This window comes from Salvelinus namaycush, chromosome 5, assembly GCF_016432855.1.
Source record: "Salvelinus namaycush isolate Seneca chromosome 5, SaNama_1.0, whole genome shotgun sequence".
Taxonomy (NCBI): Eukaryota; Metazoa; Chordata; class Actinopteri; order Salmoniformes; family Salmonidae; genus Salvelinus; species Salvelinus namaycush.
The window spans coordinates 44,934,632-45,006,720 of NC_052311.1; the positions used below are offsets into that span (position 1 = coordinate 44,934,632).

At 43.1% G+C, this 72,089-nt stretch overlaps 1 protein-coding gene across 1 annotated transcript; it reads left to right on the plus strand.

Annotated features, from left to right (window-relative positions):
- The first annotated feature begins 28,254 nt into the window (after positions 1 to 28,254).
- On the plus strand, positions 28,255 to 46,417 carry LOC120047558 (R-spondin-1-like). Its single transcript, XM_038993087.1, has 6 exons — positions 28,255 to 28,354; positions 30,236 to 30,427; positions 36,540 to 36,683; positions 41,383 to 41,589; positions 41,897 to 41,901; positions 46,175 to 46,417. The coding sequence occupies exons 1-6, from the start codon at positions 28,255 to 28,257 to the stop codon at positions 46,415 to 46,417; spliced, it is 891 nt and encodes a 296-aa protein (XP_038849015.1).
- The last annotated feature ends 25,672 nt before the right edge of the window (positions 46,418 to 72,089 follow it).

Here is a 72,089-nt window from a genome sequence, read left to right on the forward strand (position 1 = left end):
TCTGCCATAGTCACTGATCAATGTTGAAGTTTGTTTAATAAAATCTATCTAGTCATGCATAAACAAATCCATAACCGAAACCCAACTCTGCCCTCCCAAGCAAAAAGGCAGTAACTGCTCATTTGGTCGAAAATTAGTTAATGTCATTTTTGTTACATTAAATGCATGCTTAATCATGTGGACAAGTATCATGCCTCTATTGTATTGTATTTGAGAAAATGGGGGTCGTATTAGCAGTAACTGCAAAAAGTTACTGTGAAACCAAGGTAAATGGCAGTAACTGAACTTACTGCCTTTTAGCTTGGTTTCAACCTGCCCTTGGCTGCAGTTACTGCGTTTTACATTTGTGTCATATCATTTTATTCTGATAGTGATGCAATCGAACCTGTATGACACTGACTGACAGCTACACACACATACATTGCTAATCTAGGGATACAACACCATGGCACAGGGGAAATTACGGTTGAACTTGCTCTGAAACGCCGACATCCAGACACTGGTAAGAACTAGCTAGCTAAGTAGATCTGACATCAAAATGAATTAGCTAGCTAGCAAGCTAAGCCAGCTAACTAGCTAGCGAGCATAGACTAACAATGCTACCTGCTCTCATAAGAGATCTGCAATTGACACTAACATCAATCTATTAGCCATATAATGATATATAATCATATAATTAATCTGATGGTTTCTTTGAATCAGTACACCATACACACGATTTCTAGCCAGTGACAGCCACCTAGCTAAAACTGACGCGCCCCTACCAAAACGTCCAAACCTACCTAGCTAGCATTAGCATGAAGCAATGGATTTGTGCTACATGTTCCCATAAGAGACGATCAGCAGTTTATACTAGCTTCAATCTATTATACCTAGAATTAATATAATCCTTGTAGTTGTATTCTGACATTCAATGGGTTATTTGAATCCGTAACGTTACACCACACACACGATCTCTAGCCAGCTGACGGTCAAGTTGGACGTGCACCCCATACTGAATTGTCAAAAGCCACGCACACTCGTTTTCAGGATGAGCGCACCCACAGCATTGCTAGCTCATTAATAATATATCTACTCACATGTTCAGGGTTTCTGTTTTTCTTTTATATTCCAGTACTGGGTTACTGTCCTGGTCAGGAAGGTTAAAATCCCAAATTGTATCCATCACCTTTGTTGGTGGCATATGTAATTAGTAAAACAGGCTTTGACATGCCAAACGTGTGCTCAATGTGTCTGCTTCAGTGCCATCATTACACGAATGCGGAAAAAGCTGTTTTGCATGACTTCCACCAATCCCTGTGGCCTAGATGATTAGTATCTATGCGGATCAAAGTTGCCATGTGAGGGTGTATTAGGACAGTACAACCACGTCAATACTAGGTTTTATTCCTGTCAATGTCCATCCATGCAATTTTTTTTGTATTTGTAAATAAAAATGAAAATGTAAGAGCCTTTTTGGGAGCAGGTATGAAATTAATAGATGAACTGAGTTATGACAGTGAAAATTATTAAGATAATGTTTGCACAAGATAAAATCAACATTGATTATATCCTATATTATAGAATAACTGAAAAGGATTATGATCATATGTTTGCACACCAGAAAATGTCAGTATTAATTATTATCATCCATGACAGAATAAAATCATTAGGATGCATGTCCCTGATTATTTGCTCTATATATTTCAGTTGAGTTTGAGGGCCACATTCCAACAAAGATTCCTGATCTACCCCCTTTAACTGAAGTCACAGTGTCAACACTATTTGAAGAAATAGAGAACCAGTGGGTGGTCTCTGACTCCTTAGACATCAGTCTATCAGAAGAGAAATCAATTGCCAATGATGATGATGATGAAGATTATCATCCACCTTCAGAGTTGGATGTTCCAGCACAAGTGGCAGCTGAGCCCCTGGACACAACTCCAGAACACGTATCAAACAAGAAATCCAAGATTCCACCAATGGGTAAGCCATGTGGTCCCAAATGCAAGAGGCAATGTACTCAGAATATTTCAGAGGTTAGGCGAAAGGAAATATGGGAAAAGTATTGGGAGATGAAGTATAAGGAGAAGAGGACATGGATCTTCCACATGGTGGTACAGCAATCTAAGAAAAATGTCACTGTTGGTGCTGACAGTCGACGCAGCAGGTCATTCTGTACCATCTTCCAAACCAGAGCGGTTCTGCACAACAGGTGTGCAAAGTGTTTTTTCTGACAACATTGGGCTACCAGCCCAAAAATGACAGGTTGATTGTCACAATGATGGGCAAGTCAATCACCACCAAACTGATTCCACCAAAGGATCAGAGGGGAAAGAAAGCTTCAGCGAGCAAATTGAACATGAATCCAATCCTGCAACACTTTGAGTCCTTCCATCCCCAAATCAGCCACTACAGACGAGAGCATGCCCCACATCGCTTCTACCTCCCTAGTGACGTCAATATTTGGTTCATGCATAATGACTACAAGGAGAAGAACAAAGATGCCAGCTGCGTTTATGAAACCTATCGCAAGGCGGTAAAGGGAAGGAACATCAGCTTTGTGAAGCTTGGAGAGGAGGAGTGCGAGCTCTGTTTGGTGCAGGGTCATCATCTGTAGATGGAGCACAGGGAGAATGAGGCCATGGAAACCCAAGCCTGCCAAGACAACAGCCATGCAGCACCTGAATTCACCATCACCAACCCCGACTGCATGCAATGCAGAAAATATGAGGAACATAAGAAGTCTGCAGGGCAGAGCAGAAGCCATTACCAGGCTGATGCACAGAAAGATTGGCCTGAGGACTGGTCTGTGAGGAGCGTTGATATGCAAAAAGTCATCATGCTCCCTCGCATGCCAGGTGTGGAAACAGCATTGTTCACAAGAAGAATCGTTGCCTATCACAAGACATTCGCCACCATTGTAAAGAAGTCTCAAAAGAAGAAGAAAACAATCTCAGTGGTATGGCATGAAGGAACAGCTGGTTGGAAGGCAAGGAGATTACTTAATTTTACGTAACAGCACTGGAGAGTGAGAGAGATGTCAAGCATGCAGTGTATTGGGTGGGTAACTGCACTTCTCAAAACAAAAACTGGTGCCTCCTAACATCACTCGTGAGTGTTGTCAATGCTGACTCAACTTTGATGGGGGACATCACCCTCAAGTTCTTCGAGCCAGGACACACCTTCATGAGTGCAGACAGTTTCCACCATGGCGTGGAACAGGAAATGAAAGCTCGACCTGGAGGTGTGGTGTACGACTTCGGGGACTTCCTCCATGTGGTCGCTACTTCCAATGCAGGCAAGGTGGAGATGGTCGAAATGAAAAAGGAAAACATCCTGGCATGGAAAGCTGGCAATTCCATCGTCAAGCTGAAGAAGGCAGCAGCACCAAAGCTGGCAGAGATGGCTGAGATCCAGTTGAGGCGTGGATCCAAGAGCCTCTTCTACAAAGTCTCCCATGAAGAAAAGGACTTCACAGAGCTTGACTTCATCATGAAGAAAGTCACTCTAGAGACACCCTTGACACTACGTACACAGGATAGAGGGATAGAAGAGTCCAAGAAGATGGACATAATCACCAAGCTGTGTCCTCTGATGCCTGCAAATCGAAGGCAGTTCTGGAATGACTTGGCTGTGAATAGCATTGCTGAGGATGTCACGCCCTGACCGTAGAGAGCTTTTTATGTCTCTATTTTGGTTTGGTCAGGGTGTGATTTGGGTGGGCATTCTATGTTCCTTTTTCTATGATTTGTATTTCTGTGTGTTTGGCCGGGTGTGCTTCTCAATCAGAGGCAGCTGGCTATCGTTGTCTCTGATTGAGAACCATACTTAGGTTGTCTTTTCCCACCTGTATTTGTGGGTAGTTGTCTATGTGGTGTTGCCTGTCAGCACTCCTTTTTGTATAGCGTCACGGTTTGTTTGTTATTTTGTTTAGTGTTCGTTCTTTCAAATAAAGTAGTATGTACGCATCCCACGCTGCATCTTGGTCTCCTCTCTTTGACGGCCGTGACAGAGGATGAGGAGTGATATGGAAGAACACTGAAGAAGTTTTACTTAAAAATGAAATGTAACTATTCAGCATTTTATCAATTGTAGCTAAATGTCATTTGGGTCCTCTTGTGTCACGCACGCCCTGACCTTAGAGCCGTTTTATTTCTCTATTTGGTGAGGTCAGGGTGTGATGTGGGGTGGGCATTCTATGTTTTGTATTTCTTTGTGTTTGGCCGAGTGTGGTTCCCAATCAGAGGCAGCTGTCCATCGTTGTCTCTGATTGGGAATCATACTTAGGTAGCCTGTTTTCCCACCTATGTTGTGGGATCTTGTTTTGGTACAGCTCTTGTAGCCTACGGAACGGTACGTTCGTTTTGGTTTCACTTTGTTATTTTGTTGCTGGTTCTCATTGAAATAAATATGATGACCACAAATTACGCTGCGCCTTGGTCCACTTCTTCAGACGAACGTTACATCTTGTGAATATGAACATGTAAATATGTTTAAAATGTATTCTTAAAGCTGTTATTTATTCACTCAAGTCTCATTTGAAAAAATACAAATAAAATTTTATTAGCAATCTCATGGTCATTTTTTTTTATCATTTGTATTACCCTACATCATACTTCATTCATGTTCCATCATTATATATTACAAGAAAGGTAATTTCATGTATTTCAAACAATTTCAGTGCTGCTTTTCACATTTATTCTTATAACAAGACATGGGCTACTTGTCAAACACAGTACGTAATGTGACTAAGGCAGAACCTACATCTCTATGTAAATGCAACTGGTATCTTAGTGGAAGACACACAAAGGATGCAGTTTCAACTCTGTTACACTGTCAGTAATTACACTGCTCTTGTATTAATAGCATAAATAAGAAGTATAGTAAACTAACAAAAATGGCAGATACTGCTCTTTGCTTTGGTATTACCCTGCAATTTATAACATATCATGCCAAGGAAGAAGGCAGTAACTGCCGTTTAAGGGTCAAAGGTCATGTCAGACGTCATTGTCAACATGAATAAAACATTTACTCATAGTAAGGCAACAGATCATTACATCTCCAATGATAACCCTAGAATTAATTTGGCTGGACAATTAAACAACTTTGAAGCCATTATTCTCAGTTCCACTCTATGAGCAGTTACTGCCTTTTTGCTTGGGAGGGCAGAACTGATTACATGCTCATTACTTTTTGTTTTTTATTATCCAATCCACACAATAGCCAGCATCTGCCCTTCACAATCACACCTATCTTTGAAATAGCGAGCGGTGTAAACAGGCTGTACTGTGAGAACGAGATCCTTCCCTCCTACAAAGCCCATGGCAATGCCATTGCATGGTGTAGAGGTTAAGCCATCCATTAGTGTCTAATCCAGCCAGATCAGCACTGCATCTGTGTAATTCAAAGTGAGCATGGCAACTGAGCTACAGTTTGTGTGCACTCTGGATATGATGACATGGGGTCATGAAGCTTTCTCCACAGATGACTGGGCAGATAGCTAGCTAGCTTCACAGTAAGTCTCAGATGTAGTTTTGTGTCACGCCCTGACCTTAGAGATCCTTTTTATGTCTCTATTTTGGTTTGGTCAGGGCGTGAGTTGGGGTGGGCATTCTATGTTTTGTGTTTCTATGATTTTCTATTTCTATGTTTTGGCCGGGTATGGTTCTCAATCAGGGACAGCTGTCTATCGTTGTCTCTGATTGGGAACCATACTTAGGTATCCTTTTTCCCCACCTGTTTTTGTGGGAAGTTGACTTTGTTTAGGGCACATAGCCTTTGAGCTTCACGGTTTGTTTTTGTAGTGTTTATTGTTTTGTTCGGTGTCATTTTTGATTTAATAAAGAAAATGTACGCTACGCTGCACCTTGGTCCTCATCTTTCAACAGCCGTGACATTTTGTCTGTAAATAGGAGACATAAGCAAACAATTTAAGACTCTAAGGGACCTAAATTCATGCAGGTTATACATGTAACACTTTGCCAGCCAAATGCAGAAAAACATCACAAGTGGGTAAACCTGTCAAACTCATGTGCCACGTTGGAGGGTACAGTGTAGGCTAAGGCACTATGGCAAAATGGTAGTAGCTCTGAAGGAGTTAAATAATGTATCCAGTCAAGCATACACTCATCATGTGGATGAATGAGCTAGTTGGATATTGAACAGGGTTGGCAAGAAGTGTGAGCTAGGATTAGACTTTTGAAGAGATGTGCATGTTTGCATTACTTATGCTTTATTGGTCCCCATTCTCAATAAATTGCCTCGTGCATTGTCTACGATTTTTATCCAAGCTGTCTTTGTCGCAGTTTGAAATATTTCCCAGCCAATACAAACCCTCTAAGCTCCAGCAGCAGTAGGTGTGATGTCCCCTACAGTGGGGAGTTGAAAGCCCAGTTTGTGTCTGATTGAATGAGAGCTGTGTGTTCGTTGCATGCAGCAGTGGAAAAGCACATAACTCATTTCAGAGGGCCTTAAGCAAATTTAAAGTGGCTGCAAGTGTAGTAAGTGTGCCTAACTGAGATAAAAAAGACTCCACTGAACTGATTAGTTCAATCAGACAAGAATGAGACATTCTGGAAGATAGCATTTAAGTAAAGACTTTATCCAAAAACACGTTTTTCCTCCACCCAAATAAAAACCTCACAATTTCTTCACAATTACATTGACTTCCATCTAGATTGTTAACTGCTGAATACAATTGCAGCCAACAACGTGGGATGTTCTGACTTATTGAGCAACATCTCATATGAACAGAGTATGTAAAACAACCCTCTCTGTTTTCAGTTTTTTGGGCAAAAATATCAACTGCAGCCAGCAGAACATTTATCCATCTACAGTATCAATAACTATTCCCAGCCAGTCCCATCTGTTATTTTTGAAGTGCTCATGATCAAGCAAGGCTTGTCCATGCCCAAAAGGTTAAAGTACTTATGTTAGTACAGTAGTCTGAGAACAGCTATTCTTATATTCTGCATTAGGAACTAGGCATGTTTTTGCTATTACGTGGTGAACAACAAGCACAGGACTGTGCTTTATTTCATTTCATTTTATTTTTATTTCTTTCCTCTTTTTGGCAACTTAAGTTGATATTATTTTCCTTTGTGTGTGATGGATTTGAAGCACATTGATATATTTTATTTTGACATTCACGTCCTGCTGTTCCGAACAGTCTGATTTTGGAGTCATAAACCTATCATTAGGCATCATTAATCCCCAGGCCCCTCGTTAAACTGACTCTGCTGCACTCTACCCTGGAGGTATTACGATGACCTTAACTACCGTTGGCTGATAGACTATGACAGAAATTATGACCTTAATAAAGTCTATTTTGTAATATTTGCATGCATAAAAATATCATATCTGACACCAAAAAGACTGTCTGACTCGGTTTTATGGCTCCCTCAGGATGTCTCTTGGCAGGCGGAGCGATATGTGGCACTGCAACTTCGAGAGGGATTGCAGTGGATGTGCGTATGACTAAACGACCATTGCGGTCGTTAACAGCGACTTAGAAAGTACTTAGGGATCTCCGGTCAAACTGGCCCCATCACACATGGATTATGCTGCTTGTTATTTGCCTTCTTTTTCTGTTATACTGTGAAAATAAGTGTTAACTGTAGAAAGTGGTAACATTCCTTCTGATGCTCCAACTGAGATGTTAAATATATGGCTTATAGAAACTGTGTGGTCACCAAATTCAAGAAAGTGTTCAAGAAAAACACTGTGGTCACATCAAGAATCTATAGACATCCGGGTTGGTGGGTTCAAATGATGGCATTAACTTATTCTAATCTTTGACATGTTACAATTTGACATAGAAGGTGCCAAATTATAGTAAAATGAAAAGTTGGCTTTGAATATGTCGAATAAACAATAAGAAGCTGATCAAGATGGTTGTTTGTTACTAGTTGTAACGTCCTGACCAGAGTTCTTATGTGTTTTGCTTGTTTAGTGTTGGTCAGGACGTGAGCTGGGTGGGAATTCTATGTTGTGTGTCTAGTTTGTCTGTTTCTGTGTCCAGCCTAATATGGTTCTCAATCAGAGGCAGCTGTCAATCGTTGTCCCTGATTGAGAATCATATATAGGAGGCTTGTTTTGTGTTGGGATTTGGTGGGTGATTGTTTCCTGTCTCTGTGTTTGTGTTCTGCACCAGATAGGTCTGTCTCGGTTTTCACATTTGTTATTTTGTATAGTGTTCACGTATTCGTCTCTTTGTTTATTAAATATGTTGAACACTAGCCGCGCTGCATTTTGGTCCTCTCCTTCACCAATGGAAGAAAACCGTTACACTAGTGCTCTGCTATACAGTGTCAATATGTATGCTTTTGTACATAATAGATTCACCTATTACAAAAACAGGAAAACTAAAATCAAACGACTTGTAAATAAGGTCCAAAAAGCGTTAGGGATGCCATTTAGGACCAAATGTATGAAAATTGAAGAATCTTACACATTTTCTCCCAAGGCTCCTAATAAGAATGTGCCCCCAACGTGTGCTTTGGAATGTATACAGAGTTCTCGTTTTCCAAATTTAGACATTTAATAGAACTGTAAAGAAAACTGTAAAGAAGTTCTGATTGAGAACCATACTTAGGTTGTCTTTTCCCACCTGTATTTGTGGGTAGTTGTCTATGTGGTGTTGCCTGTCAGCACTCCTTTTTGTATAGCGTCACGGTTTGTTTGTTATTTTGTTTAGTGTTCGTTCTTTCAAATAAAGTAGTATGTACGCATCCCACGCTTACCCCCCTTTTTCTCCCCAATTTCGTGGTATCCAATTGTTAGTAGTTACTATCTTGTCTCATCGCTACAACTCCCGTATGGGCTCGGGAGAGACGAATGTCGAAAGCCATGCGTCCTCCGAAAGACAACCCAACCGCACTGCTTCTTAACACAGCGCGCATCCAACCCGGAAGCCAATGTGTCGGAGGAAACACCGTGCACCTGGCGACCTTGGTTAGCGCGCCCGGCCCGCCACAGGAGTCGCTGATGCGCGATTAGACAAGGACATCCCTACCGGCCAAACCCTCCCTAACCCGGACGACGCTAGGCCAATTGTGCGTCGCCCCACGGACCTCCCGGTCGCGGCCGGCTGCGACAGAGCCTGGGCGCGAACCCAGTCTCTGGTGGCACAGCTAGCTAGCGCTAGTGCCCTAGACCACTGCGCCACCCGGGAGGCCTCCTTATTACCGTATTAACCCCTCGTTTCATGTGTCTCTCCTCAGGCCGGTGGTAGCTGGTCCCCTGCAGGAAGGTGAGGTGCCGGAGGTCCCTCCGCCCCCTCTGGACAGAGGGGCTCCCGGCGTACACGGTACGTTCCATCCTGGACTCTAGACGCCGGGTGAGGGGCCTGCAGTACCTCGTGGATTGGGAGGGGTACGGTCCGGAGGAGAGGTGCCGGGGAGAAGTACCGGTGGAGGACTTCTTGGATCCATCACTGCTGAGTGATTTCCACCGGCTCCTCTCCCTGTTTTCCTTTTCTGTTAGTTTTGTCTTGATTGTTTTCACCTGTTACTTATTTGTTGTTAATTATTGGCCTATTTAAATGTCCAGGGCCCGCCTGCTTTTGTGCGGGCTTATTCTCACTGTCAGTGGTGAGATTGTTGTGCTTACGTATTTTGCTGTCTGTTATTTTCCCTGGTTTTGGGGACATACCTGTTTTGGGGTATTTTTGCCTGTTTGTTGGCTAGACCCAGCTTAATAAACATATGCATTGGAAGCATTGCTCTCTGCGCCTGACTCCACACCCACCACTCCTAGCTATCCGTGACAATTAGGTTGTGTTTTGGTGATTATACTAATGTACTCATTATATTTCACAGTAAACTTGTATTTTGGATCAATGGTTGTGTGGTGAAAGATGTCTACAAACAAAATTAATGCACAATGAAAGGTTTTGAATGTAAGACTGGCTGTGTTACCAGTTTGGAGTTTTGTACTAAGAGTAAAACAATTCACCACATATTTGTGAAAATAGTACCAAAGCGATTTATAAACTGTAAGTTGTCTCACATATTGTGGTTTGAGCCCCAACAAAAAGGAGACTGGGAACCTCTCGCCCAAAATTCACAGTTTACAAGGATCACTGATCTGAAGAATCTCCAGGAATTGCTGTTTATGGCCCCCTGTTGGATTATGAGGAAATATAAACGGTTTTGAGATTGAGGTTAATTTAAAATACACTGAGTGTACAAAACATTAATACCTCCTATTTCCATGACATAGACTGACCAGGTGAATCCAGGCAAAATCTATGATCCCTTATTGATCTTACTTGTTAAATGTACTTCAATCAGTGTAGACGAAGGGGAGGAGACGGGTTAAAGAAGGATTTTTAAGCCTTGAGACAATTGAGACATGGATTGTGTGTGCCATTCAGAGGGTGAATGGGCAAGACAAAATATTTAAATGCCTTTGAACGTGGTATGGTAGTACTGTAAGTGCCAGGCGCATCAGTTTGTGTCAAGAACTGCAACGCTGCTGGGTTTTTCACGCTCAACAGTTTCCCATGTGTATCAAGAATGGTCCACCACCTAAAGGACATCCAGCCAACTTGAAACAACTGTGGGAAGAATTGGAGTCAACATGGGGGTGGGGGGGGGGGGGCAACTCAATATTTGGAAGGTGTTCTTAATGTTTTCTACACAATGTATACTGTCAGTGCAGAAGCTTACTAAGCTTGTCATTTCTTCTATGCTTGTCATTTCTCTACTCTCACTCTCATTGTCTTATTCTATTTGCACAAATACTCTGGTTGATTTGATGGGTTTCTAAAAAAAATTGGTATCTAAACACTCTGCAACACTTAAGTAAGAGAAACAAGTGTGCTGACTGTTATTCATCACTGGGAAAGGGAGAGCGAGAGCAAGAGAGAGATTGATGGAACTATGAGTTTCCTATTACTAAACAACACTTTAAGCATGATCATTCCATGTCATGCAAGATTGGTTTATATGAGGCCAGTTCTGGTGTAAATAATACATCATCTCTTTTAGTTGGATTGGTGGGCCAAAACTAATTAGAAAACTTTCCTGCTCCTTATTAGTTAATAGCACACACTCTCGACCTTGCCCCTCTGCAAAATGGAGAGGTGGTATGAAGGAAATATGTGGGGAGCGTTAAGAGATACATGAACGAAGTACACCATATTTAGTTTAAAAGGGCCCAGGGTTTTGGAGGTATATATAATATTTGCAACTTTTCTGTTGAAATTGTGTTTATTTTGCTCTCTGACTAGGTTAATTATTGTTCATGACAATAAGTGCAACATTTTGGGAACTCAATGGCTTATTCAATATTTGCTATGACTCCAGGACCACTCTGCCTACTGGCCCACACAGTATAGCCTACATTTAATAATGCCCCTTCTGTCACAGTTCTATAACCTTATGCAAAACAGGTGGTTTAAAATAAGTTATTGAACATTAGAAAAGGTAGTACTTTTAGACCATATTAGAAAGGGCAGAGTATTTTATTTATTTAACTAGGCAAGTCAGTTAAGAACAAATTCTTATTTACAATGACAGCCTACACCGACCAAACCCGGACGACGCTGGGCCAATTGTGCGTCACCCTGTGGGATTCCCAATCACAAATAGGCTACCAATTGAGACAAATGAACTAACCTTGCTCTTCGAAGTCATACTGTATGTCCTAGTCATGCCCATGTAGCAGTTGCTTCCATCCCTCCTTGCCTTTTTTTTCTACCTAAAGACAAGGACAGTTCATTTAAGATAATGATTGGCAATCAGTGGTGTAAAGTACTTATTTAAAAATACTTTAAAGTACTACTTAAGTCGTTTTTTGGGGTATCTGTACTTTACTATTTATATGTTTGACTACTTTTACTCCACTACATTCCTAAAGAAATAATGTACTTTTTACTCCATACATTTTCCCTGACACCCAAAAGTACTCCTTACATTTCGAATGCTTAGCAAGACAAGAAAATTGTCAAATTCACACACTTCTCAAGAGAACATCCCTGGTCATCCCTACTACCTCGGATCTGACAGACTCCCTAAACGTTGGATTGTGCCCTGGCTATCCATAAATGAAATAAAACAAGAATATCATGCCTTCTGGTTTGCTTAATATAAGGAATGTGAAGTGATTTATATATTTTTTACTTTTGATACATAAGTATATTTTGGCAATTACATGTACTTTGATACTTAAGTATATTTAAAACCAAATACTTTTAGACTTTTACTCAAGTAGTATTTTACTGGGTGACTCACTTTTACTAGTCATTTTCTATTGGTATCTTTACTTTTACTCAAGTATGACAATTGGGTACCTTTTCCAACACTGTTGGCAATCAATATTACTTCAGCAAAACTGGACACTTCAAAAGAATCAAACATACTTCGTCATATAAAAGACAACATTTGTTTGGCATTTTTCACCTTGTTCGCACATACGTCCAGTTCTCGCGCTCTTCTTTTGCACACATGGCGGCAAGCACCTGTCAAGGAGAGTTAGTGTTATCAGCTACTGAAAATAAAATGACAGATGCACAACCACCATGGACGATATATTTTGGCTACTATCCTAGATAATAAAAGAAAGGTAGCACCTTCGGTAAATTACAACTTTTGTATCCTGTATAGCCTAAATGCTATGAGTAGAAAACGTTGCCCCTCAGAGTCATACAGTACTACTGTACTCTAGTAGGATTTTAGGATAGTAATGGCATAGCCTACCTACTGTAGTAACCAAACGTTTTACCTCAAGTCAATACTATTTCATTTAACAATTCCAATTGCCAGTTAATATTAGCCTACCGCAAATATGGCCAATTCAACAAAAAAAAAGAAACAAACAGCTAACTCAACATTTGAATGGTGATTTCGATTTGGGCAAAGTCTACCTTTCTTTTGCATCCTTTGCACCGTCCTTACACTGCGCCAAAACTACACGTTCGCGCGCTGGCAGGAAACACCTGACAAGGAGAGATATGCATAATCAAATTGATTCAATAGTCTTATTAGTGTAGGCCTAGTTGTCAGTAAAAATGACTAGACCTATGCACAACCACTGAGGATGATGTATTTAAATGCAAGGTCAAAATATATTATCTTAGGAAGAAACATATTATCATTAGAAAAGTCGTTTGGCCGGTAAAATAAGATTGTAGCCTATCAGTTGACGTAATAGCCCTAATTTAAATGCCTCACGTTAAGGGTAAACCAATCCAGCTGGGCAAGGCTTGATGGCCGAAAGTTACGGGTATTTTTTCGTGCTTCATTACAACACAGGTTAGAACTAATGGTATTTAACAAGATTTGTTGATATAAACAAACAGCACAACCCAACTATGCTCCACCTCTGGTTTTTCGTCTCGCAGTCTGTGTGAGTTTGAGGGGTGGGGCCAACTCAACTTCATGCATGCGGAGACTCCTGCACTAGATGGGGTTGGATGCAAATACCCCAGGATTGTGAATGACTTGTCTGAGTTGGAAGGTTTCCGACGCTTAAAATTGGATTTATGTGGAAATTGCATCAAGTGAGTGATTTACTAGCACGATCCTTCTTATAAATAACTGCGCTGACTGAAAGAAATAGCAAAAGTTATACAAACATTTTTCAGCGGATTGCATTTGAAAGATTAGTTTCTCATTTTATTTGAAATGAGTTGCAGATTTGTTAATTTCCATAAATAATGCACACGGAGAGCCCAAATGTTTGATGGCAACATAAATTGCCAACTGATAAAATACAAAAAAGGGAATGATTTGTTTCTCTATAATGATCTAATATCTCTTTCTCATCTCATGTGAAGGGGTCATGTAGGAGGAGTTCTTTGAAACCAAACAAGTTACGAATTTCCCCTTATAAAAAAGGAAATTGAGACCCGACAACTCACTGGATCTCACCATAAGAGGTTTGCAATGCACAGGTAGGTTGAATTTCCAAGCTGTTATTCTGCTGTGGATTCTGTATGACTGGAAACTGATAATGCATTTTGGAATAGTTTGGATCTCTGTAATTCTCGTTTTAGTAATATGGGGAATAAATGATATCAACATCTAAATTACTTATTTTTTAGGCTAGCCTATTAGCCTACTATGGCTTAATTAACTTTTAATTAATGACGAATAATAGGCCTACCTCTAATAAACAACCCTCATTTCATTGTCAAAATGAAAGTACTTTGAAGTGTTATTATTATTTTTATTTTTATTAGGTTTTTTCATTATTGAATGATTTTAGTATTCAACTTTTTAAATGTCAGTGACATTGAAATTGATCTTGTTTTATTTTGTGAAATGCAACGTTATGGAATTTGCTGTTATTATGCAGAACCAGGTCAGTGTCAGGAAAAATAGTTTTTGTCTGAAAAATATATTACTGTCATTAACATTCAAAAATGCATGTCGGAAGAGGCATCATCTCATTTTCAGTAACCTGTGTGCATAAGGAACCCCATGATATTTAATAAAACATATTTATCTCACTTTTTCTGGAGAAAAAAATCTGAAATTTGAGACATCCTAAATGCCTCCGTTTTGTATCCATTAGTAGTGCCCTGATTGTATGAAGGCATGCTTTTTTTTCTGCTGGTCGCTTTTCAAGCATATTTAGGGAATAGAGTGTGCAGAAATTGAGCATTTATTTTGGCACTCCACATGTTGCAGCAACAATTTAGCAGTTAATTAAAACAGCACTGGCTCCATTTATCTCTCCCTCTCTCCCTCTCGCTCACTCTCCTTCTTGCTCTCTTGTTCTCACTCTCTCGTTCTCGCTCTCTTTCTTTCTCTCCGTTTTTCTGTCTCTGTCTGTCTCTGTCTGCTTCTCCACCAGTCTTACATTAACACTAACCACTTGAGTTCCGCTTCAAAAAGAGATTGATAGGCAGGAGGGAGACAGACAATTGGAGACCGAGATTATGGGAGAGAGAGATGCTGGAGTGGACTGGGGCAGGTGGGGATCTCCAATAGATTTTCCTTTCTCCTCAGAAGACCAATGTAGGCAGCTGTAAGTCAGCATGGTGTGCTAGCATGTGCGGCATGCAGACACACAGCGTGGCTAACCCTGACTGCTGGCGCCCCATAGACTATGGGTGCGTTTGAAAGAGCAGGGTGGTGCTGGGAACACAGAGGAATTCTCCTCCTTGTACAACTCAGTGGGAGAGATCAGACAAGGAGGTGGAGGAGGAAGGAAGGAAGGAAGGAAGGAAGGAGAGATCTACTGTACAGTACATAGCAGGCAGTCCTATGGTGTTGTAGTCTACATCTGTAGGACATTTTACCCAGCTTTCCCTGCACAGGAATTGATTACCCAAATGGGCTGTGGAGGCTCCTGAAGCATTCTAGTGGCAGAGCCAGGTGTTTTTCGGCACACATGCACATGCAGATGCCCTGCATGGTGCTACTACTACCTGCTGCTTTAGATTAGAGAGTGTCAATGGTGCTGAGCAGTCTATGGGGCCTAGAACATGAAGGAGAGTGACTACTGATAACGCCTTCCTACCACCTATTTCCTCACTATCATTGCCTTTCTCCTTCTCTCTTCCTTTCGCTCTACTCTCACTCACTCACTCTCTCAATTAAATTAAATTCAAAGGGCTTTATTGGCATGGGAAACACATGTTTACATTGCCAAAGCAAGTGAAATAGATAAACAAAAGTGAAATAAACAATAAAAAACTAACTCTATACATTGCACTCATAATAGTTTACACTCATAACATTTCAAATGTCTTATTATGGCTATGTACAGTGTTATAACTATGTGCAAATAGTTAAATTACAAAAGGGAAAATAAATAAATGTAAATATGGGTTGTATTTACAATGGTGTTTATTCTTCACTTGTTGCCCTTTTCTTGTGGTAACAGGTCACAAATCTTGCTGCTGTGATGGCACACTGTGGTATTTTATCAAAATTGAATTTGTTTTTAAATTCTTTGTGGGTCTGTGTAATCTGAAGGAAATACAGTGCCTTCGGAAAGTATTCAGACCACTTGACTTTTTCCAAATTTTGTTAGGTTACAGCCTTATTCTAAAATGTATGAAATTGTTGTGTCCCTCATCAATCTACACACAATACCCCATAATGACAAAGCAGAAACGGATTTTTAGAAATTGTTGCTAATTTATTAAAAATAAACATCTGAAATATCAAATGTACATAAATATTCAGACCCTTTACTCAGTACTTTGTTGAAGCATCTTTGGCAGCGATTACAGTCTTGAGTCTTCTTGGGTATGACGCTACAAGCTTGGCACACCTGCATTTGGGGAGTCTCTCCCATTCTTCTGAGCTATTTTCTAGGTCTCTCCAGAGATGTTCGATCACGTTTAAGTCTGGGCTCTGGCTGAGCCACTCAAGGACATTCCGAGACATATCCCGAAGCCACTCCTGCGTTGCCTTGGCTGTGTGCTTAGGGTGATTGTCCTATTGAAAGGTGAACCTTCGCTCTAGTATGAGGTCCTGAGCGCTCTGGAGCAGGTTTTCATCAAGGATCTTTCTGTAATTTGCTCTGTTCATCTTTGCTCGATCATGACTAGTCTCCCAGTCCCTGTCGCTGAAAAATATCCCCACAGCATGATACTGCCACCACCATGCTTCACCGTAGGGATGGTGCCAGATATCCTCCAGACAGTGGTGTAAAGTACCACTTAAAAATACTTTAAAGTACTACTTAAGTATTTTTTTGGTATCTTTACTTTATTCTACTTTTTTTTATTTTTGACAACTTTTACTTTTTAAAATAATGTACTTTTTACTCCATACATTTTCACTGACACCCCAAAGTACTTTTTACATTTGAATGCTTAGCAGGACAGGAAAATGGTCCAATTCACACGCTTATCAAGAGAACATCCCTGGTCATCCCTACTACCTGATCTGGCAGATTAACTAAACACAAATGCTTCGTTTGTAATTTATGTCTGAGTTTTGAAGTGTGCCCCTGGCTATCCGTAAATGAAAAGAAAAAAAAGAAAATCGTGCCGCCTGGTCTGCGTAATATAAGGAATTTGAAATAATTTATACTTTTACTTTCACTTTTGATACTTAAGAACATTTTATCAATTGCATTTACTTTTGATACTTAAATATATTTTAAACCAAATACTTTTACACTTTTACTCAAGTAGTATTTTACTGGTTGACTTTCACTTTTACTAGAGTCATTTTCTATTAAGGTATTAAGGTTGACTTTCACTTTTACTTGAGTCATTTTCTATTAAGGTATTTTTACTTTTACTCAAGTGTGACAATTGGGTACTTTTTCCACCACTGCCTCCAGACGTGACACTTGGCATTCAGCCCAAAGACTTCAATCTTGGTTTCATCAGACCAGATCATCTTTTTTTCTCATGGTCTGAGAGTCTTTAGGTGCCTTTTGTCAAACTCCTAGCGGGCTGTCATGTGCCTTTTAGTGAGGATTGGCTTCAGCCTGGCCACTCTACCATAAAGGCCTGATTGGTGGAGTGTTGCAGAGATTGTTGTCCTTCTGGAAGGTTCTCCCATCTCCACATAGGAACTCTGGAGCTCTGTCAGAGAGACCATCGGTTCATGGTCACCTCCCTGATCAAGGCCCTTCTCCCCCGATTGCTCAGTTTGACCGGGCAGCCAGCTCTAGGAAGAGTCTTGCAGGTTCCAAACTTCTTCCATTTAAAATTTATGGAGGCCACTGTGTCCTTGGTGACCTTCAATGCTGCAGAAATGTTTGGTACCATTCCCAAGATCTGTGCCTGGACACAATCCTGTCTCGAAGCTCTACGAACAATTCCTTAAACCTCATGGCTTTGTTTTTGCTCTGACATGCACTGTCAACTGTGGGACCTTATGTAGACAGGTGTGTGCCTTTCCAAATCATGTCCAATCAATTGAATTTACCACAGGTGGACTCCAAGTTGTAGAAACATCTCAAGGATGATCAATGGAAACAGGATGCACCTGAGCTCAATTTCGAGTCTCATAGCAAAGGGTCTGAATACTTATGTAAATAAAGAATTTCTGTTTTTTGTTTTTTATAAATTTGCTAATATTTCTAAAAACCTGTTTTTGTCATGTCATTATGGGGTATTGTGTGTAGATTGCTGAGGAAATTGTTTTAATTGAATACATTTTAGAGTAAGACTGTAACGTAACAAAATGTGGTAAAAGTCAAGGGGTCTGAATACTTTCCGAAGGCACTATATGTGTCTCTAATATCGTCATACATTTGACAGGTTAGGAAGTGCAGCTCAGTTTCCACCTCATTTTGTGGGTAGGGTGCACATAGCCTGTCTTCTCTTGAGTGCCAGGTCTGCCAATGGCAGCCTCTCTCAATAGCAAGGCTATGCTCACTGAGTCTGTACATAGTCAAAGCTTTCCTCAATTTTGGGTCAGTCACAGTGGTCAGCTATTCTGCCACTTTGTACTCTCTGTTTAGGGCCAAATAGCATTCCAGTTTGCTTTGCTTTTGGTCAATTCTTTCCAATGTGTCAAGTAATTATCATATACATTTTTTCATGGTCTAATTGTGTTGCTGTCCTGGGGCTCTGTGTTGTCTGTTTGTTTGTGAACAGAGCCTCAGTACCAGCTTGCTTAGGAGACACTTCTCTACGTTAATCTCTCTGTAGGTGATGGCTTTGTTATGGAAGGTTTGGGAATCGCTTCCTTTTAGGTGGTTGTAGAATTTAACAGCTCTTTTCTAAATTTTGATAATTAGCGGGTATTGGCCTAATTAATGGTGTGGTGTAGAAGGCCCTTCTTGCCTTGTGTTTCAGATCGTTCACATGTTTGTGGAAGTTACCTGTGGTGCTGATGTTTAGATCGAGGTAGGTATCTTTTTTTGTGTGCTCTAGAGCAATGTTGTCTGGATTAAATTTATATTTGTGGTCGTGGCAACTGGACCTTTTTTGGAACACCATGTCTTACTGAGATTTACGGTCAGGGGCCAGGTCTGACAGAATCTGTGCAGAAGATCTAGGTGCTGCTGTAGGCCCTCCTTTGTTGGGGACAGAAGCACCAGATCATCAGCAAACAGCAGACTCTCTCTGTCTCTACCCCTCTCTGTTTATGCTGGACTGTTGTCTCGAGGCAGCTGGCCATCGTGTTTGTCTCCCCTATCATCGACCTGTGGGCGGGTTTGGCTAATGCGACGAGAGCTTACAGCCCGGAGGCAGAGATGGGAGTATAAGAAAATAAAAGTAAATCAAACATTGATGTACTGTATACCTGGGTGAAAGGGCACATAACTTTCCTGTTTCTTTGCTGCCTGCAGTTGTTGAACCAAATAATCTGGATCTGAATCGAAATAAAAAGGCTCAGTTAAAAGCCCTTACGCTGGAGCCAATCTCTCCATTCGGTGCCCATGTGGCAGGCACCACCTAGCAGTAATTTCATTATCTTACAAAAACAGGAGGATAGGAGGTGTGTTGGAGTCCATACGTAGCACCAGAGCAGGCTCTGTTGGCTGCCACAGTTTTTAGTTGTTTCCCTGTGCCTGTGTGGAAGCAGAGGAAAGCAAGGCAGCTTGTGGCGGTACTGGGGAGGATAGGGCATGAAATGTGGGAGTGGAACGAAACGTTTGTGTGTACTCTTACTTTATTCAGTGCTTTACCACCGGTTGTGTTTATGGCCTGTTTATTGCTCTGCTCTTTTTCATTGTCCCACTCACACTTGCTGGTGATTGCAATTGCTAGTGTTCTGAGTTTAAAGGTGCACTATGGAGAAATCTCTCTGCCATTTCCTGGTTGCTAAAATTCTAATAGTTCACCTAATTTCAGTTTATGTGACAAAACAAGCAAGTATAGTGTAGAGAATCATTGTACCATCTAAACCTCTGTGAAATATATTTTCCATAACCTAAAATATTGTATTTTCAGCCATCTAAAGTAAAAGATGCAAAAACTAAACTTAAGAACAGGAAGCATAGAAATGGCGCACATAGAATAGATCCACCGCTTCTTAGACTTGCTTTCAATGAGAATGATAGCTAGAACTCATATTTCTATGTGAATTTGGTTGGATGGCCCAAAAAGTTACATATTGCAGCTTTAAAATAGCTAAATACGATAGAGAGCTAAAGACAGCTTTTTGAAATATTGCTGGATTTACATGCAGTTTAGGGAGATTTTTATTTTTTGAAATTACATAGAAGTTGACAGTGGAGATGGCTGTTTTGGCTTCATGATTCTACAGTACAAGCAGTGCTTGATTTGGGCAGGAGCTCACTGGAATTTAGTACCGGCACCTCTGAGTTCTTGCACCTGTTATAGAATAGTATTATTAGCTCAAAAGTATTGCTGAGTTCCTGCACCTAATTCAGTCCAAGTCAAGCACTGAGAATAAGTGTGTCTGATTTTAGGACCCCAAAATGTACAATGTTCTGGGAGTCACAATCAGAACATTGGTTTTGGCTAACCATAATAAATAGGACTGTTTGAATGCACTTTTGGTCTCTTTAATGTTGTTGAATTAACTTAATTTACATTAGGGTATGCAGACAGTCCTGATTTTTGATTGGCTAGATGCAATAGAGTATGATAGTGTCACTCCATTATTGCTTTACTGAGCTCACATTTTCTTGTACTGCTCCTACCACATCAGCCAGTGAATTAGGCCTCTGTGAGATCTAAATTGCGTTATTTTGACAGGTTCATCGGTAGGCTAGGTTTCTGACTCTGAGCTCTGTGTAGTGGCACTTTCTCACTTTCAACAAATTCCCGGAGCGGGAGCTCCCTTTCACTGGAGCCTGCCTGATTTAATAATTGATTCATCAATAGGACTTACAAAGCAGGGCAATTGAATCTCTTGACTATTTGATGAGGGAGTTCAGTTCCATTCAGATGAATGGAGCTGGCAGTGAAGAAGGGGACACAGTGCTTGTGTCTGTTTAATGGATGAGGGAACCGAGACAGAGCACATAGAAAACTGTCAAGAAGTGCCACTGTGACCCCAGAGCAGCTCAGTGAGATGTTCTTCATATCCAGAGGACAGGTCAGCTGTCATGTGGAAGGATGACACTTATGTTGTGAGTTTTGTGCCCATCTTGCTCTTGATCTGCCTTGCTTTCTTATCAATATTTTCAACTATTTTGTCTTTCTTCACCATATCGCTCTCGCTCGCTCTCTCACACACTACACTCTCTCTCTCTTCATCTCTCTCTCTCTCTTCTCTAGCCCCCCTTCTCTCTCTATCTGAGTAGTCCATAGCCACTTCTAGGCTTATCGCCACGCTGTAATATAAAGGTCCGATATGGATGGATGGGACAGAGTGGTAGGTAGTAAAGAGTCGTAGGCGGATTTTAGTGTGAAACAGTCTCTAGCACATCTCCTAAATGACTCAGCCCTTGTCTGGACGTGTTGATCTAGGTTGTTCATTCCCCTGGTCCAGGGCATGTCCCTGTCACGTTCCTGACCTGTTTTCTGTTGTTTTGTATGTGTGTAGTCGGTCAGGGCGTGAGTTGGGGTGGGCATTCTATGTTATGTGTATCTATGTTGGTTAATGGGTTACCTGATATGGTTCTCAATTAGAGGCAGGTGGTTTACGTTTCCTCTGATTGAGAGCCATATTAAGGTAGGTTGTTTCACATTGTTTGTTGTGGGTGGTTGTCTCCTGTGTTTGTATGTTGGTACCACATGGGACTGTATCGTTCGTTCGTTTGTTTTGTAGTCTGTACCTGTTCGTGCGTTCTTCGTTGTATGTAAGTTCTCATGTCCAGGTCTGTCTACGTCGTTTTGTTATTTTGTTAATTATCAAGTGTAGTTCGTTTTTTCGTCTTGTTTAATAAATTAAATCATTATGTCATCATACCTCGCTGCACATTGGTCTTCCGATCCCTCTCTCCTCTCCTCGTCCGAGGAGGAGGAAGAGCTAGAGTTTCGCTACAGAACCACCCACCTCTCAAGGATCAAGCAGCGGGGAAAAGGGCAGCGACAGCAACCGCAGAAATCCCAGGATTCATGGACATGGGAGGAGATCTTGAACGGAGAAGGACCCTGGGCACAGGCTGGGGAGTATCGCCGCCCCAAAGCTGAGCTGGAGAAAGCGAAAGCTGAGCGGCGGCGATATGAGGAGGCAGCAAGACAGCGCGACAGGTACGAGAGGCAGCCCCATAAATTTTTTGGGGGGGGGGCTAGAGAGGAGTGTGGCTAAGCCAGGTAGCAGACCTGAGCGCACTCCTCGTGCTTATTATAAGCAACGCGTCACTGGTCAGGCACCGTGTTATGCGGTTAAGCGCACGGTGTCGCCAGTGCGTGCCCATAGCCCGGTGCGCTATAGGGCAGCCCCCCGAAAGTGTCGTGTGAGTGTGGGCATCCAGCCGGGGCGTATCGTGCCTGCTCAGCGTGTCTGGTCTCCGGTACGCAGTTTCGGTCCAGGGTATCCTGCGCCGGCTCTGCGTGCTGTGTCTCCGGGGCGCTGGGAGGGTGCAGTGCGTCCTATGCCTACGCTTCGCTCGTACCGGGCAAATGTGGGAGTGGAGCCTAAGGGAGAGGTGCGCGTAGTAGGCACTAGATCTCCAGTGCTCATCCACAGCCCGGTTCAACCTGTGCCTGCACTCTGGAGGGTACGGGCTGGAATAGTACTCCAGCCTGGGGGAGTGGTGCAAAGGCTGCGCACCAGAGCTCCAGTGCTCCCCCACAGCCCGGTCCTTCAGGTGCCTCCTTTTAACATCAAGCCTCCTGTAGGTCTCTCCAGCCTGGTGGGTCCTGTGGCAGCCCCACGCACCAGGCTGTCTCTCCGTCTCCTCCCTACAGGTGTGCCAGTCTGTCCAGAGCCGCCTGCACTGCCAGTCTGCCCAGAACTGTCTGTCTGTCCCGAGCTGTCAGAGCTGCCCGTTTGTCCAGAGCCGTCGGCCAGCCAGGACCAGCCAGAGCCGTCCAGCCAGGACCAGCCAGAGCCGTCCAGCCAGGACCCGCCAGAGCCGTCCAGCCAGGACCCGCCAGAGCCGTCCAGCCAGGACCCGCCAGAGCCGTCCAGCCAGGACCCGCCAGAGCCGTCCAGCCAGGACCCGCCAGAGCCGTCCAGCCAGGACCCGCCAGAGCCGTCCAGCCAGGACCCGCCAGAGCCGTCCAGCCAGGACCCGCCAGAGCCGTCCAGCCAGGACCCGCCAGAGCCGTCCAGCCAGGACCCGCCAGAGCCGTCCAGCCAGGACCCGCCAGAGCCGTCCAGCCAGGACCCGCCAGAGCCGTCCAGCCAGGACCCGCCAGAGCCGTCCAGCCAGGACCCGCCAGAGCCGTCCAGCCAGGACCCGCCAGAGCCGTCCAGCCAGGATCCGCCAGAGCCGTCCAGCCAGGATCCGCCAGAGCCGTCCAGCCAGGATCCGCCAGAGCCGTCCAGCCAGGATCCGCCAGAGCCGTCCAGCCAGGAGCCGCCGTCCCTCAGCCCGGAGCCGCCGTCCCTCAGCCCGGAGCCGCCGTCCCTCAGCCCGGAGCCGCCGTCCCTCAGCCCGGAGCCGCCGTCCCTCAGCCCGGAGCCGCCGTCCCTCAGCCCGGAGCCGCCGTCCCTCAGCCCGGAGCCGCCGTCCCTCAGCCCGGAGCCGCCGTCCCTCAGCCCGGAGCCGCCGTCCCTCAGCCCGGAGCCGCCGTCCCTTATTCCGGTGCTGCCCCTTATTCCGGTGCTGCCCCTTATTCCGGTGCTGCCCCTTATTCCGGTGCTGCCCCTTATTCCGGTGCTGCCCCTTATCCCGGTGCTGCCCCTTATCCCGGTGCTGCCCCTTAAATTAGGTGGGTTTAATAGTAGGGTGGTCATTGGGAGGGGGATAGGGAAGCTGGGATTGACTATGGTGGGGTGGGGACCACGCCCAGAGCCTGAACCACCACCGTGGTCAGATGCCCACCCAGACCCTCCCCTAGACTTTATGCTGGTGCGTCCGGAGTTCGCACCTTGAGGGGGGGGTTATGTCACGTTCCTGACCTGTTTTCTGTTGTTTTGTATGTGTGTAGTCGGTCAGGGCGTGAGTTGGGGTGGGCATTCTATGTTATGTGTGTCTATGTTGGTTAATGGGTTACCTGATATGGTTCTCAATTAGAGGCAGGTGGTTTACGTTTCCTCTGATTGAGAGCCATATTAAGGTAGGTTGTTTCACATTGTTTGTTGTGGGTGGTTGTCTCCTGTGTTTGTATGTTGGTACCACATGGGACTGTATCGTTCGTTCGTTTGTTTTGTAGTCTGTACCTGTTCGTGCGTTCTTCGTTGTATGTAAGTTCTCATGTCCAGGTCTGTCTACGTCGTTTTGTTATTTTGTTAATTATCAAGTGTAGTTCGTTTTTTCGTCTTGTTTAATAAATTAAATCATTATGTCATCATACCTCGCTGCACATTGGTCTTCCGATCCCTCTCTCCTCTCCTCGTCCGAGGAGGAGGAAGAGCTAGAGTTTCGTTACAGTCCCCCTCGCTCTCAAAGCATCCTTCTCAATTAAAAAACCTTAGCGTTTTTGGCTCTTGACAGTAAATATAGGGGGAGTTGTTGAAGAAATGTGTCTAATATTCAACTCAAAAGGCAAATAAACCCGGGCAGCAACAGCGGAGAAAGCTGGGGTGCAGGTGCGTATGCAGGTGTTTTTGGAAATAAAGAAGTCCCACTCTTTATCCTTGTTAGGTTCTAATTCTCAGAGTAAGTATATTTCATATTCTCAGAACCCAAGATCCTCTTAAGCTGGTTAACTGAGATCTTTGACATGGCTTGGCAAGGCAGTCTCCCTAGAGGAGTATTTAGCGTGTCAAACTGTTTGTCCGTATGCATGTGGACCACAGTATGTGCGATAGGCTATATGCTGCTGTGGTGTGTTAGTGTGTGTGCTTGTTGTAGTTCTGTTTCAGCTTCTTTACTTTGTGTGTTTTTCAAGTTTTATTAGTCATATGTACAGGATACACATGGTATACACCGTCCAACGAAGTGCTTACTTACAGGTTCTGTCACGTCCTGACCATAGAGAGCCCTTATTTTCTATGGTAGAGTATGTCAGGGCGTGACTGGGGGTTAGTCTAGTTTATTATTTCTGTGGGGTTCTAGTTTTGTTTTTCTATGTTGGTGATTGGTATGATTCCCAATTAGAGGCAGCTGGTAATCGTTGTCTCTAATTGGGGATCATATTTAAGTAGCATTTTTTCCACCTGTGTTCATGGGATATTGTTTTGAGTTAGTGCACATAGCACCTCTGTAGTCATGGTTCGTTGTTAGTTTATTGTTTTGTTTTGCTTTGCTAAGTTTCACTTTCTATTAAATTATGTGGAACTCAACATCCGCTGCGCCTTGGTTCGATATTTATTCCAGCAAACGTGACCGGTTCCTTCTCAACAATGCAACAACAATAATAAATAATAAAATATAAGAATATGAACATAAAGTAAATGGCTCAGTAGAATATAATAAATATTTTAGCATAAGTATAATACAGGAAGGCACAATTTATAGTCCAATATTTACATGTGTTTTGGTGAGCAAGTGTTTAAATTGTGCAGTATATAGCAATCATAATAAGAGTCTATTAGCAGCAGTTGTGTGTGTATGTGGCATGAATGTGTGTGTTTGTATGTGACTTCTTCACATACTAACTCGCCGCAACAGAGGGACCCAGACAGAGGCCCTTAATCTTAGAGACTCCCCTCAGAGAGATGCTTTTATTCAGCATGATGGACTAGACCCCGTAATTAAATACTGTCCCTGCTCACATTAATATTGTTTTACAATAGCAAGACATTTTTACACAAATGGGCTCACTGGAAAGGGGCTGCCTGGTCGATCTCAGCCACACTGGCTATCAATCTGTATTCATTTTCTGCCGTGTAGTTAATGACACGTGGATGAATGCTTTGTTATTTTTCATTCCAGTCCTCCTTAGTTTATTACAGAGTTCACTGGATTACTCTCTGTTTTTGTAATTTATCTGGATTCCTTGCACAGCCACTTGAGTTTAGGGTCAGAATTGGAGGCTAAACTGCCTTGCGGGGTTGTGGCAGTAATGTAAGACAAGCATGGTAAGATCTAGCTGGGATTCTTGCAGGTTTGATACCGGCTTTCTTTAGGGACGCTATAGTGCAGTTTAGGGACATTGTAGGTTATTGTAGGGACGTTATAGGTCCTTTTGGAATGTTAAAGGGTGTCTGCACTTCCTGATTTGGCCTCGTTTTAGATTTGGTTCATTAAGAAATGCTAGCGGCCATGACTGAATTCAAACGCGAGTTGGTTTCAGGGTGGGGATTGATGTGCATGTCTCGTGTTTGTTTGCAGGTGGGAAGAGAGAGCTAAATTATTTAGACAATTGGCTTCAGTCGGCTGGTGTGAAACTGTGGCAAAATTGGTTTGACTTTGGATAACCTATCTCCGAGGCTAGTTAGGGACCATCAATACATTACGCAATGTAAATGAGACTATTTGCACACCTTTTTAGTTTTTTCATTAAATGCTTTCATTTTGTATATGAATTTCTACAATTTATAGTTGGTTTGAGATTTTTAAGTCATTGGAATTTGGAGCTATTGGAATTTTAACAAATTGTCCTATGTACATTTTGTAATTTACCCGATGGTCCCTAACTAGCCCCATAGGGATATCCAAAGTCAACCATGCAACTAGCTGCCCCCAGTATTGATGATTACTTGTGTGCTGCCAGCTGTCGGTATGTGACCAGGATTGAAACAAATCCAACTTTCATTTATATTGTGATGCAGTCACGGCCACAAGTAAAAAAACAACAACTATGTTTTGGTCGAGACTGACTATGACCAACATTATCCTATTTACACTTTGTAGTACATTTTGACAGTATAATACATGTTTCTGACTCATATCTATGCCACATAGGCTGTTTTCTAAATGAGAAGTTGTTTTTTTAGGGGAAGTTGCTCTTTAAGAACTCACCCAAATGTCTTTGTAGGCCTACTCTGTACGCCACAATAAGTACAACAGCCAAATATGGCCTTGTTTTGCTGTTTCACCCTTGGGGTAGGAGACCCTGTTTGCACTGTTCCAGACAAGCTATGCCTTATGTCTTCCGTGTGCAAGAGCTGTAAATATAGCTTGACATTATCTGAGAAGATCTCTGCACCAATGTTACAAGGCTGTTCATTCCAAGTGTTTGTAGAAGGACTATTATGTGTTTTTTCATTCTTTTATTTTAAGAATGGAGCAAACATATTTTTCAAATCAACTCTTTTCTCCAAAGGCAACTGGAAGTGTAGCAAGCGACCCAAAACTATTTGTAGTATTTTGTTTCATTGTGCCATAGCTGCTAATAATTTGAATGAATCTGCATCGATTTCAAAGCTTGGAAATGACTGAGGTCCATTTAAATCTGGAAAGAAAGTGCATTATCTTATGCTTTGATTTCAGGTCAAAAGACAAATAGATGCTGATTGCCCTAAACAAGTATTTTACTTATCAGAAGTAATACTGTGTACTTTGGAAATGTTTCAATACATTTCCCCTCAAAGTAGTTTAAAGAACGGAGGAATCAAGTTACTGTCTTTGAATTCCAGTACTTATCATTGGTTCACTGTTGGTCGACATGGTTGGAATTGATATAATTTCCGTTCTTGTTACAAAATCTTTTATCTGTTTCAGTCTTGGCCAAGAGGTGGATTTTCTCTTGACATGCTAACTTAATGGGTTGGTGTTTTAGAGCTCATCTCCTGTCTGTCTGTCTCTGTCTCTGTCTCTGTCTCTGTCTGTCTTCCTCACTCCTCACTTCTCTCTCTCTCCCCAGCAGGTCCTGGCACAGACAGATGTGTTGTCACGCGTAGGAGTCCAGAACCTTTCTCCAGCTTCTATTAGCAGCCCCACTCCTCTCCCTCCCCCCACGCCTCCTCAGAGCATCTTTAATAAGACACATGCTCCGGGGCTCAGGCTCTCATTCACACCAAACGCTCCTTGGCGATCCTCCAACAGGCTGCCTGCTCCACTTCTAGCCCCGCCGAGTCTTCATGGGTTGAAACGACAGGAGTGCCACACTCTCCTCTCCTCCTTTTCCCACCTCTCCTCTCATACTCCACGCATCGCTCCTCCATTACATCGTCAACCGACCCCCCCCCCCCAACACACACACACCACCGTTATGGCTTGTACACCGGGCATGTTTGGATTTGCAGCCGCAGCAGCATAATCCTCTACTGAAGGGAGTTGCGGACGCAGCAGCCGATAGTGAGAGACAGTGAGAGACAGAGAGAGAGTGAGTGAGAGAGAGACCCAGCGGAGGGAGGGAAGCAGCAGGGAGGAGCAGCAAAAGCAGCAGCGGCAGCAGAGTGATCCACCTGTCACAGAGTGGAAGGGGCCCCCCGCCTGATCCGTCTGCCTGCAGGGGGGACCCCGCGTGGCCGGTCAGCACCAGGGACTATGCAGCTGGGACTGGTGGCTCTGGCGATGGTCTATCTCGGATCCATGTGTCACAGCGACAGCGGCCTCAAGCTCTCAAAGGGACGGAGGCAGAGACGGAGTGAGTTACCAAATCTTCAAATCCCTTTCTCTCTTTCACTCTCACTCTTTCTCTGGTTTCCATGCAGCCTCTGAGAGCCACAGTGGTACATTTCTTATAAACATTTAACAGCCGCAGTAAAGATTACATGTTTATTTATTTTTTTCTTCTTTCATTATTTGTTTTGCCAAGATGGATTATGGTAGCCTCAGTTGTCTTTGAGTGACCCTCTTTTCTTCCTCTTTTTATGATTATGCCTTTCTTGGTTTATGTTGAGCTTTTATGGGTATTAAGAATGTTTATAGTCGGGTTTTAGGCGGATTCACCCTGGGTTTTACGGCTAAAGCTTCAGCACCACAGTTCTCTCCATGTCTGCCTCTGAGGCACTGAGTGGAACAACTCTCTGACACTTCAGCTCATGGTTGTTGGACCATGTTGCGTTGTTTGGTTTTCAAGCAGTTTTATAAACACTTTTCTGACCTTATGCACCCACAAAGACAGAGCTTACTCTCAGCATCAGTGTCTGCCCTCAGAGCGGGGTGAATCTCAGTGCAAGGCATTACCACTGGTTTTAATATAATGCCTTTTCCCTCAGAAGAGCTTTTAGAGGATACCAGCCTCTGCCCCTCTACACCCCCACCTCACAAAAACATCCAAGCAGTCAGGAGAGGTCAGAATTTTATTGAGCTTGGCTTTGGTAAATGGAGCTTGGCTTCGGCATGGCAATAGATGTCCAGAGGAAAGGCTAGAGGCTAATCAGATGGGTCTTGCTCGAATTTTTAAGTCTTTTCATTACACAATAAATATATATTTCTGATGCCCAAAGTGTGTTTTACCATACCTTACGAGTTAGCAATGACCTATGAATCATGTGTCAATTATCATGTAAGAGCTTTATCCCAGGTGAACAGTGTTCCCCCTTGAATTTTGAAGCGATTTACCATGACTCAGACATGGCGTATTTGATTTGCGGGGAGAACATTTTTAAAGCTTTTACCATCCCAACTTATCTCTGGGAGACAGGGATGGCAGATTGATTGCAGTGTGAGTGTGTATATTTAGATGCTGATACCACATAGGCCTATAAATCAACCGGGATGACCGCCATTTTGGCACCAAATGGCCCCTAGAAACAGGATGTGCATATTGACACGCTTTCTGAGCAATCATTTAAATTACTGGCTGCAGCAGAGCAGAGTGTCCGAGGTCTAGCCTTTTTGGAAGATGAGGGAATAGGGATATGAAGATATGAAGTATGATCGTGGGGTTATATGTGGATGAGAGCCAAATGCAGATGGGGTGCTTTGAGACAGAGTTTTGTGGCTCAGTAAAATTCTTAGATTGTTATATTCAGCTTCGTGGGCGGATGGTTAAAACACCAAAACATGTTCAGTTCTGTATAGAAGTGTTGGGAAGAAACTTAACGCATTTGTGCGCATTTCCCTTTTTGGCCGGCATGTTCGTGTAATTGGCGAGATCCCGATGGCTGAGTCACTTTTAGTCGGCCCCAGGGGGGCCCCTGCTGTGTGATGGCATGATGTGGAATCGATCATCGCGGGATGTCAGTCCCAAACACCCGGGCTTCTCCAACTAAAATCTGTTTAGGATCTCCGGCGAGCAGTTTCAAGTAAACAGTGAGAAAACTGTTCAAACAAAGATGTTTGGCATGGCCCCTGGTTAGATTAGCTGCAACATGAACTACTGCCAGGTTTATGGCTATGTGGTGCAAAAATAGACAAGGGCCATGTCCTCACTGATACTGCCAGTGTTGAATCTAGTGTTTGTAGCCAACAGATAAACACTTCTCTTTATTCACTTTGTGGTAACTGGACCTTATGCTGGTTTTTTAATGACTGTTCTCTTTCTCCCTCTCCTTCTCTCTTTCCCCTCATCTTTCCACAGTTAGCACTGAGGGGCCACCATCTTGCTCAAATGGCTGTGAGCGATGTTCCGAATACAATGGCTGTATAAAATGTAAGCCCAAACTCTTCATTCTCCTGGAGCGCAACGACATCCGCCAGATAGGCGTGTGCCTCGCCTCGTGCCCACAGGGATACTTCGGCATGCGGACTCCCGATACCAACAGATGCATCCGTGAGTTTGGATTCTTGGACTTCGTTGTTCGTTTTTTAAATGCATTGTGTCATAAGTAGGGCGAGGAGTTTTCCGTGACTATGATGTGAACTGACCAGGAAAGCCCCAGTAAGAAGGTTTCCTATATTTGTATTGACATTTTTTCTGTGTTGGACAAAACAAACCACATCCAATAATATTCAAGTTATTCCACAGTACAACATGCATATCATCACAATGTGTCACCATAATGGTAAACACACAATGGGCACTAATGTGGTCCAGTGGTAAGTGAGGTGTAATTTCCACTTTGAACTGCTGTGCCATGTGTGGAAGGAGCTGTCTTCACCACATGACCGCAGCCACAGCAATAACATGCAACACAACAACACACTCATAAAGACTAGCAAACAGTATCTGTCAAGCTGGAGATGGGCCTTGAACTGAGACATGGCAGGAGAATTATTGTTCTGTTGCAGTAATGTTCAGACAGTTTAAAGGTAGACTCAGCGGTATGACATAGATGCAGAAAGTACACAGCAAAGTGGGGCAATTTCTGCAATAACTAAGAACGTTGAATCGTGAGGCTCAACCTCAGCTGTTTTGGTGCTCTGGCTACCACGCTGTGAACAGTGTGAAGCGAACCCGTGCACATGCGCATATACTGTGTGTGACTGTGAGAGCGAAGTCTTGCATCTCGCTCATCTCAATATCTGTGGTGCTGCTCGAGGTAATGTCATTTTGCTAAGTCTACCTTTAAAGACCAACTGAACCAAAAAATGACCTTCTAGTGTCAAAATTGACTACAAAGTGTAATCATAAAGTCAGTCTCGTTCAATACAGAGATTTGGAAGATGATTAAGGAAAAAATGTAAGTCATGGAGTTTAAGCGTAATTCCCATTGTAAATTTGGTTTGACTTTTGGATATCCCTATCAGTAAATTACACAATATACACTACCGGTCAAAAGTTTTAGAACACCTACTCCTACACCTCACTCAAAGGTTTTTCTTTATTTTTACTATTTTCTACATTGTAGAATAATATGTAATCATGCAGTAGCCACAAATGTGTTAAACAAATCAAAATATATTATATATTTGAGATTCTTCAAATTGCCACCCTTTGCCTTGATGACAGCTTCGCACACTCTTGGCATTCTCTCAACCAGCTTCACCTGGAATGCTTTTCTTGAAGGAGTTCCCACATATGCTGAGCACTTGTTGGCTACTTTTCCTTCACTCTGCGTTCCGACTCATCCCAAACCATCTCAATTTGGTTGAGGTCGGGGGATTGTGGAGGCCAGGTCATCTGATGCAGCACTCCATCACTCTCCTTCTTGGTTAAATAACCCTTACACAGCCTGGAGGTGTGTTGGATCATTGTCCTGTTAAAAAAAACAAATGATAGTCCCACTAAGCCCAAACCAGATGGGATGGCATATCGCTGCAGAATGCTGTGGTAGCCATGCTGGTTAAGTGTGCCTTGAATTCTAAATAAGTCACAGACAGTGTCACCAACAAAGCACCCCACACCATAACACCTCCTCCTCCATGCCTTACGGTGGGAAATACACCTGCGGATATCATCCGTTCACCCACACCTCGTCTCACAAAGACAAAAAATTCACATTTGGACTCCAGACCAAAGGACAAATTTCCACCGGTCTAATGTCCATTGCTCGTGTTTCTTGGCCCAAGCAAGTCTCTTCTTCTTATTGGTGTCCTTTAGTAGTGGTTTCTGACTTATGATTCTGTTTTCAAAGACATGTACCTTATGACTGATGGAGAAAAACTAAAGGGCAATATCCCTGAACCATTTCAGTTCCATATTTGTGTTGCATCATGAGTTTACCTGTTAGGAAGTTTGTTTGTAATAGAAAAAAATGAAACATTACAGACATCTGCTATTAGATGATGTTGCAACAACCTATCTAACAAAACAACTTGCATACACCAAAACAACCTGCGTGTTCTACCTGTAACAAAATATAATGACTACAAGCTGCCTTGCTCTCTAATTGCCTATCATCATACGCACTTTCCTAAAAAATAAGAAGTAGATATAATTTACCTTTTGAAGAGGCAAGTTTAGTTGTATGATTCACAAGGGAACTTGCCAAATGAATAATTCAGTTGTGTCCAGAAAATATAAATTTACTTTAAAAAGATGGATGTTTTGATACATAAATGGTAAAACTCAATGAATAGGGACTGTGAACTGGCATGAACCCCTGGCTCGCGAGACAAAAAAAAAAAAAAGAAGACATCCTTGAAAAAACAGACAAACAGCAGTGCATTAGAAATGTTTTTCTTGTGAGTTTCTTCCATTCCTGTTTTCCACCCACAAGTAAGAGAAAACAGACCACGAGCCGGGCTCTTGGCACCCCTGGTTCAGAAAAAAGGTGTTTGCGCCACCAGAACCAACATGGAGGAACCAACCCTATTCCACCCTATTTCAACCCACACCCCTTAAAGGAGGGCCGGACCTACTGATTTGTTCTCTGTATTTTTTGTTTGCTCATTAAGAAATGCAGCTGCCTAGACTGAAGCCAAATGAGAGTTGTCTTGTGGGTGTGGTTTAATGTGGGTGTGTGTTTGCATGTGGGAAGTGTTAGTACATTTACTCTGCCAAAACAGTACACAGTTACAGTCACTCACCCTTCTAGACAACTTGAAACAGTCTAACCAGGTCTTGTGTCTGGAATTAGCCTAGGCTAGCTAGTGCTAGCCAACTTCTTTCGCCAATTAGCTTCAGCCGGCTGGTGTGCAACCGTTGAAAAAGTGTTTTGACTGGATAGCTTATGTCACGGGCTAGTTAGGGATCATCAATAAATTACACAATGTAAATGTCATGTTTAAGTTCTCATTAAATGCTTTCAATATTTCTATATGACTTTCTACAATTTATAATCAGTTTAATGGTTTTTAAGTCATTGACATTTGGAGCTATTGAAATGTTCAAATATTGTCCCATGTACACTAACGGTCAAAAGTTTCAGAACATTGTAGAATAATAGTGAAGCCATCAAAACTATCAAATAACACATATGGCATCATGTAGCAACCAAAACAGTGTTAAACAAATCAAAATATATTTTATATTTGAGATCCTTCAAATAGCCACCCTTTGCCTTGATAACAGCTTTGCACACTCTTGGCATTCTCTCAACCAGCTTCATGAGTTAGTCACCTGGAATGCATTTCAATTAACAGGTGTGCCTTCTTAAAAGTGAATTTGTGGAATTTCTTTCCTTCTTAATGCGTTTGACACAATCAGTTGTGTTGTGACAAGGTAGGGGAGGGTGTATACAGAAGATAGCCCTATTTGGTAAAAGACTAAGTCTTTATTATGGCAAGAACAGCTCAAATAAGCAAAGAGAAACAACAGCTCATCATTACTTTAAGACATGAAGGTCAGTCAATATGGAACATTTCCAGAACTTTGAAAGTTTCTTCATGTGCAGTTGCAAAAACCATCAAGCGCTATGATGAAACTGGCTCTCATGAGGACCGTCACAGGAAAGGAAGACCCAGAGTAACCTCTGCAGCAGAGGATAAGTTCATTAGAGTTACCAGCCTCAGGATTTGCAGCCCAAATAAATGCTTCACAGAGTTCAAGTAACAGATACATCCGAACATCAACTGTTCAGAGGAGACTATGTGAATCAGGCCTTCATGGTCGAATTGCTGCAAAGAAACCACTACTAACGGACACCATTGGAAAGAAAAGACTTGCTTGGGCCAACAAACACGAGAAATGGACATTAGACCGGAGATAATCTGTCCTTTGGTCTGATGAGTCCAAATTTGAGATTTTTGGTTCCATCTGCCGAGTCTTTGTGAGATGCAGAGTAGGTGAACTCCGCATGTGTGGTTCCCACCGTAAAGCATGGAGGAGGTATGATGGTTTGGGGGTGCTTTGCTGGTGACACTGTTGTTGATTTATTTAGAATTCAAGGCACACTTAACCAGCATGGCTACCACAGCATTCTGCAGTGATATGCCATCCTATCTGGTTTGCGCTTAGTGGGACTATCATTTGTTTTTCAACAGGACAATGACCCAACACACCTCCAAGCTGTGTAAGGGCTATTTGACCAAGAAGGAGAGTGATGGAGTGCTGCATCAGATGACCTGGGCTCTACTTTGAAGAATCTCAAATATAAAATAGATTTTGATTTGTTTAACACTTTTTTGCTTACTATATGATTCCATATGTGTTATTTTATAGTTTTGATGTCTTCACTATTATTATACAATGTAGAAAATAGTCAAATAAAGAAAATCCCTGGAATGAGTAGGTATGTCCAAACTTTTGACTAGTACTGTACATACTGAGGCATAAGAAGCACTTATTGCTTTCTTTTGAACAGTGTTTGCCTCCTCTTTAACACTAGTATTTTATAGCCCTGATATTGAGAGGAAGATGATATAGCATACAGATTTACACAGCTCGTCCTGGAGGAGTTGTAACTGTCCAGATGCCTTCGCAGCAGGGAAGCTTATAGTCAATCAGCAGAAGAAGTTTCAGGTTGGAATAAGTGGGGCTGGTATGTGTGATACTCCTCATTCCAGCAACATGGGCCGATATAGCGGCCTGTTCAATAGTTATTACCCCACATAGCGTTGTTTATACATGTAGCTACCTGAAATCACAAAACAAGATACATAATGAGGATCTACCTGAACATATTGGCCTCAGTGTAACTTTGTAATATAGTGCAACATTGAGCGTACTGTGCTTCAAGACATGTATTTGCAATAGCCTGACAAACATTTGTATATGTACTGTTTGTGAACATAAACACAGGGCCATAACCTCAGAGCATGTCTGTCTGCTAGGTACTCAGGAAGCAGGTTTGGGAAAATAGTCCAATTTGGATAAAAACAACAAAAGTTCTGGCTCACACTAATCCCCACATTTTTGTTAATGTTTTACTGTCACTGGAAATTAACTTAACCTTAGCCGTTATTGTTTCAATGTTGTCCACTGAATCCTGAAAGGCCGCTGTGCATGCTGGTTAGTCTCCTCCACCTCCTTCTCAAGCCTCTCCGTGGCTAACCTGCTGTTATTATCCAGTCAGCCGCTTCCGTTTAGGACATATCGAAATCCCCAAGATGTCTTGTTAGCCACATTTGTTTTACATTAGGTCTACATTTGTAAAAGTATTTTCTCCAAACATCACTAACGTCAAATTTAGCTGTCAAGAGCTTAAAGTAATAATTGAGGTTAGGGCATTAAATTCCCAACGAGGATTCTTCCCTTTAGCTCGTTTCGAACTCCTGGCAAGACTCCAGCCGACAAGACATTCTTTATTTTAGTTGTTTGTGGGAAAGGTGTCTAGTGTTTTGTGACTGGATATTCACATATATTCCAACCCAGAGATGTAAGGATTATATCTGTGACCTTCGCTTAGCGTGCCTCTGTTTCTACACTCTGGTTTTGGCAGAGAAAATGTTATTAATTCAGAATAAGATAATGATAGTAATGAAAAAGGTGGGCCAGGAGAAGGGTTGGGATGAGAAAGGGGGGCTCTTGGTAGTCCTTTTAAGGTGTCTGTTTTTCATTCTCCCGTGCCCATAATTACCCTCAATTTAAAGTAGTTGTTTGTTTGACTGGAGAAGCTCAGTTTTTAATGAGGCAAAGGTGCGTGGAGACCTCTGGAAATCCGCTGACGTGCTCTCTACTCTTGGCCCGTACCCGGCCACCCGCTTTCCAAAAAATATAGCCGTGGTATGCATATGCTTTTAAGACATGGGTGTTATTCATGCAGAATCCCCCCAAAGAGTCTCTCCCCATTGTTTTATCACTAATAAATCTCTCATAGGAGATAAAAATCAGGCTACATTCTTGTCCTCCCCGAGGATAAGAGGATCCTTTCGTGCAGCAGAAAGGCTTCACATTTTTAAACATACTTTGCTGTTTTTGTATAGTAATACTGTATTATTCTGTATTAACACAGAAGCTTGAAGCCAGAACAATGAACAGTGATGTGTTATGCTGTCAGTTAATGCAACGTGTACATGTATACTATGTTAACACAATGAATATGAACTCAACTAAGTGCGCTTTAATTTTCTCATTCTCTCCTCTCTTTGACTCATGTTTTTTTCCCCCCTTTTCCTTTCAGAATGTAAAATAGAGAATTGTGAGGAGTGTTTCAATCGAAATTTTTGCACAAAATGTAAGGAGGGCTTATATTCACACAGAGGGCGATGCTACCCCAGCTGCCCTGAAGGCCTCAGCACCACCAACGGGACCATGGAGTGTGTAGGTGAGTGACCTCTGACCTCTCTTCCTTTCACCCCCTGCCACAGCTTCACTCACAGCTGACACTGAACTGGATTATGAACTATGAGTTTAAGGGCATTTTGCCTTTTGGCACATATTAGCTTTTGAATAAGATGGCTAAAATGTTAGTTCACAATGTCAATGGCTCAGAGAATATTACTGAAAGTCCCACACTACCCATACATTGAGTATTAAGCATATGAAGTTAAGTGTGATGAATTTTTGTGTTGAGAGCCTGTCACAAAGTCTTAAATGTTTCTCAGGTGCATATTTGACCCCATAATGTACCCCGTTCACCCTAACCCATCACACATGGTATACTAAATACCCTTCAGCTATCATCAGCCAAGTATGTTCTGCCTGTCGGATGAATATCGCCTGCCATATGAGAGTTCAGTTCAAGACTTCATTGACGTGGAGAAACTGTGTTCTGTTGAGCTCTCCTCGTCCACTGTTCTTTTTTCTTCCTCTTTCTGCTGTTTCTCAATCACCAGCGAGCGAGCTGAACTTCAGAGGGAGGCCTGCTGGATGATAAGGAACTTTTATTGATTTATTTTGAAATTATTTCTGTCACAAGTAAGGAAATAGAGCGCTAATGGCATTACTCTGCAAGGCTAGTGCTAGCTGGATGCCCCAGGCCACTTGACTCTTTAGAGAGGAGCTCTCAACCCCCAGGGTGACATTCTGGCATTGCCCCTGCTCCCTTCCAAAAAGTGCTCAATCCAGCTGCTCTTGTCATATATTCTCTAATTTCCCTGCCATTGTTTTTGTCAGTATGAAGTTTGCTTGCTTCACCCCCTCACACCCCCCAGCTTTTCACAAAAAAGTCAAAATATTTTCCCAGAAAAGGTAGAAATTTCCCCCACGATTGAAACCAGCTCCTGTCAGATGGAGTCATGACTTAAGCTTAACCAGCACTTCCAGAGATGCAACCTCTCTTATCGTCACTCAGTGCCTGGGCTTACCTCCACTGTACCTGCACCCCACCATACCCCTGTCTGCACATTATGCCCTGAATCTATTCTACCACGCCCAGAAATCTGCTCCTGTTATTCTCTGTCCCCAACGCACTAGACGACCAGTTTTAGCCTTTAGCCGTACCCTCATCCTACTCCTCCTCTGTTCCTTGGGTGATGTGGAGGTTAACCCAGGCCCTGCGTGTCCTCGGGCACTCTCATTTGTTGACTTCTGTAATTAAAAAGCCTTGGTTTCATGCATGTTAACATCAGAAGCCTCCCGAAGTTTGTTTTACTCACTTCTTTAGCACACTCCGCCAACCCTGATGTCCTTGCCGTGTCTGAATCCTGGCTTAGGAAGGCCACAAAATTAGGAGATTTCCATACCCAACTACAACATTTTCCGTCAAGATAGAACTGCCAAAGGGGGAGGAGTTGCAATCTACTGCAGAGATAGCCTGCAAAGTTCTGTCATAATTTCCAGGTCTATGCCCAAACAGTTTGAACTTCTAATTTTAAAAATGAATCTCTCCAGAATTAAGTCTCTCACTGTTGCCGCCTTTTATAGACCCCCCTCAGCTCCCAGCTGTGCCCTGGACACCATATGTGAATTGATTGCCCCTCATCCATCTTCAGAGTTCGTTCTGTTAGGTGACCTAAACTGGGATATGCTTGACACCCCGGCAGTCCTACAATCTAAGCTAGATGCACTCAATCTCACACAAATCATCAAGGAACCCACCAGGTACAACCCTAAATCCGTAAACATGGGCACCCTCATAGATATTATCCTGACCAACTTGCCCTCCAAATAGACCTCTGCTGTTTTCAATCAGGATCTCAGCGATCACTGCCTCATTGCCTGCATCCGCTATGGGTCCGCGGTCAAACGACCACCCCTCATCACTGTCAAACGCTCCCTAAAACAGTTCTGCGAGCAGGCCTTTCTAATCGACCTGGCCTGGGTATCCTGGAAGGATATTGACCTCATCCCGTCAGTCGAGGATGTCTGGTTGTTCTTTAAAAGTAATTTCCTCAGCATCTTAAATAAGCATGCCCCTTTCAAAAAATGTAGAACTAAGAACAGATATAGCCCTTGGTTCACTCCAGACCTGACTGCCCTTGACCAGCACAAAAACATCCTGTGGCGGACTGCAATTGCATCGAATAGTCCCCGCGATATGCAACTTTTCAGGGAAGTCAGGAACCAATACACGCAGTCAGTCAGGAAAGCAAAGGCTAGCTTTTTCAAACATATATTTGCATCCTGTAGTTCTAACTCCAAAAAGTTTTGTGACACTGTAAAGTCCATGGAGAACAAGAGCACCTCCTCCCAGCTGCCCACTGCTCTGAGGCTAGGTAACACGGTCACCACCGATAAATCCATGATCATCGAAAATTTCAATAAGCATTTCTCTACGGCTGGCCATGCTTTCCTCCTGGCTACCCCAACCCCAGCCAACAGCTCCACCCCCCCCCCCCCCTCCCCCGCAGCTACTTGCCCGAGCCTCCCCAGCTTCTCCTTCACCCAAATCCAGATAGCAGATGTTCTGAAAGAGCTGCAAAACCTGGACCCGTACAAATCAGCTGGGCTAGACAATCTGGACCCTCTCTTTCTAAAATTATCCGCCGCCATTGTTGCAACCCCTATTACCAGTCTGTTCAACCTCTCTTTCGTATTGCCCGAGATTCCTAAAAATTGGAAAGCTGCCACGGTCATCCCCCTCTTCAAAGGGCGTGACACTCTAGACCCAAACTGTTATAGACCTATATCCATCCTGCCTATCTCTCTAAAGTCTTCGAAAGCCAAGTTAATAAACAGATCACTGACAATTTCGAATCCCACCGTACCTTCTCCGCTGTGCAATCCGGTTTCCGAGCTGGTCACGGGTGCACCTCAGCCACGCTCAAGGTACTATATGATGTCATAACCGCCATCGATTACAAACAGTACTGTGCAGCCGTCTTCATCGACCTGACCAAGGCTTTCGACTCTGTCATTCACCGTATTCTTATCGGCAGACTCAATAGCCTTGGTTTCTCAAATGACTGCCTCGCCTGGTTCACCAACTACTTTGCAGACAGAGTTCAGTGTGTCAAATCGGAGGGCCTGTTGTCCGGACCTCTGGCAGTCTCTATGGGGGTACCACAGGATTCATTTCTCGGGCCAACTCTTTTCTCTGTATATATCAATGATGTGCGGGTGATTACCTAATCCACCTCTACGCAGACGACACCATTCTGTATACATCTGGCCCTTCTTTGGACACTGTGTTAACTAACCTCCAAACGAGCTTCAATGCCATACAACACTCCTTCCGTGGCCTCCAACTGCTCCTAAACGCTAGTAAAACCAAATGCATGCTTTTCAACCGTTCGCTGCCCGCACCCGCCCGCCCGACTAGCATCACTACCCTGGACGGTTCTGACCTAGAATATGTGGACAACTACAAATACCTAGGTGTCTGGCTAGACTGTAAACTCTTCTTCCAGACTCATATTAAACATCTCCAATCCAAAATCAAATCTAGAATCGGCTTTCTATTTCGCAAGAAAGCCTCCTTCACTCACGCCGCAAAACTTACCCTCGTAAAACTGACTATCCTACCGATCCTCGACTTCGGGGATGTCATCTACAAAATAGCTTCCAATACTCTACTCAGCAAACTGGATGCAGTCTATCACAGTGCCATCCGTTTTGTTACCAAAGCCCCTTATACCACCCACCACTGCGACCTGTATGCTCTAGTCGGCTGGCCCTCGCTACATATTCTTCGCCAGACCCACTGGCTCCAGGTCATATATAAGTCTATGCTAGGTAAAGCTCCGCCTTATCTCAGCTCACTGGTCACGATAACAACACCCATCCGTAGCACGCGCTCCAGCAGGTATATATCTCACTGGTCATCCCCAAAGCCAACACCCCCTTTGGCCTCCTTTCCTTCCAGTTCTCTGCTGGCTGTGACTGGAACGAATTGCAAAAATCGCTGAAGCTGGAGACTTATTTTCCCCTCTAACTTTAAACATCAGCTATCTGAGCAGCTGACCGATCGCTGCAGCTGTACATAGTCCATCTGCAAATAGCCCACCCAATCTACCTACCTCATCCCCATATTGTTTTTATTTACTTTCTGCTCTTTTGCACACCAGTATCTCTACTTGCACATCATCATCTGCTCATTTATCACTCCAGTGTTAATCTGCTAAATTGTAATTACTTCGCTACTATGGCCTATTTATTGCCTACCTCACGCCATTTGCACACACTGTATATAGACTTTCTTTTTTTCTATTGTGTTATTGACTATACGCTTGTTTATTCCATGTGTAACTCTGTGTTGTTGTTTGTGTCGCACTGCTTTGCTTTATCTTGACCAGGTCGCAGTTGTAAATGAGAACTTGTTCTCAACTAGCTTACCTGGTTAAATAAAGGGGAAAAAAAGGGGAAAAAAAGCTCAACAGCATGTCACTAGGGGTAAAACAGTTGAGGTCTCTAGATAAACTGGACATACTTGGTAACATAGAGGCTTTGGGCTTGACAAGGCCAAATGAGTGATGTCTGATCTGGGTGAGATAAGTTCCTCTGCATTATTTTCTCACTGTGAACATGTAAGACCCGTTGAAATCTAAAGCTTACTTGGTTTCACTTGGGGTTTGTTGCATGTGATCTATGTGTGTGTATGTAAAACTGTATTTAACTTCTGTTCTTTTCTATCTCACCTGTAGAATGTGAACTGGGCGAATGGAGCCAATGGGGTTCCTGTATGAAGAAGAACAAGACGTGTGGCTTTAAGAAAGGCACACAGACCAGAATGCAAGAGCTTCTTCATGCCTCCAGCCCTGACACGGTCTCTGCGTCATCCCCCCGGCCATGTGCTCCACAGACTGAGAGACAGAAGTGCACAGTGCAGAAGACACCATGTGGAAAAGGAGGTGAGGACTAACACATACCTACAGTAGGAGAGTGGAAACGAGAGGAAATAGAGTGAAACAGATCATTAATATATGGATGGATAAAAGACAGGAATGAGACAGTAGATGAAAGATGACAAAACAACACTTCAACACAACTACAAAGTCAATAATATTGTGATTAGCACCTTTTCTGATGAAGTCATAAACTCCCTGCTCTAACCCTATGTATGACCATGACCTGGAACCTCAAAAGTGTTGGTTCAGTAAGGACACTGAGCCTCTGACTGGGAACCATGTAAACAAACACTCCTAAAGACCCAAACAGGCAAGGTAGATGGGAGGGTGCCATGCAGTGCACTATGTTGGACGACGATAAGAGCTGGAGTTGGACTGTTTGTTTTGAAGCTCAACGAGGCATGAGGTTTACAGGACTCTGACATGTTTGCTCTAGCTCTTATCATTCATCTGCCATCTTGTTTCAGAGCTGGCTAATGTTGCTCAGCTAAAAATCTACCCGGTAACACTCAATTTGATAACAGCTTAATCATGCTCTAATTAGTACTACTCCGTTGTTGTTCTTTGGCCCATAACACTTTTCTAGTAGTAGTTGGTTTTATAAGATGGAATTTCTTCAAGTAGTCGAGAAACCAAAAGGCCTCTCCTTTTGTCAGTAAGTGTTTTTATTGTATTATTTTTGTATTTTGTATTATTTGGTACCACTCGGGAGGCCCGGTCAGTAAGTTTCAATGAACTCTGCCTTATAAAATAAAACGGACCAGTCAACTTTATTGACCAGCATGGCTGGGATGCTTAGCCTTTTGATCGACCCAATAAAAAGGTAGAGAAAGGTTTGGAGTCGATTTGTAAATGTTGATTTGAAGTGAAAGGAGTTGTTTTGTATGGCTTGGATCGGCTGACAACGGTGGGCCCATTTGGCCACTGTTTCTATCTCCTACTTTTCCCACTGTAATTCCTGTTTTTAATTTGGCAGCTAATTAATGTACATGTTGAATCAAAGTTGGAAGCTTCCATTTCTTTACAAGGACTTAGTGTGCAGTAAACAAGCAATATTCCCAAACTTTATGAGCGGGTGGTACGCTTATTGGATTTCAGGGCTGCTACTATTTTGATTAACAGCTTTCAACAAACATCAGTTTACCCAGTGTAAAGAATCAATGAAGAATCATGTCAGTTATGCAATATGTAACAGATGGAATACGTAAAAATGCACACAGAAACAACATTATACAACATTAGATGTAGAAATCCTTAGAGGGAGGATATATACGAGCTCTTGCTTGTAATTTTTCAGGGAGGAGTGGGCTTGCTTCACACTGGACAGGACCAGGACAGAACTGTTTGAGAAATGAGAGGCAAATTTACACTGCATAACGCCTGCATCCTGGAAAGAATTTCCACCATGGATTGAGAAGAATAATTAACAGTGAAATATTATAAAATGCCCCATAAATGTGTAGTGCCGAATGCCAATTTTCTAAACGTAGCGAGTGGTGTTGTGAAAGGAGGGGAAGTGAGGGAACGGGATGCCGTGTTGGAACAACAGACTGTGGTGTGTCAGGACTCAGGAGTCTGAGACGTATGATTGAGATGTATGATGTGACATTGAGAGATGATAGGCATTAGCTTCAACTTGTTTTCCTTATTCTGGTGTCAGAATACACTGTTGTGAAAATGAGTAAGGATCCCCTGTCAAGGCGCATAACAAATAAATGTTGTTCTCGTGTGAATTCATTCATAGGCGATGGGTATCATGACCTTGACTGAGCCCTTTTTCATGTGCTTAAAAAAACTTGCCATGTGCTAAATTAGCGAGTCCGTGAATCCATCTGCAAGACTTGGCCGATGGGGCCGCTGTAAAAAACAGAGGGCAGTGCTTGTATAACACCAGTGATTTACTGGTCTGCAGATCTCACGCTTTGTGTCGATTTGGCCAAGCTCTCCCCTTTTTTCCCCCTGCAGCTTTTTACAAATGGGCCCGCACGAAAACAGAATTTGCTAAATGCGTGATTGCTTTTGTCAGGCCATAGTTGTTTAGCTTGGATGGAGTGGAGCTTCAATCATGGCTGTCATAAATTGATGGAGTCCCCCTCAGTCCATTAGCGGGCTTGTCACGGGTCTAATTAAGTCCTTACACAGTGAGAGAATCAGCCCAGGTCCTGCTGTACACACTCACACAAACGGCCCTTACTGTAACTCCCCAGGTTCACTAACATTACTCTAAACATAAACAAATGTCTTCCAAATTCAAATGGTCTCCATTTTGTTTTCATTAGCGGGAGAAATGAATCTCCCAGAAATTGTTTATTTACTCAAGGCAGGCAACACATGCATACTTTACAAAGCTAGTAATCAAGTCTTGTCAACACTCCCCTAAGAAATGTGACACAGCCTCCAATGTCAGGAGCCAACTGGCCAATAGGGCCCTACAGTGACAGATGCTTTAATGACTTTGGCCCCGTGTGTCTCAAGAAAAGTAACATCAACTACTTCTAGTTAGTGGACTACTGTATTGGGTCTGCCTCTGCCTGTTTTCTACCGAACAAAGGGAAAGAATCTGCACACCTGTGCTCCTGCCAGGTCCTCGTTAAATAAATTATAGGAATGCTTATTGAAACTCATTTAGTTTCAGGGGTCTCTTTATTCAAAATATGCACCATTTAAATATGTAAATGTTTGCAGGTCTACTGCCAAATAGGGATTTTCATTGGTTTATACTGAGATGGAGCATATTTGAGTAATATCATGGCTTTTTGTCTTTGCGTACTTTCAAATACATTCAAATAACAAACAAATTACTTAGAAAACAAGCTAACAAAGCATGTGGTGCAGAATGGAGAAAATAGGCGTAGGCCTATTACAACATTTATATAATTAAGCAATAAGGCCCGAGGAGGTGTGGTATATTGCCAATATACCACGGCTAATATACGGTCTGATATACCATGGCAGCCAATCAGCATTCAGGGCTCGATGCATTGCGTCGTGCATAAGAACAGCCCTTAGCCGTGGTATATTGGCCATATACCACACACCCTCGTGCCTTATTACTTAATTATATAACTGTTGTTCTAGCCCTAAATGCTCATTGGCTGACAGCCATGGTATATCAGACCGTATACCACGGGTATGACAAAACATGTATTTTTACTACTCTAATTACGTCGGTAGACAGTTTATAATAGCAATAAGGCACCTCGGGGGTTTGTGGTATATCGCCAATATACCACAGCTAAGGGCTGTGTCCAGGCAGTCCGCGTTACGTCGTGCATAAGAACAACCCGTAGCCGTGGTATATTGGCCATATACCATACCCCCTCTGGCCTTATTGTTTAAATATAATATAATATTATTAAAGCAAACAAACAAGAATGCTCCATGAGCCTCCTGTTGTCAAACAGTTAGCCTTAGCGAATGCTGTCCAGCCCCCTTAGTGAGTGTTTTGAGTCTCTGTTTCTAGGGAACATGGAGACTCAACACACAAGTTCATAGGCTGAGGGATGTTTGCTAACTGCCCAGTTTCCTCTCACCGTGGGAGTACTCATCAGCCCAGTATAAACAACCACTGTCTGACACCTGACACAAACATCCATTCCCGTTTATGTGCGTGAAAGGTTGTTTACACCGACGCCTGATCGAACCCACGAGCAAGCCACACACACACAGATACACACCCACACACGCTGTCATTAGAGCTCCAACATGTTAACCTCATTGTGGCTTAGCGGTGTAGTGGCGTAGCGCAATTTACATCAACAATGTCAAGAGGATGTCAATGAGTGCTCGCATTTTGAACAATCTATAGCTGTATGTACAGGACATGAAGGACTCTTGCACTCCACTTCAACCGTGTTGATTTACTTTCATTACTCTGTTTTATTCTCTCCTGAACGATTTTTCCATCCCGAGTTCCTGGAAAGCTACTCTTAATGGATGTTTGTATTTAGGGAGCAATTATGCACTTGAACTGTGTGCCAGGTGGAAGTCCAGACAACAGCCTACAGCGAGAGTGAGAGAAAGAGGAGGGGAAGACAAGGGTGCGGGGGGAGGTGGAGTGGAGAGGGAAGGCAGACATTAAGAAAGGAGCTCACCTCGACCGGCTCCCAACTGTTTACATGAACTATTATGTTCCACCAGCCGTTGTCTCTGCGAGTGTTAAGACGTGTCCGGCTCGGAGTCGCGGCCACACTCCTCACAAAGGCTTGATTACTGTTTTCCGGTCTGTCGTTATGGCACTGCTGTGTGTTTCCTGTCAGCCCAATGCAGCACTGTGTTGCGTCATGGTGGCATTTATGAAAGGCTCTGGATCCTGAGCTACATATCTGGGGCTTAGTGGCAATTGGCCGGTATTAAAAAGGGCCTGATAGGAAAGCTAGGAACCGGGGTATCCACACAATGCCACTTGTTATTGAACTGTTGTGAATGTGGGCTAATGGGTTCATGTCATAGGTCTACCAAGCTAATTCTGAAACACACACCATCAAAGCCCTGTTTATAAAAGCTGAGCCCAACTACTCTGTTATTTTGGTGTCGTAGTCGTGTTATAATGCATTTCAATCTGTTTTTCTATCCAGATGGGAATAAGAATAAGGGCGAGCGACGAGACCAGCAGAGGAGGCGAGACAAAGAAAACGTCCGAGGCCATGGCCACGAGGGCAAAGAGGGTGGCAAGAAGGGTGGCAAAGAGGGAGGAAAAGAAGGAAGCAGAGAGGGGGGCAAAGAGGGAGGAAAAGGAGGAAGAGAGGGTGGCAAGGGAGGCGGCAGGAGGAAAAAGGGCCAAAACCAGGCCACCACTGCGCCCAGCCTTACCCCTAGCACTGTAGCCTAGGCCTTACTCACGTTGGGACTTAGTGGGGACAAGGATGGACAAAAACAAGGCGAGTAGGCAACACCCACCTGCATTGGCCATTATTAAGAGACTGACAGTGGACAGAGGAGACAATATCAAACTGATGAAGAAAAGGATTAATGCTGCTATGCATTCTAGAAGATGCTCTAAGAGAACTGGAGGATTGCTGCAATAAATGAGGATCAGGTCTTGGACTTATCAGACTTGGAGGGAAGAGGGTGAATGTGCAATCTGGAGGGTTCCACTGTAAGCCTTGCAGTAGGGTCAACATGTTTCATTTCACCGCTCCCAGGTTTATCATGGAGTTGGCAGATGGAGATCCCAGTGGCTGAACAGTGGAAGACACTGAATATGAATATGAGAATTTCAAGATGGAGTCTTCATAATGATCAAGGATCTCTACAATCCATTAGAATCCCTGATGTGCTTTTCAAAATCTATTTTTCATTGTTGACGACTCATGTTTTGTGAATGGTAGCAAGTAGATGTTGTAAGTGATATAGAGAAAATGAACAGTATTAAGATTCTTTATTTTAATTCTATTTTATGATTAAGCAAAAGAAAGGCACTGGAACAAATGTGTGGTTTTGAAGGAAAACATATTTTAATTACATTTTTGGTTTGTAGAGAATCCACTCCAAAACAAACCAGCAACAATATAGAGAACGTTTATACGGCTTTAGTTCAAATCCTGATCTGGTGTTAGACAAAGGTTACCCACACAATAGCTTAGTTCTTAATTTAAAATAGAATAATGTTTTGGTATCTTCAGCATAAAAAGTTTAGGATTGAAAACTGTGTGTGTTGTGTATGTGTGTTGTGAGTGTATGTGTCTGTGTGTGCATTCGTGCCTGTCTGTATGTTTACAGAATTTCAGCAAAATGTTTTTGTGAAGTAGTGGTCACACAAGTGTATGTATATTTGTGTGGGTATATTGTATGTGTTTCTGCACATAAGCTTAATGTGTGTGTGTGTACGTATCAATCTGGTAGAATGGGAAATGTTATATAAACTCAGCAAAAAAATAAATCTTTCAAAGATAATTCGTAAAAATACAAATAACTTCACAGATCTTCATTGTAAAGGGTTTAAACACTGTTTCCCATGCTTGTTCAATGAACCATAAACAATTAATGAACATGCACCTGTGGAACGGTTGTTAAGAAAGTAACAGCTTACAGACAGTAGGCAATTAAGGTCATAGTTATGAAAACTTAGGACACTAAAGAGGCCTTTCTACTGACTCTGAAAAACACCAAACGAAAGATGCCCAGGGTCTCTGTTCATCTACGTGAATGTGCCTTAGGCATGCTGCAAGGAGGCATGAGGACTGCAAATGTGGCAAGGGCAATAAATTGCAATGTCCGTACTGTGAGATGCCTAAGACAGCGCTACAGGGAGAGAGGACGGACAGCTGATCGTCCTCGCAGTGGCAGACCACATGTAACAACACCTGCACAGGATCGGTACATCCGAACATCACACCTGCGGGACAGGTACAGGATGGCAACAACAACTGCCCGAGTTACAGCAGGAACGCACAATCCCTCCATCAGTTCTCAGACTGTCCGCAATAGGCTGAGAGAGGCTGGACTGAGGGCTTGTAGGCCTGTTGTAAGGCAGGTCCTCACCAGACATCACCGGCAACAACGTGCCTATGGGCACAAACCCACCGTCACTGGACCAGACAGGACTGGCAAAAAGTGCTCTTCTCTGACGAGTCGCGGTTTTGTCTCACCAGGGGTGATGGTCGGATTCGCGTTTATTGTCGAAGGAATGAGCGTTACACCGATGCCTGCACTCTGGAGCGGGATCGATTTGGAGGTGGAGGGTCCGTCATGGTCTAGGACGGTGTGTCACAGCATCATCGGACTGAGCTTGTTGTCAGTGCAGGCAATCTCAACGCTGTGCGTTACAGGGAAGACATCTTCCTCCCTCATGTGGTACCCTTCCTGTAGGCTCATCCTGACATGACCCTCCAGCATGACAATGCCACCAGCCATACTGCTCGTTCTGTGCGTGATTTCCTGCAAGACAGGAATGTCAGTGTTCTGCCATGGCCAGCGAAGAGCCCGGATCTCAATCCCATTGAGCATGTCTGGGACCTGTTGGATCGCAGGGTGAGGGCTAGGACCATTGCCCCCAGAAATGTCCAGGAACTTGCAGGTGCCTTGGTGGAAGAGTGGGGTAACATCTCACAGCAAGAACTGGCAAATCTGGTGCAGTCCATGAGGAGGAGATGCACTGCTCTACTTAATGCAGCTGGTGGCCACACCAGATGCTGACTGTTACTTTGGATTTTGACCCCCCCCCCCTTGTTCAGGGACACATTATTCAATTTCTGTTAGTCACATCTGTGGAACTTGTTCAGTTTATATCTTAGTTGTTGAATCTTGTTATGTTCATACAAATATTTACATATTAAGTTTGCTGAAAATAAACGCAGTTGACAGTGATAGGACGTTTCTTTTTTTGCTGAGTTTATATGATGAGAGAGACCATTGTAAAGGCACAGTTATATATCAATGCATCAATATTTCCATAATCATATGCCTCTGGTTACATGTAAACCATCTACAGCTGCTCAGTAATCATGTATTTTTGCAACAGGGTCTGACATATTACACAGACTTTTGTGTTCTGTGCTATATACAGCTCTGTCAGTGGAAATAATCATTGCATTATACAACTACTGTCAGCCTGATACGACAGAGCAACTAAAGCTTTTGTACCATTTGACACTAATCTTTGAGCAATCATTGTCACGTTTTGTTTAGCTTTCCCTGGGTCTATTTGCTTTACACAAAAATATTAGCTTCATGAGAAGGTATACGTTAAATACGCGTTCATATTGTGGATAGTGGTACTGAAAATGTCGACATCAGTATATCATTGATCATAACGACTATTAGTATCATTATGATATATCTGATTACTTCTGTGAAAGCTTGAATAAACTTCAGATTCAGTAAACATGGCAGACACACTAGCATGATCATTGTATATTTTACAGTAGTCGGTCTCTTCCTGTGCAATCAAATATTATTATTCGTATTTTCATTTCCATGTTTCCATTTCCTTTTTGTTCTCCGTGGTCTCTCAATGGTTTTTACTTTTCACACATACAGTAGTTGGCCTCTATATGCCATAGATATACAGTACGGTAGCCTACATTTATACCAATGATCTGTATTTGTGTACTATACCAGTAAGTATACAGTCACCATAATAATTGACACACATATTAAGACTTCCTTTCACAGGCTCTTTAAATGTATAATGACAGCACCTGGGGAACTCAACATTCACGGCATATGTTTGTCATTGCTGAAGGAAGTGCACAAATCTCATGTAATGTCTCCATAAAAACTGAACCACGATGCACAAGCCCAAATTAAAATGACATAAATCTGACAACATTGCGCAGTCCCCTCAGTCAATCTCTCCAACCGCTCTATTATGTCTCCATTATGATGTTGATCTCATTCAGTGGCACAATAAGAGTAGAACAACAGAGCAGGGATGTGAAACTGTCAGCTCACGGCCTGGGGATCAATTTCCCAAAATGTTTTATGGGAAATCAAGTCGAGTCTCAATTTACTGTTGAGAGTTAGAATAGTAGAATACACAAAGTGCAACTCTGAAATGTGGTTGTGCATCAGAATTTTTTCTCTTCTTATGTCAAGCACTGACAGTCAAATCAAATCAAATGTATTTATATAGCCCTTCGTACATCAGCTGATATCTCAAAGTGCTGTACAGAAACCCAGCCTAAAACCCCAAACAGCAAGCAATGCAGGTGTAGAAGCACGGTGGCTAGGAAAAACTCCCTAGAAAGGCCAAAACCTAGGAAGAAACCTAGAGAGGAACCAGGCTATGAGGGGTGGCCAGTCCTCTTCTGGCTGTGCCGGGTGGAGATTATAACAGAACATGGCCAAGATGTTCAAATGTTCATAAATGACCAGCATGGTCAAATAATAATAATCACAGTAGTTGTCGAGGGTGCAGCACCTCAGGAGTAAATGTCAGTTGGCTTTTCATAGCCGATCATTAAGAGTATCTCTACCGCTCCTGCGTTCTCTAGAGAGTTGAAATCAGCAGTTCTGAGACAGGTAGCACGTGCGGTGAACAGGTCAGGGTTCCATAGCCGCAGGCAGAACAGTTGAAACTGGAGCAGCAGCACGGCCAGGTGGACTGGGGACAACAAGGAGTCATCATGTCAGGTCGTCCTGAGGCATGGTCCTAGGGCTCAGGTCCTCCGAGAGAGAGAAAGAAAGAGAGAATTAGAGAGAGCATACTTAAATTAAGACAGGAGAAGTACTCCAGATATAACAAACTGACCCTAGCCCCCCGACACATAAACTAATGCAGCATAAATACTAGAGGCTGAGACAGGAGGGGTCAGGAGACACTGTGGCCCCATCCGATGATACCCCCGGACAGGGCCAAACAGGAAGGATATAACCCCACCCACTTTGCCAAGGCACAGCCCCCACACCACTAGAGGTATATCTTCAACCACCAACTTACCATCCTGAGACAAGGCCGAGTATAGCCCACAAAGATCTCCGCCACGGCACAACCCAAGGGGGGGCACCAACCCGGACAGAAAGATCACGTCAGTGACTCAACCCACTCAAGTGACGCACCCCTCCTAGGGACGACAGTCACTCAATTAGTCTGTCAGCTAAAATGTTTTAGATTTGTAAGTTAGTCTAGACAGCTACCTAAACTTGTAAAAATCATGGTGGATTTACCGATCGGGGGCCCTCATTAATTTTCTTAGTCACTTTCACTCAGACTGCAAACATTTCTCTCCACCCTATGGCAAATTGTGTAGAATTGCAAGAAATTAGCTGTAAAACTGCACATTTTCTCTCTGCCCCATGGCAAAATGAGTAGATTTGCATGAAATTGGTTATAAAATTGCTAAATATTCTCCGCCCTATGGCTACATTTGTAGAATTGCAGCAAACTTAATTAAAAACTGCAACATTTTCTCTACGGCCCAGGCAAAATGTGTAGAATTGCAGGAAATGCATGCGAAAACAATGTTTTTTTCTGCTGTCAAGAGGGAGACCCCCAACAAAATTTAACTTAGTCCCCCCAAAAGGCTAGGGCCGGCTCAGACTGCATGTGTGGGTATGGATGTGGGTATGCAACCCCTTATGATGAGTTCAGATTTTTTTTGTGGCCCCCACCCCATCAAAGTTGCCCATCCCTGACATAGAGTATATGGAGGGCTGTGTTGGTAGTACATTCAGCGGTGGACCATTAACATAGGCTGTATAAAATGGCTGTGAATGGCCATATGGAGACAATACTGTATTTATTCCATTGAAGCATGGGAAAACTGCTTGAAATGTGGGGCAGGTTGGGGAATTTCAGTTCATCCAGGTGATGGCGGTTTGGAGCAACACTATGGAAAGCCAGCTTCCACACTGCATGCCGCTGGGAGTGACGGGAGGCCATCTTGGGAGGTGGAACGGGAATGGCCCAGCTGGTGCAAGCGGGGCGGCAGTCTGAGCACTGGGCCAAACGATGGAGCCTGGGCAGGGGCTATAAAAGCAGGGACAGAAATAAAAATGAAGGATGTGTCATAGCTAGGGGGATGGGTCTACTCTGGTCTAATCTACCAGGCCTTCATCCTGTGCAACAAAAACAGCCGTTTCTCATTACAAGAGGGGAGGGCAGGGGAACGGTAGAGTTTGGACTGTAAATTACACTTTCATCCCTCTTCCTGACCATAAATTCTCAACCCCGTCTCCATGGGACTGAGCTCTCCATCACATTCAAGCTCCCACTCTCTTTTTTTTCTCTCTCTCTCCGTCCGTCTTTTCCAGGGAGAGAAATTGATGGTAAGTCTCAAGAGTATATAGGTGCCCTCGCTTTTCCAGGATCATAAACACTTGATCTCATTACTTTTGCTTGGCTTTTAGGACACAGTCTCTATGTGTGTGAAACCTCATCGCCACGTCTGTGCTTGCTCACTTTCCCTTGTTTGTACTGTACCTGTCACCCCTATTAGGCCCTGCTAGCCAAGCCAGCCCCCTGCAAATTATAGAGACGGGAATCCTTCCTGTTGTCATTTTCATAATTCACAGAAAAATAGGCCCCGGGGCCCTGGTTAGTTCCCATAGACTGAAGCAAGAGACCGGGGGCCCTTCTGAACCACTGTTGCCCCCCCCCCCCCCTATTGCGTCACCAATGGGGATGAATGGGGGGGTTGGGGCCACATGAGGCCACTGCATTGCTAGAGTCACAGGCTCAGTCACAGCAGCAACTCCAACAGCGGTGCACTACATTAGGGTTTACACTGTTATTACCAATTACCCATTGCTGTCCTCCATTCGAAGCCTCTCCCCAAATCCAGTGGAGCTCGCGGCTTCCATCCAGCTCTCCTAAGATGAACCCACTGAGACTTCCCCCCAGAGACTACACTGATCCATGGTTTCCATCTCTGGAGCACAGCAGTCTCTCTCTCTCTCATGGCTACAGATCTGAGAGGTAGACCAGTAGGGGCCAGAGGGAACGTTCAAAGGGAGGCCTTGATTACTCCAAAATATATAGTGGGAAATGTGTCAAGCCAGAAAGAGACTGACAGGCCACCCACTTGATTTAGAGATGGCCATCCATTGATAGGGAATCCACGCTATTGGAGCTGAGGAACAGTATCACAGAGAGAGCATAATGTCTGTGATCATTAAAGGCCATCAATGCCAATGCCTTAGCCCTACTCACAGTGAGTACTCTCATTGATTGAAGAAACGGACTGACAACATTACATAGTACACATATGTATCTGATGACAATTACAATTGAGACTACAAGGCCAGTTGGCCTGTATTGTTGATGAGTCAATTATCCTAAGGGATGAAGACTGAAAAGCCCAAAGTCTTGAAAACATCCTCATTGCTTTATGTACTATACTGCCCCCCTTTGGGGTAAACCCATATTGCATCAATATTGATACAGTAGACCTAAACTACAGGTAACTGCCAAAATAAAGGAACCACCAATATATAGTATCTTAATAGGGTGTTGGGCCACCATGGGCCTCCAGAACAGCTTCAATGCACCTTGGCATAGTTCTACAAGTGTCTGGAACTATATTGGAGGGATACGACACCATTGGTGTTTTGTTGATGGTGGTGGAAAACACTGCTTCAGAATCTCCCATACGTGTTCAATTTGGTTGAGATCTGGTAACTGAGACACACACACACTTTAACACTTTAAACCCTCTATGCCCTTTTGAGACCCCTCTTTCAAAGTCATTGAGATCTCTTATTCTACCCATGGTAGCCAAAAATAATGGGCAACTCGGCATTTTTATACATTAAACTATAGATGGTGGGCCGAAGCCTTAAAACGTGAAGTTGATTGATCCCCGTCGAGGGAGTAGCTGATTTTTTGTATATGACAGTAAAACATTCTTACTATAAAATGCTTTCACATTTTCTCATAAAAAAGTATATTTCAACACTCGGCCGTTCAGGCAAATTTGCTGAACTACTAAACTTGAAACCAATCAAACTCCCGTACATACCCCTCGTGATGAAGGCAGCCAATGGCCGGATTCTATCTACGATGTAAACACAACCTCATGAAAACGCCAGCTGCTGTCTGATGAAGAGGAACAGATATAGCTAGCTAGCTCCCAGACTGAAATGAGATAAATATCTGTTTTTGAGTTCACTTGAAATATGCATCATGCAATACGAATTGTCTTGATCATATGAAGAGGTAACTCCATTTACTATTTACCCAATTTATGGAAAGCTAGCCAATGTTACAGACTAGCCAGCTACTATACATGTAAATCTCAGTTTCTGTTTCATTAGTTACCTCTGTCAGTGAATTCAATTGTTGAATCATGTTTTGGCACGATTATATGTCTCATTTAAAGTAACTAGCTGCAGGCTTAAAGAATCATTCAATCATATACTTTTCATAGAAACCCAATAAAGGCATGCAGATAGAAAGATGTGTGTGTCATGTATGCTAGAATGAAGGTTTAAAAACAACAGCTGCAGATGCATATTAGCCAATACATAGCCCACACATATGGCATACCTTGTAATACAATATTTTCTAAAAACAGTTGTATAATGTGCTCTGCAATAAGATAACTAATCTGGTTTAGAAATCAAACTCTGGTTCTCAAATAACAACAGCCCATTTTTATTTTATTAGGCAAGTCGGTTAGGAACAAATTAACTTGTTATTTTCAATGACAGCCTAGGAACAGTCTAGGAACAGCCTTGTTCAGGGGGAGAATGACAGATTTTTACCATGTCAGCTCAGGGATTTGATCTAGCAACCTTTTGGTTACTAGTCCAACACGCTAACCACTAGGCTACCCGCCTCACCAATAACATGGTGGACATGCGTTCTGTTGGATTCATTGGAATATAAGGTATGGCGAATGATAGAGCGTGTAGGATTATATAAAAAGCAGTTACTAAATGTTCAGTGAATGTGAGTATATTTAGGTGGTTTAAATTATAAACCTTCCTACTAACCTTCTAAAAGTTAAGTACCAAAATCTTGCCAATGCATTCATTATTCTACTAATTATGACGGAGTGTAAGACATTTCCATCATGTACGTTTCCTGCATATACTGTACATACGAAGAAAAAACACCATCACAAATAGTTTCACCATTTATTGAGTACAGAGACAAATAGCAAAGGTGTTTCAGGCAATATTTGGAGTACCTACAGTACATTACATTTGTCATTTAGCAGACGCTCTTATCCAGAGCGACTTACAGAAGGAACTAGGGTTGAAGAACTAGCGTTAAGTGCCTTGCTCAAGGACACGTCAACAGATTTTTTACCTAGTTGGCTCGGGGATTCAAACAACCAAACTTTAAGTTACTGCCGCAACACTCTTAAAAACTCACAAAGAAAAGACAACAGACAAATGCATTTGTGGTCTCAATGTCCAAATAGAACGGCAGGGCTAGTTCAAACTTCAGGACTTAGTGAATAGATCATGGGAGACAAAAGTGAGAGACAATGCTCAAACAAGCACGTGTATCTGTAGTGGGTGTTCTTCAACTATAAAATGTAAGACAAAATCCAGAAAAGACAACAGGGAAAAGCATACAGTATGTGGTCCCAATGTCTAAATTATGATGGCAGGGCCAGTTCAAACTGCAGTAGGATGGTTCTCCTCACAGGTGAATTAATCAGTCCATGCTTGGTGAATTGAGTGAATTGAGTCATAATACCCATAAAACCTAGTGGTAAAACCCAGAAATTGTTCCAATTGTTTTCCACCATTCATTTTCTGTAGGGGATTTTAGAACTATTTCATTTAAGGTCTGTGTTTCGTGTAGGCTTACCCTGGCGTGACATTTTGATAATCACGCAAATCTCTCTCGGACAAGGTAACTTTTATCAATATATTTGCCTGTAATTACCACTGGACTTCTGGGCAGAGTTGCAAAGAAAAAGCCATATCTCAGACTGGCCAATAAAAAGAAAAGATTAAGATGGGTAAAATAACATACACTGGACAGAGGAACTCTGCCTAGAAGGCCATCATCCCGAAGTCGCCTCTTCACTGTTGACGTTGTCATGTGTCACGCCCTGACCATAGAGAGCTTTTTATTCTCTATGTTGGTTAGGTCGGGGTGTGACTAGGGTGGGTCATCTAGGTAATTATATTTCTATGTTGGCCTGGTATGGTTCCCAATCAGAGGCAGCTGTTTATCGTTGTCTCTGATTGGGGATCCTATTTAGGCAGCCATTTCCCCTTTGTGGGATCTTGACTATGTATAGTTGCCTGCGAGCACTATTGTAGCTTCACGTTTTGTTTGTTTATTGTTTTGTTTTGCTTTGAGGTTCACATAGCAATAAAGATGTGGAACCCAGATCACGCTGTGCTTTGGTCCAGTTATTATGACGATCGTGACAGAAGATCCCATCAACATGGACCAAGCAGCGTACCCAGGAGGAAAGCCAGGAGTGGAGGACATCCTGGACGTGGGACGAGATTATGGCAGGAGACAGAAGCCTGCAATGGAAGCAGGAGGAGGCAGCGAGGGAACAACAGCGACGACGCCAGGGTTCGCGGCCACGACGCAAGCCCAAAAGACAGCCCAAAAAATGTTGGGGGCACACGGAGAGGTCGGCGACGCTGAAGGGTGAGTCAGAGACCGAGGAGGAATATTGGGACAGATTGAGTGAGGAGTGGGCGGCGAAAGTTGAGGGGAGTGAACCAGAGCCAACTCCCCGTACTCACCGTGGGGAGCGTGTGACTGGTCAGGCACCATGTTTTGCGGTGATACGCACTGTGTCTCCAGTGCGCATTCACAGCCCGGTGCGTTCTGTGCCAGCTCCTCGCACTTGTCGTGCTAAAGTGGGTATCTGTCCAGGACGGGTTGTGCCGGCTCAGCGCGCCTGGTCTCCAGTGTGCCTCCTCGGTCCAGGATATCCTGTGCCGGCTCTACGCGCTGTATCCCCAGTGCGCCTTCACAGCCCAGTGCGTCCTGTACCACCTCCCCGCACTCGCCCTGAGGTGCGTGTCACCAGCCCGGTGCCACCTGTACCTGTACCACGCATCAGGCCTCCAGTGCGCCTCCACAGTCCAGTACGTCCTGTGCCTCCTCCCTGCACTCGCCCTGAGGTGCGTGTCACCAGCCCGGTGCCACCTGTACCGGTCCCACGCATCAGGCCTCCAGTGCACCTCCACAGTCCAGTATGTCCTGTGCCTGCTCCTCGCGCTCGTCCTGAGGTGCGTGTCACCAGCCCGGTACCACCAGTGCCGGCCCCACGCACCAAGCTTCCGGCGACAGTTCCCAGTCCAGAGCTTCCGGCGACAGTTCCCAGTCCAGAGCTTCCGGCGACAGTTCCCAGTCCAGAGCATCCGGCGACAGTTCCCAGTCCAGAGCTTCCGGCGACGTTTCACAGTCCGGAACCTCCAACGACGGTAGGCAGTCCAGAGCCTCCAGCGACGGTCTGCGGTCCAGATGCTCCAGCAACAGTCTGCAGTCCAGAGCCTCCAGTGACGGTCTGCGGTCCAGAGCCTCCAGCGACCGTCTACAGTCCAGAGCCTCCAGCGGGGGTTCTCAGTCCAGAGCCACCTGCGAGGGTTCCCAGTCCGGAGCCTCCGGTGACGATCTATGGTCCGGAGTCCCCGGCGACGATCTACGGTCCGGAGTACCCGGCGACGACCTATGGTCCGCAGTCCCCGGCAACGACCTATGGTCCGGTTCCTCCGGCGACGATCCACGGTCCGGTTCCTCCGGCGACGATCCACGGTCCGGTTCCAAACAAGTAAGACATTTTTGCCACCGGTAGCATTGAAGGTAAGAGAAGCCTACTTGCATCTGGCCTCCCTTGACAAAAAAAGTTTTAAAAATATGCCAGTCAGCGTTGAGCTAAATTAAGTGAGCTCAACTGTGAATGGTCCTGGTGCAATATGTAGCTAGATGTAGAAGGCTAATGTTAAGTAGCTAACGTTGCCCATGAATAACCTAGGACAACAAAAAATAAAAGTGTGTACTGTATGACAGAGTAGACCGTTTCGTCAACATGAAAGAGAGGAGAATGACATTGGCGTTTCTCAACAAGTAGGATGAGTCAACATGTTTTTCTACTTGCACGAACACACACACACACGTACACACAGAAATCAGAACCATGGACAGCCACATCATATTTAGCTTACATTGATTGGACTAAATTGTTTTTGGTATCTTTTAGTTGTCAATGTATTAGACTAAGCAGAGGTGATTTGATGATACCTACCCATGTAGAATCCCGCTGGAGAGGATGGCTGACGTTTTACGTGCTCTTAACCAGCTGTGTTAATTAGTTAGTTTTTTTGCATTGTTTGTAACTTATCAGAACAGAGGTTACTCACCACGAACTGGTAGAAGCTTTTTCCTTTAAAGTGTCTGACGAGTCCGATGTGAAGGATATACTCCTTTCCCAGGAACAGGCCCAAATCCCCGTCATTTGCGTGAAGAGAAGACAGAGAAAAAGGGGGCGGAGTTTGCTGCTGTTTTCGGAGAATTTGTAGGCGAGCGAGTAAACCCCCACTGCCATCCGTTCTATTGGCAAATATGCAATCATTGGAAAACAAAATCGATGACCTACGAGCAAGATTAAACTACCAACGTGACATAAAAAACTGTAATATCTTATGTTTCACTGAGTCGTGACTGAACGACGACATGAACAACATACAGCTAGTGGGTTTTACACTGTATCGGCAGGATAGAACAGCAGCCTCTGGTAAGACAAGGGGTGGCGGTCTATGTATATTTGTAAACAACAGCTGGTGCACGATATCTAAGGAAGTGTCGAGATTTTGCTCGCCTGAGAGTATCTCATGATAAGTTGTAGACCACACTATCTACCTAGAGAGTTTATCTGTATTTTTCGTAGTTGTCTACATACCACCACAGACCGATGCTGTCACTAAGACCGCACTCAATGAGCTGTATACCGCACTCATATTACACAATATGTAAAAACTAGCTGCTCCCTCTACAGAGAACGATTATAAAACAAATAAAAATAAGGCAGCTACTAAGCATGATGGGATCTTAATTGCTTAATTAACTCAGGAACCACACCTGTGTGGAAGCAGCAGCTTTCAATATACTTTGTATCCTTTGTATGTTTTCTTTATTTTGGCAGTTACCTGTATATTGAAGAAGTAATATTTGCCCCTCAATTAGGCATAGGAAACCCTATGATAGTAACAATATTATATATAAATAATCTGTCTACAGGTTAATTATAGGCAAGTAAGTTATATTCAGAAAGACTGACTAGAAAACACCCCCAATTGTATCACTTTGATGGCCTGGCATAAATGATTGAAATTATCCAGGCCTATAGCACCCCCTGTGGGTTGTCAACTGAATAATCCATTACTTGCATAAAGAAGACTACATCACTGTGGCTTTGTTTATGTTTTGTGCTTTACCGTGGCATTAGCCCTATACTTTCTCTGTACATTTTAATGCATAGGCCTTGGCATAATTGCAATAATTGTACAAAACAAAACGTTGGCATGCATTGCCTAGATTCGCCTACTGTAGGCCTATTATCTGCGCTACAGCCTTCCAGAGAGGAAGCGGCGAAGAGAGAGGTTCCACTCGCCAAAATCTTTCCAAAATAATCCCAATGAGTTTCTATGGGCTTATTTTGGACCTATGCTTGTCGCCTGCTCTTGGGACAACGACTCCCATTGTTGTGGAGACATAAGCATGTCATCATTACATACAGATCTCTGAGCCTACCCATGCCGACTACTACAACTCCCAGTGCTGCTGGTCTATAGGCTGCCATATATAGGATCCATATTGTTGTGCTCCATGTGACTCTGCATCATCAGAAATCGAATTGTCATTAGAAAAAAATCTGCATCAAAAAACGTCAGTTTAAACTAGAGATATCTGTTTTTTTGCATGGGCTGCATTTTAATCCACTGCATCTGCCGATGTCGCCCTTCCACATCTGCAGTGAAAGGTGGCAGAGCTAGAGCGGTGTTTGTCAGATCATGAGACACCCCGAAAATTGGTCCTCTCACGAAAATGTCTGTAGTGCCGAACGGTTTGACCTAGAAAACTATTTTGACCCATCTACAGTGGTGTAAAGTACTTATATAAAAATACATTTATTAAGTACAACTTTAGTAGTTTTAAGAGGTATCTGTACTTTAATATTTATATTTTTTGACAATTGTAACTTTTATTCCACTACATTCCTAAAGAAAATATGTACTTTTTACTCCCATACATTTTCCCTGACACCAAAAGGCACTCGTTACATTTCGAATGATCAGGCAGGACAGAATTATGGTCCAAATCACCCACTTATCGATATAACATGTCATCCCTACTGCCTCTGATCACTAATCACAAATAATGAGTTTGTAAATGATGTCTTAGTGCAGGAGTGTGCCCCCTGTCTGGTTTGCTTAATATAAGGAATTTGATGTATAGCATGTTGAGTACTTTTTCCACCACTATACTTAAATACATTTAAAATCAGATACTTTTTATAAAAAAAATATTTTTGTGGTTACTTTTTACCCTTTTTCGTGGTATCCAATTGGTAGTTACAGTCTTGTCTCATCGCTGCAAAACCCGCACGGACTCAGAGAGGCGAAGGTCTAGAGTCGTGCGTCCTCCGAAACATAACCCAACCAAGCCGCACTGCTTCTTGACACAATACCCACTTAACCCGGAAGCCAGCCGCACCAATGTGTCGGAGGAAACACTGTGCACCTGGCGACCGTGTCAGCGTACACTGCGCCCGTCCCGCCACAGGAGTTGCTAGTGTGCGCGATGGGACAAAGACATCCCTGCCGGCCAAACCCTCCCCTAACCCGAACAACGCTGCGACAGAGCCAGGACTCAAACCCAGAATCTCTAGTGGCACAGCTAGCACTGCCATGCATTGCCTTAGACCATTGCGCCACTCGGGAGGCCCAAAACCAGATACTTTTAGACTTTTACTCAAGTAGTATTTCCCTCTATTAAGCTATCTTTACTTTTACTTATGACAATTGAGTACTCCATCTGGAGTACCACCACTGCTAATCTATGGAACGATGAGACTCTCATGAACACGATGGTGTTCACGATGGTGTACTCCAGATGGTGTTCACGATGGTGTACTCCAGATGGTGTTCACAATGGTGTTCTCCAGATGGTGTTCACAATGGTGTTCTCCACAAGCGTCACGGGACTCGTCTGAAGCTAGTACATCCGATCTGTCTAAAATAAGGGGTTAAATACATATAGAAAAACAGTTACCTGATCTTTCTTATATCTCGGTGATACAGCACACACACTTCACTTTTTTTTACTATCTGTTTATCCATGTATGAAGCTGTTATTCAATGTTTTTCTATGGGTTAACAGCAGTAAGGACAAATTCAATGTTTTTCTATGGGTTAATAGCAATAAGGACAAATTCAATGTTTTTTGTTTTTTGGGATAGCTTAAGGGGTCCTAAAACTCAAAATCAAATAGCTAAATGATCCTTGGTATGACCATCTTAAAACCATTCCATATGTTAGTGTCACGACTTCCGCCGAAGTTGGTCCCTCTCCTTGTTCGGGCGGTGTTCGGCGGTCGACGTCAGCAACCTTCTAGCCATCGCTGATCCATTTTTAATTTTCCATTGGTTTTGTCTTGTCTTCCATCACACTTGGTTCCAATCCCATCAATTACATGTTGTGTATTTAACCCTCTGTTCCCCCCCCCATGTCCTTTTCGGTGAATGTTTATTGTAAGTGTATGTGTACGTATGTACTGGTGTGCGTCGGGTTATGTTACCCATTGATTTTTATTATTTCTGTTTTCCGGTGGGTTTTTTTGTAAATAAACTGCGCCGTTGGAAACACAGTTATTTCTCTCCTGCGTCTGACTTCTCTGCCGCCAGTTCACACCCTTACAGTTAGCTTAGTAGATCCCACCCCCACAACAAAATATGAAGAACCGCTAAATACAATAGTTGCCGGCCAAATTGTCAGAGAGAAGGAAACAAATCCATTGCAAAATTGCTTTTTATGAATTGATGGAAATACCAGTCGATGTGCTTAAACTTAAAAGACAAATATACTTCATAGGCTAATAAATCCTCGAGGTGCTTGGAAATTAGTGTCGGTGTGTTTCTAGTTTTACTCATACAAAAGACATGAGGTCCTTATAAGGGACTTCAGCTAAGTGTACCCCGACTGGGAAAAATTGGAGAAGTTTGTGTTGCTTATACCCATATACAGTACAGTGTGCCCGTCAAGAAGGGATTCTTTCTCCAAAACAGAGTCAAGATGGCCTCAAGATCGCTCCTTCTTGAGGACAAATTCATGAGGCTGATGCGCATCGCAAGCTGCTCTAAGGAGTTGGACAGTTTTGACTTCCCAACAGCAGCGGCTCACTTTGAGCAGGCCAATGTCCATCGCAAACACAAGTAAATTAGAGGCAAATTATTGTGTTTGTCAGGTCTGGTCCTAGCAGTTCTGCTGCCGCCCTAGGCAAGATGAACATATGCCGCCACTTTGTCATGTATAGTATACTGAACAAAAATATAAACACAATACAGATATACATCTGTTGGTCACAGATACCTTAAAAAAAGGTAGGGGCGTGGAATGGAAAACCAGAGTATCTGGTGTGATCACTATTTGCCTTATGCAGTGCGACACATCTCCTTCGGATAGAGTTTATCAGACTGTTGATTATGGCCTGTGGAATGTTGTCCCACTCTTATTCAATGGCTGTGTGAAGTTGCTGGATATTGGCGGGAACTGGAACACACTGTCGTACACATCCATCCAGAGCATCCCAAACATGCTCAATGGGTGACATGTCTGGTGAGTATGGAAGAACTGAGACATTTTCAGCTTCCAGGAATTGTGTACAGATCCTTGCGACATGGGGCCGTGCATTATCATGCTAAAACATGAGGTGATGGCGGCGGATGAATGGCATGACAATGGGCCTCAGGATCTCATTACCTGTGTAATGATCATGCTGTTTAATCAGCTTATTGATATGCCACACCTGTCAGGTGGATGGATTATCTTGGCAAATGAGAAATGCTTACTAACAGAGATATAAACAAATTTGTCCACAAGATTTGAGAGAAATAAGCTTTTGAAACATGGGATCAACACTTTACATGTTGCGTTTTTATTTTTGTTCAGTGTATAAAGATTTGGAATGGATTGATAAACCAGAGTATAGTAATGATGAGTATCATGCGCAATTGGTGCAATTCAGTTGAGTTTATCCAGTTGCACTTGGAAACGAAACATTGTGGCCAACTATTCACATCGAAGTTACAATGCTGCAATCACTAGGCAGCCAACTGCCTATAGTAGGAAAGAGAGTTGTTATCAATGAGCCACATATATCACACAATAAAGTCACTACCGCACAATAGTTCAAATTACAATAAACATAACATTTATTAACATTATCCAGTAGAACTGTAAAAAAAAAAGTTAGATCATTTGAGCCTCGGAAACAATTGCGTTCATAAATGCAAGGGGCGGGCCTCGTTTCACAGGAGCATTCATTGTGCGAATTACGGGGAGCCAGGGGGGTTCAGCTCCCCTGAATGAGAAATTAGCTCCCCTATATGCTACAAAAGCTAAACTAGGGGGGGGGGGGGTCTCTAAATAATGCTAATTTACAGTTCTCCTATTTGTTTAAAATGCAGTGGTAAATATGTTTTACAGAGGTAAATATTAAAATAAAATCATCCAAGGAAACGAACACCACCACCTCTCTGTCATGGTTTAAACCATTTATTTCTATGTGCTACTACTCATCCAGTAGTGCTGAATTTTGGCCTCAGCCAAGCTCCTTTACGTGTAGATTTTCCTTTGTACTTCCTAATTTTCACTGTTTGTTTGCCATGCGCCCTTGATTTAAAAAATTGCCTTTATTCCAATGCATAAGATTTATCCGTTGATTTAGCATTGCTTTCTGTTGTCAGTCAGTTGTTTAGAGTACTCATTGCTTTGTTTTTTGGGTGCGCGCGGGTAGTGCCATCCGTGGCTAGAAGTAGTAAACCATTTATTCAGCTTTATTATTTTCTATCAATATTTGTATTATTTCCCAGATCAGCTGATGATGGTCGACAATATCACCAGACAACTAGCCTACAGCTAGACACCAACGTGCATCCAATCCATCCAAAAAGTATGTGTTAATGACAGCAGGCCTATAGTGGACTCTTTCGGTTAGAAACGTTCGATTTCGCAATGGCATAGGCCTACGTTATTTTGGATTTGTTTTCACTGAAAACATAATGAAATGTTACGTAGGCATTGTTACACTTACAGTGTATTTTCCGAGATCACCAAGATTCATGATTTGTACAGGGTTTAAGTTCAATGTTCTAATTCAATTGTTAAATGCTTAATAATGACAAATAACACTGTCATTAATGTAAGGGAAGGTAGTGTTTTATGTCACACGATCTGTGAAGACTCCAAGCATTAACTCATGACTTATGGACAACTCATGAACTAGGGTGTAAAACATGTTTTGATTCAACTCATATATTATATTGAATGTAGGCTACCTATTCTGCGTGTGTTCATGTGTTTAAAATTGCCGGAGAAGGTAGGCTACCGGCAAGTGGTGTAGGCCTAGTGGATGGTAAATGCTGTCAAAGAATATGAATATGGATAGCCATCTCAAGACAACTCCTATATGAAGCGTTTTTTCTCAAAAGTTGCCAGGGTGTCTGTCACGTGTCCTACTTATATCAGTACACTTGTAACAACTTAAGCATTACAAAACGTATATTCGATCAAATAAACCTCACCTAGCAAATAAGCCATACATTCTTTTGTTGACCAAATTCGAGACTCTCATTGACCTCCATACAAAAACTCTTTGCTTGGAGGGACGAAACAACAATGAATCGCCACCTGCTGGAGGGTGACCGTTTTTACGCTGATTTGGGCCTCACTCTTCCTCTCTGACGCCACTTACCCACCTTTTGAAAAAAATGCATTGAAAGTAGGAGTGTAACTTTTTCCACCGTGACCGTCAATCAGTTTACCCATCAATTTTTTTTTAACACTACATCGCTGGCTACCAGTAGGCCTATTTGAAGTTCGTGATGGGCATTGGCGGTATCCAGATTGTCATACCTTTATACCAACCTTGTGCCATCCCAGGATATTTGGTAATACCATGTCATGACTGTCCTGTGAGGATCCAAAAAGGTCAGATCAGGTTTGGAATGAGTACCTTCAACCGGGGGAGGAGGGAACTGGTGGGGGTTAACACATCAAGCCCTGTTGTAAATCAAGGAGAGAGGATTCAGGTCTCCCTCTCCAAATTCACCCAAGGAATGTGCCTTTGTTTCAAGAGACTTTTCCCGACTAAACTCTAACACGTTCTAAAGCTAATACTGGAACAATATTTCCAACAGAACGTGGAGAATGGTCAGAGAAGATCTATAGGACACTAATGTAATTTTGTTTGTTATTTTGTGATGTTATAAAGGATAACTGTAACACTACATGTGTGAAGTGGTCGTCCTATATGATTTGAGAAACTATAAGAGATAATAGTTTTACATAACTTTGTACAAGTGACAAGTCAGCCTGACGGAACCGCCCCTCTCGAACAAACTGCATAAATGATGGATAACGAAATTAACATACCAGACCAGAGAGACGTAGAGCTGCAGCTCATGTTTAAAGTGGTCTGAACTCTGAATCTCAACACGAGGTAGAGACGATAAACTCACCTCCCGGACAATCACTAGTACGATGATCCTGTCAATTAGTCAACTAATTGAAGAGGATCCTTCTGACGACAATGGCTGTGAAACATCCTCTAGTGCTGTCCTTCTAACCAACAAGCAGGAAGAAAGAAACCTAACAAACCACCTACAGAAATGGAAGAAGAGGAAGTGTCATATCCATTTCGACCTACAGAAGAGGAAGTGTCATATCCATTTCGACCTACAGAAGAGGAAGTGTCATATCCATTTCGACCTACAGAAGAGGAAGTGTCATATCCATTTCGACCTACAGAAGAGGAAGTCAAATGATTGTTGAAGATTATCCCAATGATTGTGATAAAATAAAATGAGGATTTAGTGGAGGAAATTGATGGAACATCTCTCTCTAGCCAACAACCACAACCAAGTACAGAAACAGAGATGTTTATGTACAGGAATGGCAATATAGCCTGGTCCCCACATCATGTACAATGGAATTTCAGCAGACTGACAACGCAACAAAATGTGAAAGTGCATCCAGGGCCTACCCGATTACGCCTCCGTGGCTGTGGCCATGGCATGTAACCGATCCTATTCAAAATATCCTTATTAAAATGACCCCTTTGGAGGGGAAGCGTGTGTACCAGGACAAGTGGAAGACACTGGATAGGATACAGTTGCATGCCTACATATGGTTACTGAGGTGAAGCATTGCACAGTTTATGGAACCAAGACAGGGGAATATTTCCAGCCACAATGTCAATGGACACATTCTGTGTGATGTCCTGAGTGATTTGATTTGACAACCGCAAAACAAGAAAAACCCTAACAAGTGAAGGTGCAAGAGACAAGTTGGCCCAAATCAGAGATGTATGGGATATATCGGTAGAGCGCTTGCCCCTACTGTACAACCCTGGCCATAATGTCACTGTAGATGAACGTCTTGTTCCATTCAGATGGCACTGTCCCTTTAGGTAGTACATGCGCAGAAAATCAAGAAAGTATGGCATCAAGATATGGGTCGCTTGTGATGCTGAGCATGGATTTACAAATTTATACAGGAAAATCAGGAGGAGTACATGAAAAGAATCAGGGAATGCAGGTGGATTTGGACATGGTAGAAGGGCTCCAAGATCGCATGATCATGTGTGACAACTTATTCACATCCTAAGAGCTGCTGGATAGGGGCTTGACCATGCTGGGAACAGTGAAGAAAAACAAGCCCGAACTGCCCAATGAGCTTCTGCGAATTCAGGACAGAAAGTTGCATGTTCTAATTTGCCTCACCAAGACTAAGTCTACAACCAACAACTACTGTCCCAAGAAAAACTAAAATGTGACTTTGATCAGCACATTCCACAAAAATGGAGCAGTGAGCAAGAGAAAGGCCAAAAAGCCACAGATGATTTTTGACTACAATGCTACGACAGAAGGAGTTGACAACCTGGACAAATCCACAGGAACGTAAAACTGCCAGTGGTAGATGGCCCGTTGGTCTATGGTCCTCTTCTACAACATCATTGACATGTCAGCCTACAACGCCTTTGTCCTGTAGATTTGAAACGGACCGTCAGTGGAAAAAAGGAAAGCGGCATTGACAAAGGCTTTTCCTGCAGCAATAGGGCAAGGAAATTGTGACCCCCATACCCAAAGCCAGAAAGTTAGGCCTCGACCACAGGGGCTGTATCTACTGTGCAAGAAATCCAAGATAAAAAGCCATCCAGACCCATTCCATTTGTGGATGAAGAGGGTAGCGTAAAAGAGAGAATGTTCACGGTGTAAGTGTAACGGATGTGAAATGGCTAGCTAGTTAGCGGTGGTGTGCGCTAATAGCGTTTCAATCGGTTACGTCACTCGCTTTGAGGCCTTGAAGTAGTGGTTCCCCTTACTCTGCAAGGGCCGCGGCTTTTTTTATTTATTTTGTATTTTATTTTTGCATTTTCCAATTAACAACATTCAAGACAAAAGTGAAAAGATATTAGACAACAATAGGACAGAGTGACAGAAACAGACGAGCGTAACAAAGAAAGAAAAAAAAGAAAAAAAATGATATATACAAACATACAATAAAAAAAATTATAATGAGACATTGGATCATATGGTCACCTGCCGTAGGCTACATATTATACATTACGTGTGAAACCTTATATAAGGATAATATAGAGATTCATTCAATGAGATGTGGGGGGAGATTCTCCATATAGTCAATAAAAGGTTGCCAAATTCTGTGAAATGTCTTTAACTTATTCCTCAAGCGGTAAGTAATTTTCTCCAGTGGGATACAACTATTAACTTCTGATAGCCACATTGCAACTGGCAGGGAGGAATCCAATTTCCATTTCTTGGCAATACATTTCTTGGCAATCGCTAGCAATATTTCTTTTAGCTTTATAGTATGGCTTTGCTTAAGATTGGTGTTAGTAAAGTTGCCCAGTAGACAGACCTCCGGGTCTAAAGGGAATGCAACCCCGTGAATTGAGGATATGGTATCGCATACCCCCTGCCAGAAACCGTGTAGTTTTGAACACTGCCAAGTGGAATGGAGGAATGTTCCTTCATCTGAGCCACATCTAAAACATAGGGAGGAGATATCAGGGTTGAACTTGTGCAGTCTAGATGGGGTGATATAGAGCTGATGGAGGAAATTAAACTGGATCAGTCTGTATCTGGAGTTCAATGTGGCTGTAACACCATCCCTGCATAGGTCACTCCATAGACCCTCATCAAGATCAATACCCAGATCTTTTTCCCATCTAAGTCGGGGTTTATCTAGCCCAGGCAGTGTTAGTCCTGACATAAGAGCATCGTAAACACGGGAAATGGTCTTGAACAGTGGTTGGTCTGCGTGGCAGAGTTGTTCAATAGGTGACATCTTAGGTAGGTTCCATTGTCCCTTGAGAGACACCCTAATAAAGTTCCGTAGTTGTAGGTAGCTAAAGAAGTCCCTGTTAGGCAAGTGGTATTTCTGTTTCAGCTGATCAAAAGACATAAGAACTCCCTCCTCGTAACAATGTTCCAGAAGAGTGATCCCCTTATCAGACCATGATCTAAAGTTACTATTCTGGAAAAACATAGGAATCAATCTATTGTTCCATAAAGGGGTTTTAGGGGAAAGGAATCCCCCTCGTCCGAACAGCTCATGCAGTTTGCACCATGCCAGGACAGAATGTATGATTAAAGGGTTGTCTGTGATGGTTTTTATAGATTTTCTGTCCCATTTGTAAAACAATTCTGCCCCAGTGTCATCATTTACCTCAAGCTTTTCAATGTTCAACCATGAGGGAGAGGAACCCTTGTCAAACCTCTGAGCCAGAAACCTAGACTGTGCTGCCCAGTAGTACATTCTAAAATTGGGGAGGTTTAAGCCCCCTTGACTGTAATCCAGGGTCAGTTTATCCAGGCCAACCCTAGGGGTTTTGCCGTGCCAGATAAACCGTCTGGTCAGCTTGTCGAGAGAGGAAAAGAATGCTGCGGGAACAGGGATAGGGAGAGATTGAAACAGATATAGAAATCTGGGCAGGACATTCATTTTAATTACATTGATTCTACCCAGTAGAGTGAGAGGTAAGTCCATCCATTTACAAAGGTCACCCTCCACCTTTTGCAACAAACTGGCCAGATTGAGTTTATAGAGGTTGTTCAGATTACCATCCACCATTATGCCCAAATATGTGAAGCCCATAGGCGACCATCTAAAAGGAAACTTGTGCTTGATGGTATGATGGTCAAAGACAGACAATGGTAAGATTTCGCTTTTATCAAAATTGACCTTATATCCAGAGAAAGAACTATAACACTGTAGTAGGATCTGCAAGTGAGAGAGGGAATGTTCTGGGTTTGTTAGAAATAAGATAAGGTCGTCCGCAAAGAGTGATAATTTATGGGTATGGGGGCCCACCTCAAAGCCATGTATGTCAGGGCACGTTCTAATAGCCTCAGCCAACGGTTCGATGGCGAGGGCAAAGAGGTGGGGGCTAATTGGGCAACCTTGTCTGTTCCCCTATAGAGGGAAAGAGGAGGAAGTAATCCCATTGGTAGCAATCCTAGCTTTAGGAGATTTGCAGAGTGATTTTATCAAATTTACAAACACGGTACCTAAACCAAACTTTTCCAAGACGCGAAAGAGGTATGGCCATTCAACCCTATCAAAGGCCTTTTCAGCGTCGAGGGAGACTGCGACACTAGGTATTTTGTTTTTGTTAGCAAGGTGAATTATATCAAAGAACCTTCTGAGATTATTGGAGGACAATCTATTAATTATGAAGCCAGTCTGATCTGGGTTGACCAACAGGGGAAGACATGACTCCAGTCTCTTAGATAGCATCTTGGTGACCAGTTTACAATCTGTGTTAAGGAGAGAGATTGGTCTATATGAGGCGCACTTTAGTGGATTTTTCCCTTTCTTGTGGATTACAGTAATCACTGCTTGAGAGAAAGACTCTGGAAAGCAGTTGTCTTCCCTGGCTTTTTTAAGTACCTCCATAAGGTAGGGGACCAACAGCTCCCTAAATTCTTTATAGAACTCTGGAGGGAAGCCATCCTCCCCAGGAGATTTATTAGAAGGTAAGGATTTAATGGCCTCCAACAATTCAGGAACTGAGAAGTGTTCACTCAGGTGCTCGCTGTCTTCCCCTGACAGGCATGGGAGGTTGAGAGAGGAGAGAAAGGAGTCGATCTCTGATAGATCATCGCTTGATTGGGAAGTGTAGAGGTCTTCATAGTATTTCTTAAAAGTATTATTAATTTCAGTAGGGTCGAAAGATATCTCATTAGTGAGAGTTTCTATAGCATTAATTGTCCTCTTACTTTCCTCTGCTTTCAGTTGCCATGCCAATACTTTGTGAGCTTTCTCTCCAAGCTCGTAATAACGCTGTTTTGATTTAGTGATGGCCCTCTCAGCTTGATATGTGTTCAGAATATTGTATTTCAGTTTTTTATTTACCAAAAGCCTGTATAGATCTTTAGTCGGGCCTCTTTGGTAGGTTTTCTCTAGCTCTGAGATTTCAGATTCAAGGGCACTCAGTTCCGCACCGTGTTTTCTCTTCAGCCCTTTAGTATAGGAAATGATCTGTCCCCTCAGATAGGCCTTCAATGTGTCCCAAAGAATGAAACTGTCAGGAGCGGAGGGTTTGTTTGTCAAAGTAAAAATATTGATCTGCTCTTTGATGAATGCACAAAATTCAGGTTGCTTTAGGAGTGTAGAATTTAGTCTCCATATATATGCTCCATTTACCTTGTTAGGAATGGAGATTGATAATACCAGAGGAGAATGGTCACTAAGCAATCTGGGGAGATACTCGACATCTAACACTCTATGAAACAGTTGTGTCGATAGTAAAAAGTTATCTATGCGTGTGTGTGTCTTGTGTGGGTGTGAATAAAAAGAGTAGTCCCTATCCTGTGGGTGCAACTGTCTCCAGATGTCGAGTAAATTGAGATCTTTCATGAATGACATGGTGAGCTTGCTGGCTTTGGTAAGAAGTGAGGGTTTATCAGAGGACCTATCAAGAACTGTATCTAAACAAAAATTAAAATCTCCTCCAACCAGTAACCATCCTGGTGGTGCTTGAGCAACCTGAAGGAAGACATTCTGAATAAACATATGGTCATCGAAGTTAGGAGCATAGATATTCAATAGGGTCGAAGACTCTGAAAACATTTGCCCCTGCACCAAAACAAACCTGCCAGAGGGATCAGAGATGGTGTTGTTGACGCAGAAGGGGATGTGTCTACTTATCAAAATTGCCGTTCCTCTTGCTTTGGAGTTAAAAGAGGACGCAAAAACTTGTCCTACCCATTCCCTCTTTAATTTCTTGTGTTCACTGGCTGTAAGATGTGTCTCTTGTAAAAACACAATGTCAGCCTTTAATTTCTTAAGGTATGTATAGACTCTCTTCCTTTTAATCGGGCTGTTAAGACCTTTTACGTTGAATGTGACATATTTTAGTGGATTAAGCATAGTTGGGTTTCAAATATGTAACTGAATGGAAATCTATCATATGTAGATAGTTAGGAAATGTTTCAACTTTGGTTTGAACGCAGAAGTGACCTATGTGTCTCTTTAGGAAGGAAACAATAAACATAGAAAAAAGGAAAAAATAAATAAAGAATCCCACCCACCCCGATTGTTAGACTAAAACCACAATCCCAACAATCAAACATGAATACACTTGTAGAGATACGTTGCTGCTCGCTTTCCATCTTGCTCTTACTAGCTAAACCTTGGCGTAAACTAAAACCTGTGAGCTCTCTAAATTGAAAACAAACGTTGTGAATAGACATTTATGGCTGAATATTTACTGCCCACGGTAAGGGCTGCTTGAGTCTCTTTTCGAAAGATTGACATAAATGAGGGGGAAAGCAGTGGGCCTAAACCCACTTATTTGCTTCGCCCAGTGATATGGACTAAACCAAAATATA

Bases quoted from the DNA above. Each gene is read 5' to 3' on its own strand.
- LOC120047558 (XM_038993087.1), top strand. From the start codon at position 28,255: ATGCAGCTGGGACTGGTGGCTCTGGCGATGGTCTATCTCGGATCCATG. The intron at 30,428-36,539 runs GTGAGTTTGGAT...TTTTCCTTTCAG, and splicing joins CGATACCAACAGATGCATCC to AATGTAAAATAGAGAATTGT. The intron at 36,684-41,382 runs GTGAGTGACCTC...TCTCACCTGTAG, and splicing joins CGGGACCATGGAGTGTGTAG to AATGTGAACTGGGCGAATGG.